Source organism: Mercenaria mercenaria, unplaced genomic scaffold (assembly GCF_021730395.1).
Source record: "Mercenaria mercenaria strain notata unplaced genomic scaffold, MADL_Memer_1 contig_2156, whole genome shotgun sequence".
NCBI classification, from domain to species: Eukaryota; Metazoa; Mollusca; class Bivalvia; order Venerida; family Veneridae; genus Mercenaria; species Mercenaria mercenaria.
Genome location: NW_026460196.1, coordinates 1 through 68431, shown reverse-complemented (window position 1 = coordinate 68431; position 68431 = coordinate 1). Strand labels below are relative to the sequence as shown.

The window sequence follows — 68431 nt, the reverse complement described above, 5'->3', positions numbered from 1 at the left end:
CGTGTGGGAAACTTGGCAGTTACCTGCTGAAAACAGGTTTATACTGGCACAGCATCTAGGAACAATGATAAGGGTAACTTCCCGTCATTACATAACTGAAATACTGTTGCAAAACGGCGTTAAACCCAAATGAAACAAAATCAACGGAAGAAAAAAGATATTTACCTGCACCTTTAAAACAAAAGCACAGTAAGGCAAAAATTAATCCATATTTAATTTTAAAATACGTCGCCATTTCATACTTTTGTTGTGCTACATCTCACTGAAAATCTTCCACATTAGATATACAAAATGTTAATGCGAGTTTCTTCCGTATTCACACAGATCTCAGTTACACATTGAAATAATAAAAGAAATATAAATACAATAGGATAATGTATAATTTACATTTGTCTTTGTATTATAACTATAGACTTTTCAATTTACGTCGGTTAGATTTCAGCGGAATGATGGGGAAATAAAGATTAATCATATATGCTTGAAATCAAACTACAGATATATCTATAAATAAGACAGAGCATCGGTGTCAGGTATATGTTATTTTTTATCTCTAAATTTCGAGATACTTACTCGAAAGTAGCTCGAAATGTCGAGAAACCAGTTACTTAGTCGTGATGTCGTGATGAGTTAAAATCTCAAATTTCGACTAGGTAACCCATGTTTAAAACTGGAAGTTTTTTTACCCGGTTTGGCAAGGAAATATATACAAACTCTAGGTAAACATTTAGTTGTGAGTCAGCCCAAGATCCGTATTTATCGGACGGACATGTGTTCAAATTTTGCCGACAAAAAGTCAAGATACTATGTCGAAATGTCGACTTGCGTAGGCCCGTAACACGTCGACTAATTGGCACTGACTCGAAGTTTCGAGCAAGTAAATATTACGCACCTGGTACCGTGTATAGATGCAAGATATAGAATACTCTTTATCATATCATATATGTAGTACAAATGTATAAGGTATATGAAAGTACCTATAACTTAGACATGCGTCGTAAAATATTAATGTGCAATAATTCTACACAACAATAACAAACACGTACACATTCATCAGTATTTTTTTCAGAGTTTTATTAAGACTATATTTTGTCAGACTCATTTCATACATATACATGCATATATAGTCCTTTAGGTTTCAAACGCGTTAACTTAGGGATGTGTTTTCAGCACAGTTGTTTATTTTTGACCGTATTACTGACTTACATAAGATACAGTATGTTGAATAACGGGCCAATTAGTTTCAACGAAACGGGCATATGTCTGTCACATGAGCAGCAATATAAAATTTTCACGCAAAATTTTGAACGAAAGAACAATAAAAAGCGAGATATAAGATATTTCAAACATCTCTGTTGCCATGGTTACTTTAAACGTTAAAATATAATAGCATGTCACGTAATGTGTTTGGTATTCTGCTCATCAATTTGCCCATATATTTCATTTAGGTCATTATGAGAATGACACTGAAACCGTTTTCATAAGTAGTTTATATAGTAATTTATTTTAGGTCGATTGTGAAGGAAATTCTACAACTTATATTAATCATCTCGACACCTCATTCCTGACACGAGGGTATGGGAGAAGAGGCCAGTTTCCCTTTTAATGAGCGCCAAGCAAGGGAGCTACCGGTACTATTTTTCACGTCTTTGGTATGACGCGGCCGGGTATCGAACCCTCGACCTCCCGCACTCGAAGCGGACGCTCTACCACTAGGCTATCGAGGTGGTTGCTTAAAACTGAGAGAAAATGCTTAACCATGGAAACACTTGAAACCTGATTATAGATGACTTTGACCATAAAATGATTTTCACCTTAAACTTAAAACCTCTAAAAACAGCAGTTTTGTCATACACACGGGGCATGATTTTGCGCATTCAGTGTTTGAGATATATTATTTCGATTCTAACACGTTATCAAAGATTATTATGTACGTGACAATACCTATTAAATATGCATAATTTCTGTTGATTTCTATGCCACCTAACACTCTGGCGTAATTATTGTGACGTCAGAAAAATGAATTGTTGAATATTCTAACACGATCCGATTCATTTTCCTATTAAACAAAGAAGGCTGAAACTGGTGAATTATCATAATACAACAATTCATCTTTTTCTGACGTCACAATTATTACGTCATAGCGTCAAACGGCATAGCGGCGCGCTGGAAAAGATACCAATTGAAAAGGCTGTGACTAAATACAGGGTTGGTGCACCTGTGATATATTACAGACTCCGATATATACCGGATTAACTATATTTGAAAGAAAATATCTTAAATGTATATATTTTGTAACCATGGTGATACTAACCCTAACCTCTAGTCAGTATATTATGCATTTGATACTCTAAATGCGTGCGGACATGCAAAAAAATGAGTACTTTTGCCGTGCGCTCCAATGGATAATAATTCCGCGCAGGCGCAAAACGGCTGCACCAACTCTGCAATGAGAAACATTCAATTGAAAATGGGCAAATATTTAATGAATGTCGTCAAGGATGTACTTTAAAATCCTTGGTAATGTGTTAGAATCGAAATAATATATCTCATTTAGTGATTTGCTCTTGAATAAAGTCATTGTTTGTCGTTTAGATGCGTATTATTATATCATCCGGGTTGCGCCCTCGTGATATAATTCCTTCACAATTGAACTCCAAACAATGATTTATTCAGCGATAAATCACTACATGAGATATATTATTTCTTAAAAAACACAGTTTTCAGCCTTCTTTGTTTAATAGGAAACCAAATCGGGTCGTGTTTGAATTTGTATTTTCTCTTCCTAAGTGTACGTTTATGTTTAATACCTCATACTTTGGTAGATACTGTTTGTCTTATAAACAATGAAAATCGTAATTTGTCATACTTTATTTTTACAAACGCATACATGATATTAAAAGATAAAAAAACATGAGAACGTGTTTTATTTAATCATAATGATACCATTTTATCCTTTATGAATCAATTTGTAACCTACATGAATTGGATAAAGAGTAAGAAACAAATCTGTTAGAATTACCTCTAGCTAATATCCGTACATACTCGAGAAAAAGTAACATACAGTTACTTGGTTCTTCTTTCTCTGCTAATTAAAAATAACTCTAAGCATACTTGAAATCAAAATGACTATGAAGAGAGAAAGAACAGGCAGTGTGTTATATACATATCTTAACAACAGACAGTGTATGAGAAAAAAAACCCGCACCATAACGTGTTGTTTCTTCCCATTTATTCTACTGTGTTTACACTTGCAAAATGTTCTAAGTTACACTTATAAACATTGAATCAATCGACGAATAATTCAAATAAATATGAATATACTTATTGGGAGAAAGCTGAAGTTCATGTTTGGAATTTCATTTATATTAAGTTATAATATGTTAACTTAGAACATTAATTCTTGAACTTAAGTTCATCCGGGAAGTTGGAGGAAAGTTTATCATCCTCAAGGCTCTGTCAATGGGGGTAAACATTGCGGTGACGAGGCGGTTAAACTGAAGTTCAGAAGGTTAGTAAACTAATATTCTATTTATCCGGCATTAAATAAAATCTGCGTAGAAAATATATGTTTGAAAAATCCTTTTTGATGCAAAAATATTCCATACAGATTTCAACTCATGTGTAAATTCATACATCCTTGTTTGATTCAGTTTCGCACGATTCCTTACAATACAACATTATTCTTCTCCTTAATTAGTCTCTAGAGTTTGTCTTCTGTGTATTATAAATTATAGGAGTTAATAGGGCACTCGTGTACAAAACCAGAAGAGTGGTTTTGACTCGGATGAAATACAGCGGAAAACCACGTTTGAGATGAATTTAATGGCCCCCAGTCTCTACTCCATTTCCGTTCGAGACAATACGAGTTAAATGAAATTTCTTCCACCACGAATGGTATAGATGAACAACTGCTTAAAACTGCTTATATGCCTTAGTTTCTAACAAGGAATGTAAAGAAGCCACAATACACAAAGTAAAGGTCGATTCACTCAGACTTAAGCCGTCACTATACTATTATTCCGTATTTAGGTATACTATAATAAAGCTGAAGATTCTTTTAACCGTGGCTGTTCTCATAGAACGATAAAATGTTTGAGCTTTGAACTCTTGATCAGTTTACACTGCCTTTTTACAAATATTTGAAAAGGTAGTCAGTCATTTGTATTGACCGTATAAACATCTATTGACAGTACGAACGTCAATTTAAAACGGCCAGCTGATATCAGTGTGATAAATGCATAGTGGTAGGATGAAGTAGATCTCTAACTAGATGTTAAATGGTAAACGAGGAAGAAAACGGTGTGTTGTTGATTTAACATAAAACACATTTATATACAAAACTGAAAAACGGATAGTATATGGGGAAATGTAGGGGTGAGTTGGCTCTTCCCGTCTCCTCCTTCCCATGCCCCAAAAGTATAAACAACTTACCTGCAAGATAGACCAGAGGTCTCTGTCTCCCCTTTATATTATATCTGCATACCTGAATAATGAATGGTGAAATGGTATAAACTATTTTAATCGGTTAATTTACCCTCTTACTTACATATCAAAAGAGGTAAAGCGGACGGAGATAAATTGAAACTGATTTAGTTTGTTATTTAAACCTAGTATGTATAAAACTTCTTGCATATTTCCTCTTGAATTTTTTACTGGGATATATATATTTTAGAAATACCTGTTTGAACTATAAACCTGTATGGGAAGGTCTTTTTGTACAAATTAACGTGACTGTCTGCTTTTATCTAGCAATGCCAGATAGATTTGCACTAATGCAGTGCAAATATTTCTGAAACAAATAGGTTATTTGTTAGTAAGTATTTAAATTCTGTCGAAAATAAATAAAACAAACCAGCAACAGTTGTTTCATTGTAATTACCACAGACACAATGTTTCATTTTAATTACCATAGACAAAATGTTCTTTATAGTACAATGAACATAACTATATTTATAAAGTTTGTGAATCAAAGTTTCAACATTTTCAATTAATATAATATAAGACATTCTTAGAATTTAATGTCCATTAGTGTCCCTTCCGATTTGCGAGTTAGTTAATTTTTCTTACAACAAATTACACAGGTCTGCCCATGAGCGTCATCAAAACGTGCTTTCGGTTATGGGAAGGTCCTTCTAAAGCTGTATAACTAAACTGATTAGTAGCTATTTCTTCCACACTTGTACGCATAACGTGCATATCTGAAGGACAAACAACTTGCTTTTTCTTTCCCCACTGCCCACTGTGTATTAATCTACATCACTACATGAACGTCGGCGAATGGGTAAGACATGGACTATTTGTTTCTTTCCCCAAAAAGTATTTATTAGCATGCGTGGATGTAAAAACATAAGAGGGAAACTAACATGACCATATGGTTTTCTCCCTAGGTTATAAACATATAAACATATCTACGTAGCAACAAAATATTAGACAAGTTGCTTGTTTCCCGCTAGCGTCTATTTCATGTACATACCTGAATAATAAATGATGAAAGCCTTAAGCAATGAAGCAGTCGACTATTTCCCCCATTTTGTACCTTCCAATATACCTATTAGTAAAATAGATTGGACAGGGAGGGGAGAAACTAGTGTATCTACATATCCGAGTAACAGACGGCGTAAAGAAATAAACGTACTAGTGCATTCTGCCCCCACCTCCCCAACCGTCAGTTTGATCATTTACATCAATGTAAACTGATCAGTTAGTTCATTCCCGATTTCAGTGTATAAATTCACATACCTTAATTATATACACGGAAAAGGAAGAATCTGAATAAGATGGTTCATTCCCCCAGTATGTGCTTGAGGACATAGCATGATTAACAGACTGTGTGACGAATTTGCTCATTTACTCGACATTTCATGAAATGTTCCACTTACTTATGGCAACCGATTTCTGATTGAGATTTACCTTCAATATATACTGAACAAAACAACTCACCCGCTATTTTCTACTTTGCAAATATCTTAAAAAATAATGAATCATTTCTTTTTCAATTCAGCATACCCTTAGACAAGCATATTTTATTATTAACATATATCTTAAATTTTAAAGAGATTTGAACTACGCAAATAAATATGTCTATTCATTTTGCTTTAAAAGTCACAAACGTACATATGAAGTTGTGATTTTAGAAAACGAGTGAATACCATTATACGAATACAGAGGAAGATATCGACTTATACACTCGCAAACATTAAATACTCTCTTAAGACAGCTATTCTAGCCGAGACACTTTCGTGTATTTTACTGACTTTTAAAACAAATAGGTTATAGTTGTAAACTGAAATAATTTATTCAATTCAATTCAATTCAATTTATTTTCGATCATGGCATATTACATGCATGTGATCATGACAACACAAGTAACAAAATATAACAGTCAAGAAACAGTTACATAAACATATGAATAGTATGCTCTTACATAATAAGATAATGTAGTTAATTGTTACAAGTATCAGATTTGAAAATATTTTGCCTAACATTACAGTTACTAAATTATCTAAATCAAGAGAAATTTTACATGGAGGATGAATCTATCGAAATATGATAGCATGGTTTGAATTTGGTGCAATTGTGACAAGTCTTCAACAAATAATTGAGTTGAGTATACGCTAACTTTATTAAATAGTGAAGTATACAAAAGAGTTAAATGTACACAAGAAGAGGCATTTCAATGCGTCCGTTTCATATTACATATAATTGAATATAACGATACGTATTAATGTCCAGTTTACGGTAATATATATTAAAATGTGAAAAAAAAAGAATAGCAATGCCATCGTTACCAAACATTGTTCATAGTGTCTATTAACTCCATTCGAAACAAAGCGAACAAATGCTACCGCAAAACAAAATATTGCAGCTGGACTATTTCGTATTAATAATTTTGAATTTGTGTATACCTGCAGAAAGATAATTTTATTTTCAAACTTTGATTTTGTATCGAGTTCAGGGTGTCTCAGCTTATTTTTTAGCCTAGCCATATGCAGTTTATACTCATATCCACGATAACAAATGTCAAGGGCCTCCTAAAGAGCAAGTAAGATCAATAATGGTTAATATATCAATAACATGTATGAGAGTACAAGCCGGTATGAAGCTAATATGCAGTATGTTTAATATATGTACTTGTTACTTTTATTTGTTGTTTTGTTATAAACGTATATTCTATATTCAGATTCTTGTAAACATTTAAACAACCAATGTTAGGTTTATATGAGAAAAATACAGAATGAATAAATGTATGAACGTAATACAATTTATTGCGGAAATATTATTGCAATCAGATAATTCAATGTGTAATGTATTTTGCCAAAATAGACTATCATCATAACAATAGTATTTTATAACGTGCAAACCGTTGGTTTAATAATAGTCAAAAGAAACAACAATCTTACCTAAATATAAAACCTTGTAATGCATAACAAATACACCACTGATAAACTGATTAATCATCGCAAAATATAGATTTAGATTTATTCGTTTATTTCAGTCTCTTCCGTTTACATGCTTACAATATAAACATGATATACACATAATAAAACACAAGTAAATGGCCATATACGTTGTAATATATAATTTCTACATATCACATTTTTTACATTATACTTTACATGTTTCAAATGATAATCAAATGAGCATCACCGTGTAACAGCCAATGCAAGTGGTCCGACAAGCGATACAACCTAGATCAGCCAGCAGGCCCAAGTCGCCAGGAACAGATCTACAGCATCCTCTTATCCACCACACCGCAATTGTTGTAGCTGATAAGAGAACACTGTCACAGTTCCCCAACCGGTCACATGGAGGCGCCAGACGACCAAATCCACACCACCCACAAAGCCCCAAACCTTTGCCCAAACACGGAAGTACTCTTAAGTTTATCACAATATTTATCAATTTGATCAATTCTCATATATTACAGTAAAAAGCAAGACATGTCTGCTAATCACAACACAAAGATTGTGTCCTAAAATTTATATTTAAAAAAATAGGTTATAAGACACTGAACCAGATTAGACAGGTGCACTAAATGTGCGCTAGTAAAAATGGCTTTAAAAAATCAAGTATCCCCACCAATCAGATTGGTCGAGAACAGATTAGCAGACATCTCTTACTTAACATTAAAATAATGTAACTATTTTAAAAGGATCTGCATACAATGGAGTAAAATACTTATAGGTAAATAAAAGGCCAATCTATACAGGTGCATTAAACTGTATTTATACTACATAAAGTATTACTTCTCTTTTTAAGTATATCGTAACAGGATTTTGCAACTATTCTAATCAAGTTTGGATGTGTGAATAACAGTACCATTTTTTCATTGTCATTTAGACTCTCAAAGTTTACAAATATAGACATAAGCTTTTCTAATAGAAGTCTTCGTTGAAAAGCATAAAGCGGACAGCATAGAATAACATGTATCTCTGATTCTACAACATTACAACCAAATGGGCACACTCGTCGATTTTCTGTTAAACCTTCGTAGCGACCCGTTTCGAGTCTTATGGGTGCAACACCGCACCTGAATCCAGACAATGCAGATCTATGTGTAAAAGGCATAAGCAACTTACAACAATGTTTCAGTTAAGCGTTTTCTTGAGAAAGGTATTTGTAAAAAGTCATATAACTCTAGACACTTAAATTTTTCTTTAACAATAAATGGCCATTTCTTACATCTTGAGTTACCTTTCTTACAGGACCAGCTAAAGATCTTTCTATCTATACGTGTATTTTCATAATTCAAACAGCTATACCAATGCTTACATACTGAAGTCCACTGATCTATAAGGATTGGCTTCCAACCTATTTCACCATAAACAGCCACATTCGGTTATATTTTCCTGTTCCAAGGTGGAATCTCATGGCTTGGTGGTGGACTGCATTTATACATGAAAATACCTTAGTTCCCCAAATTGAGGGGCCATACGTTATAATTGGGACAACAAGTGTATAATATAGTTTTGTGTATATATCATATGGTAAGCCTCCATTGTTTTCGAATGAGAAGACCCAGAGCACGTCCAGCACCTTGGGCAACAACTTTTGCTGTTACATTATAATCAGTGTTCTGTCAACAAAATACCAAGGTATAAATACTGACTGACATAATCTAATTTTGAATCACCACAGTTATACAAATAAATAATCAGATCTTTGAATAGAGGTAGCCTAAGGTCTAAAATGTACAATATTGCTCTTGCTGGTATAAACAGACATAAAATTAATTTTACACCAATCATTTAACAGATTTAACATGAATTGCAAATCAGCTTCACTTTCAGCAATCAAGACAATGTCATCCGCATATAGCAAAATAAACACCTTTTCGTTATCAATATTGACACCTTTCTCTGTACCAACAATAATGCAAGATCATTAATGTAGATATTAAAAAGAACAGTAGATAATGAACAACCTTGACGTAAGCCTGTATTGACAGAAAACCAGTCAGTAAAATATCCATTTAGTCGTACGCATGTAAATCTATTTTTGTCAGGGGAAAATGGTTAAAGGTCAAAAACCTTAAATTAAATGCGAACTATTGAATACTTCAAGTCTTATATGAAAAGCCTAAGCGTAAATCTGCTAGATGTCTCTTACTTTCTCTGAATGTACATTAGCGACGTGGAACACAAGTTAGGGCACTAAACATAAGCGACAGGACACTGATTTGCTCTAAAAGTCACAAGCAAAGTGATGATAAGATATCCTAAAGAATTGACACCATTTTCCTTTGCTGTATGCCGTTGTATTCATTTACTGTAACATATATATTAAATCAAATGAACATATTACAGCATGATAAAAGTGTATTCACGATCAGCTACATCCACGGTGCCTTTATGTCCATGCCTTAAACTTAAAAATGTTGTGTGATACTTATTACGTTTACAATGCAGTATTATAACTTGTAGTTAATCAACAATCTTTCTGCTCGTTTACAATATCATCATAGTTAATATATTCTGAGATTTTGATATTAGCGATATCAAAACAGCCTTAATCGACATCTCTTAGCATTTTGTCTGGCATAAACAGTTCAGAAAATAAGCGACCACAAGAACATATGTTATCAACGATTTTTATTCAAACTTGTTTTATTCATTTTTTTCAGTATTCATTAGAAAATGTTTTCGTACAACGCTGCGAAACAATCGTACCCTGCATCACTGCTGCTCGTAGATATGTTCAACGCCTGCAATGAATAAAAATATTATCAATTCTACAAAATATGTTTAAATAGATCTCTACAATTCTTGTCGAAATATTAATTTTATATTTATAATGACCGCAAAACAAAACAGACTTGTCGTTGTTGTATTTGCACACACATTGCTCACAAAATACAAAAACTCCATATGGAAGACTCTATCACGCCACAATGCATGTTCATGAGTTTCATAACTAGATAAGATATATTTAAATTTAACTAAATTAAAGACTACGATATTTTTCTCAAATTTTATTGTGATATCACAGTTATCGAAAACGAAACATCAAGAAAAGAAATATTAACAATTTTGATTTTAAAACGAGATTAAAATTTAGTTACCGCTTTTTCTTTTTATGATGTCGTAATCATTTTCCGTTTCCACATTCATGTTCGATTCTGAAAAATAATAGAATATCTGAAAGAAAAATGTAATGCAAACAACGAACATATATGGTAAACTACACGCAAGAGCAAATGATAAAACAAATGACTTAAGGGCAGTCATTTTAGGTGCAAACAGTTGTTGCTAATTTTGTCAACACTGTATTCAGAATACTACGTTAAAATTAACAATAGAGTACTTGGGTCATTTAACTGTTTTTATCTTTGCTCCAATTTAAGAGTTTATAACAGAAAATAAGCCGTAACGTTACATTTAGATTGTGGATTTAATACCCTTTTCATTGGTCAAGAAATATTGTTTAAAACTTACCTATATGATTTGACTGAGAGTTATTGTTTATTTCAATATACTAACTAAATTGTTTTTCAACTCGGTATTCGAATTTTTCATCCTTAAATTTGACACTGATATATAGAAAACTGTTGGGAGTTGGCTTTCCGCCAGATAACTAGTTTTAAACTCCCTAGTGGTGGATTGCCACTGACTAGTCAAAGGCGATGTCCTGCTATGTTCTTTCGTCATGTTTTTTGTGTGTCGGTCTGTTACATCAATGTTATCATTGTTTTTAACTCGTGTGTGTTGATATGATCAGCAGCTGTGTATGTTACTTCATTAACACCTACATGTATCCCTATTTTCATGTGGGGTGGTGTACGGGCGGTTGTGTTTTGTTTTGTGTGTTGTATTTCTTGCTGGACGTTTGTTTGTTTGTTTTGCTATTTACCTTGCAAGGCATTCAGTCAGAGCTGTCATATTTCGACCTTTACAGATCGTTCAGCACGACGTCTATGTTGTTTTATTGGTACTGTTCAGTTTTACAGCTTGAACTCCTGCTTTCATCGCTTTGAGTATTGTATAATCACTCCTTGGATATGGTGCCTGCTTTTTAATTTCGTCTTTAGACCGTTTCTGTGATATGCAGGCTCCGTAACCTCAGATCCTCTTTCTAAAATTATGTTTAATCAGTGATGCCCATTGTTTTTTCGTTTAGGGCAACCCAGTTTATAAACTAGGGACCATACGCCGCTTTTCATGAAATTACATACTAGGTAGAGCTGAAGGTTCATGTGCACAACCGTATGAACATTGTGGATACTTCTGAATTTTTTTGCACTTGAAACATGTGTAAATGTCGAGTTCCGCTCAACCAGAGGCTAGAGGGCGTGAATGGAACTTGTACTACCGTCAGTAAACATTGTCAGTGAAACCGAGCCAGCAACATTTTAATTTTTGTCGTGTTGAGCGACCTGTTGAATTGGCACTTTTTCTATTTCATTAGAAGCAACGAATAAATCAGACAACGTACCTGTTGAATTATTATCTGCAGCTAAAACATTTGAATAGAAGACTGTTTCATTTTCCAACTTATTGTGATTTCTGAAATATAACGAAATGTTAACCATACGCCTCAATCAGTCAATTAAACGAATTTTAATTTCTAGCATGAAAGCAAATATATGGATACTGTCAACTATTTTCAAGTCATTTCAATAGCTAGATCGTGAGAAAAAAAGCTGGATTCGGAATTTCCACGTTTTGTTGAGAATACCACATTATTTTTTTATTTGTCATTTTTACTTATTCCTTTGTTTGAAAACATTTAACCTATTACATTTCTGTAAAGATAAATAATCGATTTACGTGGTAACGTCGTCAATATGTAATGTGTCTCCGGCTATCCGAAAGATAGCATATAAGGCAAATGAAAATTGTATCAAACGTATCAATTTATTTACATTTCAATTCAATTGATTGATTCACAATTACCCAAATTTATCCCTATGTAGCCGTCTTCTCGTGATCAATACTGCAACAACTACGCTGAAGAAAATCAGAACAATAACAGTTACAACTATTCCTGCTACTCCTCCTCCAGAAATATGCATCATATTTCCCGTCACTGTCTGCTTTACAGCTGAAACATATCAACACACACAAGCTTTTCGGAAGAAGTCTTATATATTCCTTTGACGGAAATTGTAATTTTCATTCATACTGGTGTATATTCTTTCGTATTTGTGGCATACAAGTCATACTATCTTTTAAAAGTAGAAATGAGTTCTGAAATTGCAGGTAAATCGGACATGAATAGAACACAACGTCCTGCTATAGGACTCTTAAACAAGAAAGACAAAGCACGGGTGACGGTTTTTAAAGATTTATATTTTAGCCTACCTCATTTTCAAATCTCAAACTACACGTACGATTTGATTATTCGAAATTAAAGAATGTTTTCCGGGCACCTTACATCAATGTGTAGCAGCGGCAAACATTTAATACCATTTTCACAATTTTAACACTCTAGCCAAGGTTTACATTCCGAACATGAACCATCTGCTTTCATGTATAATATAACATCTCTCCAAGTAGGGTTACATTCTCCTTACCTTATTTGCAGATGAGAACGGCTTCAACAATGACTAAGGTTCTATATCTTGGTATACAGATTGAGCAGATAATTGGTGTGCACTTAGAAGTAAATTGTGAAAATAATACCTATAAGAAAATAAAATAATCGTTTTAAACAAAGTAGTCATTCACCTTGATCACAGTACTCAGTTTGTTTGAAGCCTTGCTTGTCCTGTACATTACAAGTCCCATTGAATCTATCACAGGTTTGATTATGGCATTTAGTACATACTTGTTTACAATTCTCACCCCATCTTCCATTAGTGCATTCTGAATAACAGATATACAAATATTTAGATATTTAGATGTACAATCTAAAATATCAGATTAATTAAGAACTAAGCGATACGCTTTTACTGTTACATTCCAAAATTTATTTGTGTTTAGCATTGTTATTACAATTATGAATCATTTTGCATCATTTTCTACCAGTTTGAAATATTTTATATACCGAAGTAAAATAGTATATACACAAAAAGTACCACGTGTGCATCTTTCTCCATACCAACCACTTTTGCATGATGTACAATATCCGTTCCGCCTGTCACATATATCTTTACAGTTCGTGCTACACATTTTCGAGCAGTTGAGTCCGTAGCTTCTATTTTCACACTCTAGTTAAATACACATTGTTTATTTCTTTTTATATAATAATGGTTGTCAGTAACAATATGTTCATATCTGTTTCTATGAGTATAGCCCGTTTTTGCCTCTCAGTTTACCATTGATTCATTTATATTGGCGACTTTTAAATCATAATACTTTTTAACACTGTTTATGCATTTTTATCGTAGTTCTTACTTTATAGTTATTCAATGTCTACATTTCTGTTCATTTTACTTCATGTGGAGAAAGCTGTTTTTCTGTTGTTACGGTAATAATTTGTGATTCAATTCATTTGAAAAGGTTAATGTTCATGTTAATGTTTTATAACATAATACATGCATTTTTCTAAATAACGGCTTAAAAAATAATGAATTGAACCACTTGCATAATCATAACTCTAAATTGTCATAAGCGTTCTGTTACCTTGATCACAGTATTCTGTTTGTTTGAAACCCGGCTTACACTGGCTATAACAAGCCCCGTTTATTCGGTTGCATGTTTCATTAACGCATGTAAAGCATCTTCGTTCACAGTTTTCACCCCATCTTCCATCCTCGCATTCTCAAAAGTAGACATGAATAATTAGGTAAGATTGATCAAGTACGATAACAATACACTGACACAAAATTAATTAAAAATAATAATACTAGTATGACCGACAGTGCAATTAACTTTATACATCAGTTTGAATACTTTTATTGACCCACACACAACAGATACCTTACCTAGAGTGCAATTTGCACCATGCCAACCGCTTTTACAGAACTGACACTCCCCACTCTGTTTCCTACATATGTCCTTGCAATTCTTGCTACATATTCGGGAACAGTTGATACCATATCTTCCACTGTCGCATTCTAATTAAAAAATATGCATCCATCAGAAGGCAATAGATAAAATATACAAAGAACGAGTCTGTTCGTATTCCATAAACAAGTTATGAATTAGTTTACAATGTACAGTATATTTCTACATAAACTAAAAAAGCTGAAATCTTACGACACTTCTACCTTCGTCACAGTGTGGAGTTTGTTTAAATCCTGCAGCACAGTCCCCATTACAAATACCATCTGTATGTCGACACACTTTTGACATACAATATCCACAGGAGTTTGCGCAATTAAGTCCCCAGCTTCCTGTCGGACATTCTGCAAAATGAAAGGGAAAATTTCGAACAAATATTTTTATAGGCAACAGACTAGTGTCGTCCGATTTACGTCATTTGTAATAATAAGTTAAAAGATATCATTTCCTCTGAATTTCAGCTTACATATAGTGAGTCCCCTAAACTGGAAATTATATAATATACAGAGTGCATACTTGTAAAGCAGTTGAGCCGCTATGAAGATTTATTCTACGATTGCATATTATTACTGAGTTATCATTCTACACTTTTTCATCATATGCATATGCGCACTCAGACTTTTCTGTCATGTATATAATTTCATAAATTGTATTTCTATATTGGTAAGATCGGTATCATTAACTAAAACGTCACTGTTCTTGACAACCTTCGTCACATTTGCGTCCCCTCCAACCAGCTTTACACCCAGACATACAAGATCCATAGACGTTGTTGCAGTTTGAATAGCCCCCGGCACAGTTTGCACTACATTTCTGCAGACACATATGCCCATAATATCCATCAGTACATGCTGAATGCAAAACATTGACATGATATGAAAATGAGGCATAATACTAGATTTATAAAGCACATTTAAAGTACCAAATTTATTTTTTCCAAAACCTGAATGTTGATCATCGAGAGGGTCCGAAATTTAATACCAGATCGACCTTTCATCTTTCCTCAAAATTTGATTTTCGAGCTAGGTCAACAGTCATTCTTTGACATTTAAATTTAATACTTGAAGCTGGCTTTTAAGTCAATATAAGCACGATATTTGCTTGCTCGAATATCAATAATCCACTTCTTGAAAACTTGAATTTCGATATTCGAGCAGGCTATTCTGTTCAGTCCATCAAAAATCGGTACGGTTCAAACGTTGCTTGAAGACTATTTTTTCTTAATGATCTTTCATTGTTGTCTTTGTAAGTAATGTACACGAGCCTTGATATTTTTTTTTACATCTCAGACTTATATAACAATAACAGTAAACTCGGCGGAAGGGTAACCTGTTTGACACCCGCCGCTATCAACTGAATACACTGAAACTTCAGATTAGTCTTGGAAGCCGCTTATCCTGGGTCTGATCTTCCCATACGAGATTTCCCTATGTGTTTATTATTATAACCGAAGTGGATATATTTTGTGCAGGCAAATTCTTGTTAATGCTTTTGGTGTAGTTCGCAAATAGTTGGAAAAGCATTAAACACGTGGTCGGTATATTATAAAAATTCAAGCATCACAGCCGTCAGAAGCGAGGTATCTACGGCTTGTCCGATAATACCAAAATGTCCTTAAATCACCACTAGTCAGTAAAATCATAAATATAATGTAATACCTCTCATGTTAATGCATAATCAATTTAATATGAAAATTGTCGTGTTTTTAACAATTACAGGTAGATTAAGAGAAAGAATAAAATGCAACAAAGTAACATCTAGACCTAGTCCTATCATGAGAGGTCATGAAATCTACAATATACCTCAGGTTCCCTAATACCTGTTTTAGTCCAACTCTGATAAACAAATGCGATTTCTACTAAACTAAAACATAGAATTAACCCATTTTTTAAAAAAAAGGAAACAAAGGTAATAATACTGAGTGTGAGATTAACTAATTTAAGCCAGTTTCTAAATATTGAAATGCAGGTTATATATCAAGCAAAACACATAACAAGCAATCACAACAGTAACCAGATCTACTAAAACCCGTGACGGTCATAATGTCCGTGACGGTTTTATCACGGACTGTCATGGGTTTTTCTTTTACAGTCACGGCAATGTCATGGGTAATCACGGGTCGTCACCGGTTTTTCTTTTACCGTCACGGCGTTGTCACATACAGACAATGACGTTTAGCGTCATATTTACAGAGTTATCCTAGTAGTAATTAAATACAAATTAGATATATAATTCAATTTTCGGCCGTGGCAATATTAGAAAACTTAAGGGATCCAGAATCTCAACCGGTGTCGTCGTTGCCCTTCCGTCCAAAAGGAGGAGAACTGTTTTTATATGAAGGGGAAGGAGTAAAAGCTCAAGACTGGGGGGCAGACGGTCATCGATGGATACCAAGGAACGGTGGCCTTACCAAGTAAAAGTCCTAAGATAAAGAAAAAGTATTTTTACATCAATGCTGAAAACGGGGCTTCCAAAGAGTTTGTAAAAATTGTTTTTCATGAACCTGAAAAGGATAACGGACCATTTTTTAATCAATACATCGGTAATGACGAAGTGTCTGAACCTCATGCGCATGGTAATGCAAAAAAACCCAGACCATTTGTCCGTTCAAAACCCAGTTCTTTGGAGAAATAGCTGCAGAAAACAAAAACTGAGGATCCGAAGGCTGTTTATAAAAAATACATGTAGAAGATATGCCAAGGATTTTGAAATAAATGCAAAATCTTAGATATAAAGGTAACGATGAAATGCGAATATCAAGAAATTCTTTATTTAATATTCATGGAATAGCACGTGACACAAGTAATCAATTTATACATGTTATACATACATACCCAAATCTATTAGTCATGTATTGTCATGCACTTCTGAGTGAGGAACTTGAAAAGGTACTTCACTTTGATACAACTGACCAGTGCGACAAGTTACGACACAACATTCTAGCTTGGCGATTTTTATGTATCAGCTCTAATTTTAAGACACATCATTTTCTGAGAAAATCCATGTATGCCAGCGTTGTTTTTGATACACGAGCGCAAATTTCAAAACCACTACGAACTATTCTTTAACCTTTTAAAGGATAAGATTAAGTTGCCAAGACGACCCATTGCATGTGTAAGTGACGGTGAGATCGGAATCATAAATGCTATGTCCTTTGTCTTAATTCTTGTCGATGTCCAGTGTTGGAATCATATTCTACAGGATTGTGGGCGTTGGCTTACAGAAAGAGGTTATTCAAGCGCAGGAGTTAACTGTTACAAGGACCATTTGCGCTGTATGTTTGGGCAAGAGAGTAGAGAAAAAGTTTAGCATCAATTGACGAACTACATAAGGCTTGGATGGAGGAGTTTAAAAAATACTTCGACGACAGAATTTCCCCGAACTTAACGAGGGTATGTAAGAGGGCAATTGAAAAATTAACTAGGTTTGACCCATACATTGGTATATCTCAAAACCTAAGTGAAAGCATTAGCAATCTCCTGAAAAGTCTTAATAAATGGAAAGAGGCTCCTGTTGATAACTCAGTTTTGTCTTTCTTGCGATTATACCAATATTATAGAAAGGACGATTCGAGAGGGAGTGCTGGACTTGGTAATTACAATCTCAAAGCACAATATATATCAGCAAAAACAGGCCTCTCAGATATCGTTCAGTTTATCAGCCGGAAGATATAGTTGGAGCGATTAGAGAAAACCAGTTCATCATGGTTTCAATGAAAGATGAAAATATCAAGATAGACGAAAAACCGAAAGTTGATATTCATATTTCCCGTGCTGATGAACTGATACAGAATGTAAGAATTGCATTTTCGCCAAAACTAGGAAATTTCACAATCAAGTACAGACGATAAACCCAGAGTTGTCACCCTATTCCCAGAAAATTATTTTTGTAGTAAAAAAACACTTGGCATAGAAATAAAACAAAACAAAACAAAAAAAAAAACAAAAAACAACAACTCCAAACTTGACAAGTTTAAAATTTCAAGATAATAAAATAAAAGCTGGCAGAATACGTCAAGGACCAGGCGACTTCGATTATGTTTTGGAAAAAAGCCGTGAAGGACAGAATTGCTGATAATGTGGATGAAAATGTCATGACGGCTAAAATCGAAAACGAAGAAATTCCCGTGACAGATGAAGTGAGCAAAATTCAAAAGAGACCCGCAGGATTCAACCTTAATTTTTCCAATGTTAGAGATAGAATTCTGTCTCATAAAATCCGTTAACTTGAGGCACCCTAGAAAAAATGATATTGGCAGTTTAATTTTGTGTTTTATAATCGTTACCAATAGTTTGATGTTTCCTTTATCAAAATTAATGGTTCAAACGTTTTGGATAGTGGCCATCACTTTTAATTTTGTCTTTACCTACCCACATTTCTTCCACAAAATGTAATCTATAGAGTAAAGGCAAAAAAGAGAACTTTTGCCGCATGTAACTCAGTATTTTTAAAAATGTCTAACTCTACCCCTTCTATCTCAGAGATAAATTCACTTTGAACAGTAAGAAATCGCTTATCAAATATTTTTTTTCCACTTTTGTACAAATAAATCAATAATATATTTTGAAAGAAGTAAACACTTACTAGAAAAAAGGACAATAAGGGGACAAAATGGTCCCAGCGGGGCTTGAACCTACGCCCCCATGAAAATTGCAGTCTAAGTATGTTTATGGTAGGAATTGAATACTCTTCAAAAAGGAGGTACTCTATTACGGGTCTAAAACCTTAATGAAATCTATGAGCACATCCTTTGGAAGCATAGAACGTAACCAAGCAAATTAAAAGCAGACTCAGAAAGAACCTGTTTTTGAAAGGTAATGACATATGCAACACCTCCAGCAAAATTCTGTTATAGTAAAAAAGAGTGCTCTCCTCGATACCAAAGGACCAGAAAATACAAAACCATCGCGTCCTAGAAACTACTCATACAACATAAAATGATAGTCATTAAAGTCGGTGTTACTGAAAGCAATCAAATACAGCTACTGTAACACTATCTCATTTATAATGGGCATAGTTATCTCATTTTGGTCACATTTTCCTCCTCTATATCCCGGACTACATCCATCAGCACAAATACCATGATATGTCTGTCTACATGCTTGGCCATTTTTGCAGAATCCGCTACAATTATTGGCACAGTTTGCACCATATTTTCCGTCTTAACACACTGAAAATTTACCGCAGTTTAGTTCCTAAATTCCTATTAAGGTGATGTGTCTGATTGTATTATTGTGGTTAGAAATTAAATTAGTGCGTACATTTTAGAAGGGTCTTCTTACAAGATTTCTAAGCAGATACAAATAAACTGATAGAATCTGTCACTTGAGGGAATAAAATATATTTTCCATCATCATTTTTGCCCAAGGTTTACAACAAGATTATCATACCCTATACCAAAAGTTTCTACTGTATTAAAATCTTGATACACAAAATATTTCCTGCATAAAGAAGCTTTTGGCTTAGAAGTTATATATGTCTTCCAATGAATTAAATATATTTACATTTTATGTACATTAAAGAAATATTATGCTTTTTCAGGAATATATAAAATTTTATCGCTTATATGATGACTGATATAGCTTTTGTCTGTAACCTTTTCAGAAATAAGAATACGATAATAAAAGAGTGATTGATTTTCATGAATATTAAACATATCTCGTCTTTATACAAATATTTTCTATATATGTTCAATCAGTAATCCCTTGTCCAAGAAAGAGTGAACCATTACATTTACCATGCCAAATGACCACGAAATGGGCGCGTACCCCTTTAACACGATTCTCCAATTAAAATGAAAATATCGAGTAAATATTGATGAAATGATTTAAACTCACTTTGATCGCATTTTTCTCCGTCGAAGCCTGGACTGCAACCATCAACACAAAGACCATCGGTTTTTCTACATACACCGCTATTTTTACAGTTCCCACTGCAATTGAACTTGCAGTTTTCACCATAGTTTCCATCCTTACAAACTAAAGTGGAAATCAAATTCTAACTTCTATTTTGTGTCAAAAGGAGTGTCCTGTTAAATGGATTCGTATAATATTCACAACACAACAACTAATCAAACATAACTATACTGACACATCTCTCAATTGTGGTCACATGTTTTATTTCTGTTCAAGCGTGATTATTACTCGATTATGCCTAATGCGTCAGTGCCAATATACCTCCTCATAGTACGTTCGAGATTTATAAAGAGTTTTCTATTTGTTGTCAGTAAGGAAAGGGCATTATGCTCTAAATGGAAAAGCCTAGAAAGCTAATGGCCGTAACGTGTGATATCGGGTTTTTTATACTCTAATAAACTACCGTAATGTCGCTATAAGACTGTTTTGTGTTATGCTCATCCTGTTTAACAATTCTTTTTCGTATCCTCAGGCGTTACACGCGTAAAGGCATTGTGTAAAATTATGTGTTTGATATTCAGTTAATTTAATTGGTCTGTTCAAACACAAAGTATCATATAGCTTCTTCTAGTTTGATTGGTTACGACGGTTACTATTATTATCGTCTTTTGTGTGTCTTTATTAATTGTTTCAAGATTGATCTGTATCAAGCTCACGTCCTTAAAAGTGGACGGCATTCACTTTGCTACACGCTGAGGTTTAAAGTACCAACCATATATTGTTTTTGAGAAAGCTCTCATATAGTCCTTCGTTATATTCAGAAAGAAAACAACCCTCTATCTTAATAGATAGTTAGCCTTAAAATAAAAAAAATGACACCACTTAAGGGATGTTTTACCATTTACCATTATGACAAAATACATTTTTAACCTAATTCGTTCCAGTTGAACAGATGTTATCGCTACATATCTTTAATTTTGTTAAGAATGATAACTTTGATAACATTTCACCAGGGCTTATATAACCTTACCTTTTCCAGAAAACATTAAAAGAAATACGGTTACACTAACTAACTGTACAATGTTGGCTTGCTGTTTAAATCAAGAAAACACAAAACTCCCATGAAAACGCGTCTAATTAAGTTAATTCTGCACGTTGAGGATCAACTTTTTCTACAATGTAGCATTTGGTTTAATCCTGATTTATCAAAACTTCAGAATACACTTTAAAAAAGATCGGCAAATAAAAATGATGTGGTCGTGTGCTTGATTGTCCGCTAATTTGATATCTATTACAAGTTTCCATAACAGGAGTCTATTGAAAACACACGATTTTGACAGTTTTGTTATTAGAAAGTTAGTAGATGTTAGTAAAACTTTTCACAATTATACATAACATATGATGCATAATATGATGATTGACATGTATAGAACCGTGTCCTTGTTTTTAAGATAGCTGCCCAAAATTTAGGAGATCCGTACATTTTCAGCTGAATATAAGATTTTATTTGGAATTATTTAACGTGTAAATCTTTTTAATATCGTATTTTTTTTCTCAAGAAAGATAGTTACGTTGTCCTTTAATTAATTAACTCAAAGGTTGCCATTTATTTATTTAAATAAAATGGTTTTGTGTCCGTATGCCGAGTCGCGGCTACATTCTACGTTATCCGGAAAAATGATGTTACGCTATTACCGCCGGTTTATACAGCATGCAGAGGTACCTTAAGGCCGAAAAAAACCCCAAATAATAGAAGACTTTGCAAAAGAAGGTGAAACAACCTTCACAACCATAAGCAACTCTGTTATTAAATATCTGAAAAAAACTGACTCGACGAAAAATGGGTTCTGGGTCGTACATGACTGTTAATGAAAACAAGAATAAAACAACAACAACTGATACCTTGTTGGTTGCAGCGTATTCCCGTCCACCCGGGCGAACACGAAGCACAAGTACCATAATCTTTATCACAGACATCTTCACAGTGAGTACTGCATTTCTCTGTACAACTTGTTCCGAATGTTATATTCGGACATTCTGTCAAATGAAAAGATATTTGAGACATTTGCAGCACCTTTATAAGTGATATATGTCTACTACGGAAGCATGAAGGGGAAATCGGATTTTTTTTTTAAATTTATCTCGTGGCCACGAGTTATAACTAAAAAAAACAAAAACGATTTTTGCTAATTCGTGGCCACGAAATATAACAAAGAAAAAAAAACAACAAAAATAAAACGAGTTTTGATTGCCACGAAATATAAGTAAGAAATACCACCCCCCTCGCCCCCCCCCCCCCCCCCCCCCCCCCAAAAAAAAATAATAAAAAATAAAAAAAATAAAAAACTGAAAAAAAAAAAAAACGATTGTTTTGCTAATATGTGGCCACGAAATATATCAAAGAAAAAAATTGATTTTTGCTAATTCGTGGTCACGAAATATAAGTTAGAAAAAAAACGGAAAAACGATTTTTGCTAATTCATGGCCAAGAAATATAACTAAGAAATAAACATGTAGTTTGCTGTAACAGTCAGGTGATTACACACGAAACTAAATATTTTATATCTTTTCTTCTTTTAGTTTGTTTACGACCATTTCGGGAATTATGTAAGGTACTGCCATGTTCCTCTTCATGATTAAACCAAGTAATTGGTAACGTAACTGTGACCTTTACAGTTGACCTACTGACCCATAAAATTGAATGGGTCCATTTACTTGTCATGACAATGGTATCCAAGACGTGTAGTGAATCCAAACTTCTCTCAGTTGGATTTTACACCGTGGGCTAATGTGACCTCGTGTCCTTCTAATTTGACCAGATGAGCCAGCAAGCAAATTCATTTAATTCATACCCCACCCCCCACAAAGGCATTTTAGTCAACAAAGCATTAGAAAGTATGTTTCAAAAGTATTCTATTAAAAACTGTTTTTCTGCTTTTAACAAATATGATATTGACCCTAGAAAAAACACAATCTGAAGCAATAGTCTCCATATAAGCATCATGTATACTAAGTTATCGCATGATGCGGTGGATTTCCTTTGATGTTTCCTGTTTATTATATTCAGTATGTTTTTCAAAAATCGTGCGTGATTAAAAATGTTGTTCTAATATCGTTAATAAAAATGATTTTTCTAATAGAACACGTTTTTTTTTTTTAAAAAAAGTTCGTTATCTGAAATAACGAACGTTTCGTGACGTATGACCGATTTCCGTTTCTCCGTGAGGACCTGATTACGGTGTCCATTTGGGACCATAGTGTTTTTCTTTATTTTTCTCCCAAAATCAAGATGCCCGAAAATACGATGATGACAGTTGAAATTACAACGATAGAAGTCGGAACCACGATGATGACATTCGAAAAATCAACACTGTGAAAATCAAAATGGCGATGCTAAAGCATCGAAATTGTGATGATGAATGCATTTAATATAGAGTTGTCACGATTGTGATTTTGTGTTTTCATCAGTGTGGTTTGACATTACCATTTATCATACTTAACTGATTTTTAAAGAAATCTTTACTTTTAATTCGAACTATTGGCAAAATATCATACACGCACACGTGTATGAAAAAGAACGACGAATTATGCCGACAGCAGATATATTTCGTCCGACAAACTTCGGACCAGTCCGGAAAATTTTCCATGCATACATCTTCGTTGGTCCGGCATTGCTCCGGATCGGTTCCGGCATTTAGGCTTTAAAACATGTGCGAATGCCGAGTGACATGCACAGCAAGAAGGCTAAAGTCAAAATCACGATGGTGAAAGTCGAAAGCACGATGATGCAAACACGTCCCACGATGGTGAAAATTCGAAATTATACTGCGTTTTTGTCTTTCACCATCGTGGTTTCGACATCTTTCATACTGGTTTCAAAGCCCGTGGTTTGGGGAGAAAAATCTAAATAAAACGCAATGGTCCAAACGGTACACCGTTCCTGGTAGTGAAAATTTATGAAGGAGGTACAAAAGGAGAATTTAAACTTTTTACGTTCTTTATATTAATACAAATTTTATTGTTTCAATGTCATGCGATAAAACAGTTATAGGATGTAACACTCGTGTGTTACTGGCATATAACAGGGCAGGGGCTGAAATATCGGGTTTTCCTGGCCAAATCGACTGATTTGTCACAGGAAAACCTTCGATTTCCCCCAAGCCCTGATATATGCCAGTAACACACTCGTGAACATCCTATAGCTATTACATAAAACAAATTACATCATTTTAAACTAACGTTATTGAACAGAGATCAAAAGTTTGACTCTGATGATGATACCACCAATGGGAATGCATGCTTTCAACGTCTTCATCTGTGACCTTTGATCAACAAGGTTGGGGCATAAGTTCTACATGTCTTCATAATGAGCTGAACAAAGTTTCACATTGATGAAAATCGTTTGAAGAGTTATAGACCTTGAGCTGACAATTGACCCTGCTATCCTCCCCCCACCCCCCACCCCACTCCCCAGGAGGAATTTTCTACACTATGATTTTCTTAAACCTTACAGCAGTTGCCATTCACAGACAAAAAAATTCAAGTTTCTGTTGGGGCTTTAACGTGTAACGGAGGTTTGAAATACGTTACCATGCAAATTATCAATTAAATCACCGTTTATGCTAATATATTTTATAAACATGCAAGTTGTTCAATTAATTGTAATAAATAAGACATTTACACATGTTAATGTATTTTAAATTGAATTTATCATTTTTACATATTATTTCAGGTAGACAGATGTGATGTAATATCCGTAACTTACGTTATTATGTTTGAAATTACTAGAAAATTCATAAATATATCAACATATATGATGTTTTTAAGCTATAAAATAATGATAATGACAAATACACAGTTCAGTAATTAACTACCCCAAAGTTACTTGATCCAAAACGTAGTGTATAATACGTTACCTTTCTAAAATATTACTATTTTTGTTAATTTCTTGTTTCGTTTTCTATTAAAATTTTGGTAGTGCATGGTAAGGACTTTAATAAACTGGAAGGTAAATTCACATTAACAGTCATAAACAACATTATTAAATAAATGTATATAGGTTTTATAATTTATTTTACAATATTATTTAAATATATATATAGCTCTATGCATATACCAGTATCCAAAGCATGTGGTCTGCATGCACGTCGTCTCGATGTGGTGAATATTTTTGTAAAGTTTCTTTGAAATCTTTCAAAGGGTTAAAGAGTTACAAAGTGGACACGAAATTGCTAACAGATGTACGGACGGACAGACGGACGCCTGCGTCATAACATAATAAGCTGCCTTTAATTTGAAATGTTATGTTATGTCCTATATATCAATAAAACATTTTAATTGTGTTGCATTTTGTTGATTTTTACTGTCTGCAATATGACAATACTTCAACTTTTTCCTATTTTGGCGACATTTTCAGGTAAGATATTTAGATGTTTGAATACTTTGAACTGTTAATAATCTGTTGTTTATAAGCATTTAATCAAAACAAAACGAAAGGTGTTTATGTTGTCTTCATAAAGAGAAACATTTACTTATACGATATTTGCATGTACTGTCTGATTACAACTGAGTGTTTATGTTGCCACATTCATGAGAATATAATGTATTAGCTAAATTCACAGATACATGTTCTCATAAATGAAAGAAGAATGTTTATATAGGTGTTCCCATTTAAAAACATTCAATAGTGTAATAGTAGTCGGATATGCACTAGTATCTGGATATATAATTATTTTTAATTTCAGACTTTAATACCTATTGCCGCCATGGAAAACCCAGTTCAGCTGAAACAACCATCTAAACTGAAAAGTAGCCAACATTTAAATGACAGTGAAAAGCAGTGTATAATTTATTTTCAATGTACTGTGAATGAAGAAGTACAATCACTGACTGATAAGGGTTTCCGAAAGCTTCAAGATGTAGCAAAAACTAGATTGAGTTACAATTCATCATGTAAGTACATATTTGAACATTTAACACGTAATATACCAGAAAACTATGATGTCGAAAAGCATGGCACATTAAAAAGGATGCTACCTGTTATTTACAAATTTAAGCCATGTGCCAAAGAGAGAGCATTCAACTGACAGCTTTAGTGAAACTCCTTCTAGTGCATCTAAACGCAGGCGTAAATCTTTAGAAGATTCTGGCAGCATTGTACTGTTTCCAGCGGACAAATGCATTTTCTGTGACAAAAATGTTATCAAAATTAAAGGCTGTAGACAGAAATTAACTAAGTGTGTTACTAAATGTGCCGAGGACTCGATAAAATTAGCTGTAAGTGAAAAGTCTGATCAGCAATTGCTTTGTAAAGTTAACGGACAGGACTTAGTTGCACGGGAAGCCATGTATCAAAATGCTTGCCGTAGGAGTTACACACGGTCTTCTGCACGTCATGAAAGCCATGAAGGTTCAGTTTCGAGTATCCTACAAGATGTTCACAATACAGCATTTAAGTTTATCCGAAACTATATTGAAGAACACATTGTAATTGGTCACAATGTTGAACGACTCACCATGCTAAAGGAAAGATACCTTGGTTATATTCTTGCTCACCATCCATCGGAGTACAATGAAAATTATAAAACATACAAACTCAAAGATAAGTTATTAGAGCATTTTCAAGATAAGATTCGATTCTGGCAGCCTAAATCATCCTCCAACACAACTTCAGAACTTGTGTATGGAGCTGGTGTAGAGGGAAGTGCGGTTGAGCTAGCTGTATCTGATGAACGGCGACTAGCAGAAAGTGCCATGATTCTTCAAAGATATTTTCTAGAATGCCGCCCAAACTCAACAACAATGCCATGGCCCCCATTTGCGAACTGGTTAATATCTGGAGAACGGCATCCTCCAGAAGAACTTGTACACTTCTTCATCCATTTGATTTCTGCGAAGCCTGGTGTGTCAAAATGTGTGAGCACCAAGGTGCAAAGATATGCGAAATCCTTTGCAGAAGATGTATGCTATGCAATCAGTAATGGAGAATGGTTAATGCCGAAACACGTCCTCTTGCCAATGACCGTACGGCATCTTACTGGGAATGCTGAACTGATAACGATTCTAAACCGGTTTGGTCACGCACAGTCATACACAAGGACCATAGAACTAGAAACCGCTATGTGTAACGCAGTCATCAGTTCCCAAACCGCAATACCACCTAGTATAGCCACCGAAAACAACGCTGTTAAATTTTTTGTTCGGACAACTTTGATCTTAATGACGAAACCCCATCTGGTGCTAGCTAGAACAACGCATTCCACGCACGGAATTGTCCTACAAGAGGTGGCAGATATATCCGTTTAAACGGATGTAGAGCCATATCAAGTCCCTAAGTCAGGAGAGAGAAGAGTCAAACCCAAGGAATTGTATATTAGACCCTGCTTCGCAAAGCCCAAAGTTGAGCCATCTTTGGAAACGCAGAGGACGGAACCCGAGTATAACCCCAAACCAGCCGATTTGAGCATAGTTATTTGGCTACTTTGCAGGGTATTGGGCAGTTCCTTTGAGTATCAAACTGTACCTTTTATCACCTCACCGGATGGCTTTCAAAAACAGCTGTTGTGACGGGAAGTGTCCAAACAACTGTCGAGTACATGCCACCTCTCAATGCCTCAATAAATGAAGCGTCCACCATCCAACATGTTCTGGAAACCTTAATCATTGCCAGCCGAGAAGTGGGCCAAAAATACACAATAGTCACGTTTGACTTAGCTGTTGCAAAGAAGGCGTATTCTCTTTGTTGGCAGTTTACAGAGCAGTATAACAAAGTGATAGTACGGATGGGCGTGTTTCACACAGTGTGTTCTCTCTTTAACACGCTGGGTAAAATGTTAAAAGGCAGTGGATTTGCCGAGATCGTAATTGAGTCCGGGATTTGCGCCAGTGGATCTCTTGAAAAGATAATGTCGAGAAAGCACTACAATCGTGCATTACGCGTGAACAAGCTAGATATGGAGGGACTTGAACGATTATTGTTGAAGCGATTTGAAGAACAACATCCACAGACAGAAATGCTCTGTGAAGAGACGATGAACCTGCTTGATCTCGCCAAGGATCCTGACTGTGACAAATTGATGAAGGTAGCCAATGCAAATGATGTACTTGAATACTTTGAAAGTCTAAATACGTTCAAGGAGTCTATCAGAACGGGTCAGCTTGCTAAGACAGCACAGTTCTAGCTGATAGACATTATCCATATGATCTTGACACTGATACGAGCTACCAAAGAAAACGATTTGCAGCTTCACATAGCAGCACTATATAATCTGTGCCCATTATACTTTGCCTTCGACCACCACAATTATGCAAGGTATGTACCCGCATATCTCATGACTCTTATGAATCTGAAGACGTCACATCCAGTTGCAACCGAACGGCTTAAAAGCAATGATATCAGTGTCAGTAGGTCATCTGTACCCAAATCAAGAAATCCAGTTGACATAACAATGGAACAGACGATAAACACAAAATGCCAGGGTGGCATCATTGGATTTAGTAGGAATTACTCGGCTTACTACCGTTGGTCAACAACACGTCATTTCAGGGCACAATATGTTGAAGCGGTGTTGCAAACCACAGATATTGCTTCTGAAGAATCTTCTGTTCACAAAGAGCTGCAACCATCACAACTTCACGACAGTAAACTTTTAGTTCAGAAGGTGCTTGATTCTGTGAACAACTTCACAAATCCGTTTGATGTGGACTCCAACCTTAACGAATTGTACTGTCTGTCTTCTGGTGTACCAGCTAAACCTGATGCAGTTGAAAACCTCCTTCAGGCCACCAATATTGGACGCACGGCAATGGAATGCTTTATTAATGATCGCCTGGTAGACAAGAAAGTATCGTTCCATGACCCTATCAAGCGTAACAAGTTGAAGACATTTGCTACATCTGAAGTAAGAAAAACTATCAAAGGATCTAACACCAAGTTTGCTCCAATTAAAGCTGAACGCAATATATTTGCCCAACTAGTCCTCCTTGTGGTCCAGAATGACACTGATCTAGAGCGGACTCTGTCCTATCCACTAGGCCCAGTTTCTTGGTCTTTGGCTACAGCTGATGGTATGCCAGTGAAAACCAACAAAGCGAAGTTGCTTCATCACATTGAAACCGGCATTGAACCAACAATAGTTTGTCCAGATCATAACGTTGCACATGTACTTGATGGCAATGCTGTACTCAAATGTATTGTTTCGGTGCCCAACACCTTCGAAAAAGTAGCTCAGATGGTCTTTGATCAACTTCCAAAGTCAGGTCGAGTGGATTTCGTCACCGATACATACAACGAATCATCAATTAAACCGGTGGAAAGAAGCCGTGGGGTACTTCATCAACATTTTTGCTATCCGGTGCAGAAGACCAAAACACCCAGGGACTGGAAGAGTTTCATGTCTAACAATGACAACAAGACTCAGCTGCTGAATTTGCTTTTTGAACAGTGGTCTTCCAACAAATATGCGGAAAAACTCAAAGATCGTTTGGCTTACTTCGTTCTTCGTAAAATGTGCTTCCAACTAACAAGCCATAACGGTGAGACAGTGTAAGTTCTTCCCGAAGAATCTCTGTTTTCTTCACAAGAAGAAGCAGATACGAGAATAATTCTCCACTGCCTACACATCAAAGAAACTGATGCAGCAACTTTCGTTGTACGGTCCCCAGACACCGACGTCCTTGTGCTTCTGGTCAAGTACTGGTTTCAAATTGGCTGTTCTGTTCTTTTTTGACACTGGCACTGGAAACAAACGCCGGCTCATTGACGTGGAGAAGATTGTAAAAGCTAAAGGAGTAGATATATGTGCAGTGTTACCGGCAATTCACTTCTTTACTGGCTGCAATACAGTAAGCGCCTTTGTGAGAAGAGGAAAAGAAGGACCAGTGAAGCTACTGGAGAAGCATAACGAGTATCTTCCCACCTTTTCTAAGTTGGGCAAAAACACGAGTGCACAGATGAGTTGATGTTAGAAATAGAACATTTTGTATGTCACATGTATGGTAGGCCATATACAGATGTCAACAAGCTTCGCTTTGATATATTCTGTAAGAAAAGTGATATTAAAGGTAACACACTGAGTTCCTGCAACAGTATAGACATGAGTTTGGTGCCTCCATGCGAAAACATCATTGAAAATGCACACTAAACGTGCAAATTACCAGGTGTATGTTTGGGTACACGCCCATGAAAGGTATCCTCAAACACCCGATGCTGAAAAGAGTGGATGGAAACTTTGTACCGAAGGAATTGAGTACATGTGGACTGATGGTGACATTGTACCCAGTGAACTAGCAGACATTCTCTGCAATGTTGGCAAAAAGCCAGTCAATATGAGTATTGACCGGTCCGGCGGTCAATACTGGTTAAAACCGGTCAATACTGGTCAATACCGGTCAATACTGGTCAATACTGGTCGATTCAATACAGTGGTCACTATTGGGGTTTCAATACTGATTTATTTAACACTTTTAGATTCACATATTAGCATAAGCTGTAACAGTAATATAAAGCTAAAAATAATATTAATAAACCTATATTAAAGCAATATGAAATAATGTAAAATTTTGTTTGAAACAATACTGGTCAATTCAAATTTTGGTCCTATGCAATATGACCTTATCATTACATATAGTGATCAATACTTTTTGACTGACTGATTTATTTTCAAGCTTAATGGGATTAATACAATGGAATTATTGATCATGACAGTTTCAATTATCACTGGCTTAATGCCAGGTAATTAGTGACAAACAGTCTATTGTATATTGCAAGACATAGTGTCAATTAGGCAATGTGGCAATTGCTATCCAAACACAATTAAACCACTTCAAAGAAAGGGTTAAGGTGTTTGGTCTAATGTTTTCTCAGCAATATTTCATTATATTATTTATACCAGTAAAAATAATTAGATTTATCACTTGTGAAATTTGAATCACACACTTAACTGATACAGTTTATGAAGTAATTTTTACAAATAAAGTTCAGTTAAATTAGCAAAATGAAACCATGAGATCCAAAATGGAATTTTTATAATGTGACAGAAGAGGGCAAAAACTTGAAGGCAAAGTGTAAAGACTGTAATTCTTAAATAAGTGCTAAAGTTATCAGACTCAGATCACATAGAGAAAAATGCCCTGGCATCAGCAAACCTGTCAAGAAGGCTAAAAAGAGGCCAACTGAAGAAGTTATAGAGGAATCTTCACAGTCTTCACAGTCTGCTCAACCATCAGTGGTCGAATCACCACAGCCACCTAAAAGATCAAAGCTTCAGCAACGCAGTGTCAGTAGCTATGGTATTTCAACAGATACCAGTACGTGGGAACAGTTAGATGAACAGATAGCCAAACTCTTCTTCGCTTGTAATCTGCCCTTCAACATTGCTGATCATCCTGTGTGGAAAGACACTGTAGAAATGCTTCGTCCAGGTTACCATCCATCAAATCGTAAGGACATTGGTGGTCCCCTGCTAGACAAGATCCATGAGAGACTGACCACTAAAATGAAAACTGAACTAAAGGGAAAAGATGTTGTCATGATGCAAGATGGGTGGAGTGATATCCATAACACGCCGATCATCGCCACTAGCTTACACACTGAAGGAAATGCCTACTTCATGTCAGCAGTCGACACAGGTACCAACAAGAAGACGGCAGCTTACTGTACATCTATTGCGCAGGAATCTATTAAAAATGCAACGGACAACTATGAGTGTAGAGTGACTGGTGTTGTGACTGACAATGAAAAAAAAATGGAGGTTATGAAACAAAACTTGAAAGAAGCTGACCCTGAACTTACAGTTTATGGCTGCTCAGCACACTGGTTGAATCTGCTTGGTCAGGATATTACGCCATCACAGGTGATCAGTCAAGTTGTGGAAGTGAATAAGTGAATAAGTACTTTAGAAGTCATCCAAGGTGCCTACTAAGTGAGATGTGGGGATCAGTAAAACCACAACTTCCTGATGAGACGAGATGGAATAGTCAAATGAAATGTATTGAAACATTCATACGAAACCGCCCGTTCATGTTGTTAATTGTTGCACAGAATGAAGATCTTGTTGACACTAGAATAAGAAATCGCATTCACAATGTTGGACTATATAATGAAGTAAAGAACCTGCAGAGTCAACTTGAACCCATTTCCAAGGCCTTGGACAGATTACATTCAGATTCAGCTACACTGGCCGATGCCTGTCAAGTGTGGATAGACCTACTTAATTCAGATGAACTTGAACCACATCAAGGGAAAGTGCGTCATCGTTTCAATCAGGCAATGGCTCCTGCTCACTTCCTCGCCAACTTACTTCATCCATTGTACAGAGGCAAGAATCTTGAAACAGAACATGTCAGCAGTGCACAGGAAATACTTCTTGAGTTTAGTCCTGAAGTTGTGCCAGAACTTTTGAATTTTATGTCAGATACAATATCACTACCAAAAGCCCTTGAACATGAATCAGTGATCAGCAAAACTAAGCCAAGAGTGTGGTGGTCCTGTATTGAACGATCGAACAGTGTTAGTCAGTCTTTGTGTCAATTAGCAATGAAGATAATGTCCATGCCAGCCAGCTCAGCATCACTTGAGCGTGTATTCCCAAACTTCAGACTTATACAAACTAAACTAAGAAACAGACTTGGCAGCTAAACTAGTGTTCTGCTATCGCTTCCTCCGTGGCACAATGGACACAGACTGGTAGTGTGGGTTTGATAAGAACTGTGACAGCTAACTAGTGCTTAACCAGAAATAGATAAAAAAAGTGCTTAATTAAGTATCATTCAGTAGTAAGATAAGATATTTGAATAGATAGAAAAGAAAGAAAAAGAAAAAAAAGGTAAAAAAAAAAAAAAAAAGATTAAAAAAACATTAAAAATAAACTGTTGTGGTAGCCTTAAGCCACCTGACGATTCCTTTGGCGGGGATGAAGCAGTTAAATTACCAGTTATCAGTTTAATAACTTACTTTGACATTTTTGTTGTAAAATAATACATCTTTGTAATCCAACAGTATTAGAAAATGTTCAATGATCAGTATTGACCAGTATTGACCAATCGACTACTACTGGCCAATTCAGGAGTATGTATATGGTTGGTTTAACTATATAATAATGCGTGTATTTACCTTAATCAAGCCCCAAATACTTTAAACAGGTATTATTTAATTGTCCACAAACTCTGCAATATGTCTTAACAATCAATATTGACAAAATGACCAGTATTGACCACTTCAGGGAGTATTGACCAGTATTGACCACTTCAGGGAGTATTGACCGGGGCGGTTTTAACGGGTTAAAACCGCCGGTTAAAACCGGGGGCGGTTATAACCGCCCAACATTGATTCTCTGTACGCAATGGAATGATGAAATAACAGATGAGTCAGACGAGGAGGATACAGTTGAGCTTGAAAACGCATTAGATGAAGTGTTTATTGACGAATGAATTGAATCTACTGCACATTCATAATAAGAGCAACAGTTATAATATATGTTTAAAAGAAGTCTGTGTGCATACTGTTTTGATAGGTTCTAGTTTCTTTGTTTGATTCTTAATTGTACGAGTTTAAAGTAAAATGCAAAATATGTTTATAAAAGAAATAATTTTTGTATGTTTTAATATTACAGAATACGTGAAAATGTATAGTTTGTATATTGGGTAACGTATATTGTAACGTATTTTTAGATACATGTGTTTAAAGTTAAATTGCAAAGCTATGTTAAACATATTTCGATTTGGTAAATTTGTTTTTTAAAACGATAAAGTACATTTAAAGTAACAGAAACCAATAAATATATATGTGACCATGACTGAGAAAATGGGTCCAGATGAGGAAATTTGACATTTTCAGGGTTTTGCATATTTAGAAAGTATACCAATTCAGAAATAAATCCTGAAAATTTCAGATGAAAATCTTCAAAATTGTCAATTTTATGACCGATTTTGTAACATAGATATTAAAAATAAAAACAGAACATTTCAGTTATTCTTTCTTTCTAGTTTATTTCTCACTTACTGGTAATGGCTAACAAATCTGAAATAAATTTATCTTCTGTTACAATTGCATGATATATATAAGATCCCTTCTTGTTACACAAAATGATAATCAGCTAAAATCTACAACGATTTCTATAAAAATGTTTCTCAAATTGTGTTACCATGGCAACAAATATATTAAATTCCCTTTTCTATGATAAAACTTTAAAAGAAACTTGTTCACTTAAAGTAAGGACTTTAAAAAGTAAAATATTAGAAGGCATATGTATTTATAAAAATATTCTGAAAATTTCACATGAAAATATTAAGAATGTTTGGTTTTATGACAATTTTTTGTAACATGGGTAATAACCATAAGAATAAGTTAGATTTGTCATTGTTTCTTCATAACTTGTCTTTTAGATGCTGGTAATAAATGACTATTTTGGAAAAAAAGAACCTTCTATTACTATGAAATTTTATTCTTGTGATGCTTACTTAAAACAGAAAAATACAGCTAATTTAAAATCTTTCATATTTTTCTATGCAAACATTATTCAAATTGTGTTACCATGGCAACATATGCATTAAATTCCGTTTTCTACAATAGAACCTAAAAATAAAAGCTAAATTTGAAATAATGTTTCTTATAAGTTGAATATTTCTAAGTATATATATTCGAAAGTAAAATTTGAAAATTTTATGTGAAAAGATATAAAATGTTTGGTTTTATGACAGATTTCGTAACACGGGTAATAACCACAAGAATAAACTATTTCAGTCGTTGTTTCTTCAGTTTGTGTTTTCACTTATTGGTAATCACTGGCTATTTTTTAAATAAATGAATTTCTTTTACAAAGTATTTTTAGATATACACTTAAAGTGCAAACATCTAGCTGGCTAAAGTCCTTCACATTTTCTATAAAAACATTATTAAATTATGTTACCATGGCAACATATGCATTCGATTCTATTTTCTGTAATAATACTTTAAAAAAGAGCTAAATTGGAAAAGTGTTTCAGATAACTTGAATATTATAAAGTGGTATGTATTCAAAAATATTATCTCAAAATTCCATGTTAAAAATTAAAATGTTTTGTTTTATGACAGCGTTTGTAACATGAGTAATAACTATAAGAATAAGACATTTCTGTAATTGTTTCTTCATAACTTGCCTTTTACCTGCTGGTAATAAATAACTATTTTGAAATAAATGAAACATATATTACTATTGATTTTTTTTATTGTTTATGCTTATTTTAAAGTAGAATACTAGAAAGTACACCTAATTAAAAACTTTCCATATTTTCTAAGAAAAATGTGTTACCATGGCGACATATGTTTTAAATTCCCTTTTCCTACAATACTACTTAAAAACAAAAGCTTATTTTAATAAAGTATTTCTAGTAAGTTAAATATTTGAAACTATAAGTATTCAGGAAAGAAATCTGAAAATTTCACATAAAACACTTTAAAATAACAAAACAAAAAAGTAAAAAAAGTAGTTATTGTAAGAATAAACATTTCAGTCATCCCTTTCCTCATAATCTGTTTTTTTTCACTGGCTAGTTATAACTGACAATACTGAAGAAAGTGAACATTCTTTTACCATTACATTATATACTGTAGATCCCTTACTGAAATACAAGTCCATAATTTCAATGAAATGTAATTTGAATTATGTTAACATGGCAACAAACATATGGCAACATACATACTAAATTCCTTTTTTTCTAAAAATACTTTATTAAATACTTAACCTAATAGCTTAACTTTTGATGAAGGTTACACTGCTACAAGCTCTGGTGAAAATAAATATTTATTTCCAGCTAATACTTTAATGTAGGTACATGTAACTGAAACTACAACCTTTACTTGATGTTTAACCTTAACAGCTAAACACATCTATATGAACAGCAAAACAGGCTAAAGTGTTGTGCATTAAAACGTTTGAATTCAACAACAATTTCTATCTTTTATATTCACTTCCTTTTTCAGTTCTCAGAAAAATCCCGTCAATCACAATTTCAGTTTTCAGTTCAAGTGGTCTGGGACAAACAGAATCCTTTGACTTTTCAGACAAATACTATTCTCTTAGGAGTTCATACAGGTACCATTGTCGGCTTGTGTCATTCCATGTCAATAATATTCGTTTGGCAAGGGGGAGTAGATTTTAGTAAGTTAACTGTCTCAACTGGACTGTCACTTTTAACACTAACAATCCAGGTGTTTCTGCATACGTGATAAAGTGGTAATACTTGGTTATCTTCTTCAAAAGTTTAAAATATTGTGATAAGATATTTCTCCACTGGCAGAATGTGACAGGATTTAAATCATTGTTGACCAACTGTGCAATGTTATGACCTTTCTTTGATGACTGACACACTGTGTCAGCAATATCATGTATTATTTAAGGTCTCAGCATTCACCCTCCTCCACAGATACTTCTGAATTCAAAAGTGCAAGTCAGATTCAAACTTTGCATGGTCTGTGATCATTGTTGAATATTCAATCGATCTGTGATATCCTGTAACAAATAAGTAAAACATTTTATCTTAAATAATTAACCTGGGAGTCGCTTTATTTAATAAAAGTAGAGTTATCACTATTTGATAATAGATGATTCTTACAACCGATGCTCTAAAATATTGACAGACTGACAACAGCTGCTGTCAGTATATAAATGTACTTTGTTTATAAAATTTTGGTTACTGCAAATTGGATGTTCTAAAACACATTTTTTTGCATTTATTGTGTTAACCCTTAACCTGCTAAATTTGCAAAATGGACTACTCTATCTTAAATAGAGACACTACCATTTATAGCTTATAGGGGGTTCTCATAGAAAATTTGCTGACTAAATATCAAACACTGCAGATCATGATCAGACTGCACAGATGTGCAGATTGATCTTGATCTGCACTGGTTGCAAAGGCAGACATAGCTGCCTCATTCAGCCTAATTGTTAAAAGTATACACTGTTTTAACAGCTTCAAAAATGGTTGTTACCTAGTAAATCTCTCCACAGACCATACCGCAGCAAGATGTTATTTCTATTCTAGCTAGCAGCATTGTCAAAATGGAATACCAATACAGGTAGTGATGTACCATGCTCACAAGTTGTCTGCCCCTTAACCAACTGAGCTGCTTTCATAAACAAGAGGAAACACTTGCCTTCCTGAAAAAAGATTTAAAAGTCTTTGGTAAAAGTATCTGTTATCTTCATGTATCTTAGGAACCTTTACATTCTTCATTCTAATCCATATTCTTGGTGCAATAAAACTGGTAAGAAAATTCAATCACATCACAATTTCTAAGTCAAGAATGGGTTAATTAAATTTGAAAATAATCAAATTACAATTAATCTAAATCACAATTAATTGATTTACTTCAAATAATTAATTAAAATTCCTATTTATTAGAACTCTCCTACAACTTAATGAGATATCAACTTATACACATGTACATGTAGTGTTAAGCATTCAAATTATCTATGTACTTACTGAGTGCCACAGACTTTTCTCAGGCTAATAGCCAATGTAATGAAGACTTTTCACAAACTGATCTTCTTCAAAACCGGATTGTTGAAATTAAATTTCAATAATGCCAGTTTTGTCAGTTTAAGCCATTAAATATTATAGTCACAGTACATGTACATACATTATACAAATCATTAGTGTAGAAGTAGATTTATTTTGTATAGGCTCCAACAAAACCTAGACAGAGGTATAATTTAATAATATATTGCATTAAAATTATAATAGGAGCCATTAGCTGCATGTTATTTACCTGATTCCTCAAAGCACATCCAAAATATGTTACATTTTCTTCAGATCTTCTTAAAGTAAACAGACCAATTTTCCTGGCTGTTGTAGGGTATATGAACCAGCTGTAGTGGAATGAACCATCAAAGGAACAAGGAATATTATCTGAAAGAAGATACATTACATGTACTGTAAACATCACTAAAAATCAAAAACTGAATACTTTATTAATAATGTGATTGCGAAAGGTTTCATTAACTTACCACAAAATACTCTAAAAGTTATTATACTATGAATCTATTTTTTAAAGGATCATAAATTGTTTTACACACAGCAAGGCTCAAAAATTTTAAAAATAAAAAGATTTTCATTATATAGCATAAATTCCCACTATAAATATACAATCATCCTGTTACAAAACATTCTGAATCAACAATAATGGAATGAGAGTAGTCACCAGACAGAAATAACATGACTTATGAGACCCACAGCAAAAACGGTTACCATTTTATAAATGGAAGCGTCTAGACATCCGGTAACCAGAATCCTAGCCAGTGTTTTAGCCAACTGGTAACGGGACGCCTATCCTATCCTATCTTATAAGGATTTTCTAGGCGTCCGGTAATCAATTTTATTGTCTGAATAAGCCTTACAGGTGAATATTCAAACCTTAGACTTAGTACACCAAAAAAAATATGATACAATAAATTTATTCATTACAGTATTCATATATAAAATGATCGCCAAACAGCTAGAAAAACATTCACGGAGATGCTGGTCGTCTTGTTGCCGGACAGCTAGAATTATGCAGGGTAGGCGTCCGGTTACCGGACATCTACATATTTCCTTTTAAAATACCCTGGTTACTACTGTGAGAGGGGACTTTTCGAGAAATGATGTGACACAGGCAGGCATCTATAAGTCTGCATCAAATTTCTTAATTATCATAGCTACATGTATTTTGCATTTTTCCATACTAATGCTTACTATGGACAATGAAATAATTTGATGAATCCTGGTCACCTTGAGTAAGAAGCTGCCTGCCTTCAATAATCCTTGTGACAACCCAACTGGCCATTTTATATTAAATACACAGGCATAATTAAATCATCTGTGTTTAGTGACCACAAGGTATGTTTTGGATTCACTTCCGGGTAAAGACAGACTTATTTCAGTGAAAGTTTCAAATACATTAGAGAATCTACATTAACAACAGTTTATAAACGGTACTTACCAAATCAGTAAACAGTATTAAAAGTCTCAGATCCCTACATCGTTGAACAAAAGGAAGTTAAACAAAAGTAAACTTCACATGCTTCCCTGATAAAATCCGAAACCGGAAACATACAGTAGCGAAGGGGAAACAACTGATTTTGAACGAAATATTTTGTCTCAGGCGTAATACCACTATTTTTTTACAGGTCTGATGTCTAAATATTCTTTCTCTAGTAGGATGTTATCAATCACGTAACAAGCAGTCATACTTTAACGGTCAAACTTTTGCTAATTAAAACATGTGTAAGAAAGCTGCGCGCGTAAACTTGGCGCAACTTTAAACGTCGTTTCTCGATATTACGTCATGCCGCATCTGGACCGGTTTTCAAAGACGACGTCACATATTAGGTGTTCGGTAACGTAAATTGTAACTTAGTTTGATACTTAAATACGTATGTTTTAAGTTAAACCTAAAGTTTTCAATTCATAACTATACTGCTAAATACAAAATTGAATAGTAATTTTGTTATTTTCAAATAATCAAGTATGTCTGAAAGAAACTGAAGATATTAACTATAATTTGTATGTCTGGTAACGTAAAATTTAACGTAGTGTTCAGTGTAACATATCTTACAAGTTAGAGGCTTGTTGATAAATATATAAATGGTTGTATAATATATAATTAAAGAGTGTTAATATGAAAGTGAAATGTACATTTTTGAGAAAACAATTATGAATTATGTATGATTGAAAAATAGCATATTTTGGAAGAATGATGTTACATTCGCTAAAAATCAACTTTCTCTTAACTTATATTGGCTCTATATATCTTTTTTTTTGCTGAATGTTGAACTTTTTAATGACAACTTCATTTTTTGATTACCTGGTCACCTGAATTTGCAGTAAAAACTTTATACCAAAAATGTTTCGTTTTTTAAAATAACGTATCTTTTTCCAATATTTTTTAACTTTAACATTACATTTTAGACAATAAAATTTTATAAAATTGTACCTTCTAGTATACACCTTTAAAGAAAATATGAAAACTTGAAATGATTTTCTTTCATAATGGAACACTTTTCTTTAACAATTGATAAAAAAATACAGGTTTTGCGGGTAACGTATTTTAAAGCGTGGTTACGGAGAAAAGCCCCACTCGACGGTTGCAAACTTTATGCCTAATTGTTCGCTACACATTGGGGTTTCAAAAATAATATGGTCCTCAAAATTCCCCCTGGGGTAGCAAATCCCCTTCTGGCTCATACTCTATTAGGAGACAAAGAATGGACACAAAGTGAAAATTAGTCAAATGGTTTATGAGATATAGAGTGGGCACGAAATATGCACCGAAAACCTTGGCTCCGACCTTATGACCCTGCCCTTTACTTGCCAAGGTTACTGTTTCTGTCAAGGTCTTAGAGTGCAAGCCTCGTTATTCACTAGTAACCAAGATCTCACACTGGAGGCCATTGTGACATGGACCTTTCACTGCCACGAATTAGCAAAAATCGTTTTTTGTTTTTATTGACAGAAGAGTGGACACAAAGTGAAAATCAGTGAAAGGGTTTATGATATATAGAGTGGGCACGAAATATGCACCGAAAACCTTGGCTCCGACCTTATGACCCTGCCCTTTACTTGCCAAGGTTACTGTTTCTGTCAAGTTCCTTGAGCGCAAGCCTCGGTATTCACTAGTAACCAAGATCTCACACTGGAGGCCATTGCGACATGGACCTTTCACCGCCACGAATTAGCAAAAAATCGTTTTTTGGTTTTATTGACAGAATCAGCTGTTTAAAAGATCTAAAATATTTGCGTAAGTTTACATTTGGCGTAAGTGGTTTAGTGAAATAGTACCCTCATCAAAGTTTGGTGAAAATCGTTTGAAGAGTTAGTGACAAAGAATGGACATAAAGTGAAAATCAGTGAAAGGGTTTATGTGATATAGAGTGGGCACGAAATATGCACCGAAAACCTTGGCTCCGACCTTGTGACACTGACCTTCACTTGCCAAGGTTACTGTTTTTGTCAGGTTCCTTGAGCGCAAGCCTCGGTATTCACTAAAAACCAAGGTCTCACACTGGAGGCCATTGTGACATCGACCTTTCACCCCCACGAATTAGAAAAAAATCGTTTTTTATTATTTTTTTTCTTACTTATATTTTGTGGCCACGAATTAGGAAAAAAACGTTTTTTGGGTTTTTTTTTTCTTAGTTGTATTTCTTGGCCACGACTTAGCAAAAATCACCTTTTTGTTTATTTTTCTTACTTATATTTCGTGGCCATAAATTAGCAAAAATTGGCCACGAATTAAGAAATCGCTTTTTGTTGTTTTTTTCTTAGTTATATTTCATGGCCACGAATTAAGAAATTGTTTTTTTTTTTCTTAGTTATATCTCGTGGCCACGAGATAACATATTTTGTTTTTCGGTTTTTTCTTAGTTATATCTCGTGGCCACGAGATAACATTTTTTGTTTTTCTTTTTATTCTTAGTTATATCTCGTGGCCACGAGATGAATTAAAATAAAAATATCCGATGTCCGCTCTATGCTTCCCTAATTTACAGCACAGTGCAAAATGTGAATTGATATAAATAATTTAGCTAAAGAAATATGAATTTGCGAGTAAAACCATGAAATAGCGCAGTTACCTCCATATATCCTGACATCGCACAAGACAAGTTGTGAACCATTAATTGCTAGTCGTATTCTGAGCTGATTTCCAAAAATTGGTTTGTTACATGTTACATCAATATTAGTTGTTATCGGTGAGGAATTATTATGTTTGTAACACATTTCTTGTCCAGTGAAGCTATTTCCATATCTGCCATTGAATGTTTGATTTTCAACCATAACCTCAAAATTCTGGAAGTAATCTACAATACAGTTTGTATGATATTTGGTAATGTAATTCGAAAATATTTAAATGAAACTAAGGGAAGTTAGTACACAAACCTCTCACAGCTTGTGAGGATCAGGCGACTGAAAATACAAACGCAGCGTTACGTTGCATATAACAAAAACGCTACTCTCTTTAAACAAGTTTTGATATGAAATTTGACAGGAACGCAAAATAATGCTCGAATGTTGAATATGTAGGCATAGGAAATAAAGATCAAAATAATTGCACCTTTACTAATCCTACCTGTTCTGTATTACAAAAGTGCTTCTATAGTGACATTTTGATACAAGCAAAATTGTATTATCTGCACTATAAAATTCTTACTGGTAACTCATTTTATTATCGGCTTGTTAAAAGTTATATGTTTACCATAAATAAGCTGCTAAAATCATATGAAGCAGGTTTTATAGGGTAAATCAAACATATATGAATAAATCCTAAATATTTTTGTTGTGCAAAAAGTTATGATATTGTGTCTTAAAACCGTTAACATTTTCCACTCATTGTGTTATTACAAGGGAAGTAAATTAATAGATATTTCTGCTTATAGGTACTGGCCTAAGGCAAGAGTTGTCATTCTTTGCGGTTCACAACTTTAAATTAAATATTAAAACTGTAGTTATTGATATTAACAAAACTATCATAAATTTCACATTTATAAAATTATTTTTGGTTATTTCAAGGACTAAGAAATCAATTTAATGTATTTCTATCGTTGAAAATTTTAAGGTTTATCTCTAGAATATGTAAGTACTTTGCAATTAAATTACTTTATTACTTTATTAATTTTTCTCTTTTGTGTACATATACATGTTTAAAAGTGCTTTATATTTAAAGTCTACGTAACAAAAAACAAACAAAACAACCCAAACAGTGTAAGATCAACTAATGTTCAACACTTGTTATGAAGAGATGAATTGGTGTACTTGCAAAATGTTGTATAAAATGAATTCATAACAGATATATTAAAACAATCAGCGTAACAGCTACCCTGATCTTTACTAGACAAAGTGTGTTCCAAAGCCTTGATTAGTGTTGGAAATGTTCAATTTGTCATACACCACGCTTCTAGGCTTTAGTAGAGCTAATTACATAATATCTTGTGATCTTAGTTAGGTTTCTAACCGATCTGACCAGTTCTATCATATCACTGATGCACTGATGTACATAGGGGACGGACTTTGCACTGTGCCCTGTTTAACATAATTTGTCCAAAGGCTAGTGATAAACATCCTGAACCTTCTCTAGTATTCAGGTATTCATTACAAAATATTGCACTTGAATAGCGTAATGATTTGCAAACTACCTTGCGAAATAAAAATTCATCGACACATGCTGATGGGGCATTGCATATTCATTTATAGCATGTAAATGGGGGCTTCTTTAACTTATATGATTAAAATAGCAAGCTAAATGTGTATCGCGAACTATTTCTTTTATTATCCCCACTAAACAAACAGATATTAGGTAGAACGAACAAATATACAATTGACTGTCATATTTGATACAACTTCATTAGAAAAATATGCGCGAATAAGTCGCTGTCTTTCAATGCTTTAAATATATGTTCGACCAATGTTAGAGTGAAATGACTTCGAATTGTAAAATATGTTAATGCGATGTTACTTTACTTACCTAAGGACTCTTTGCTGGTAACAATAGAGATATTCCTGATTTTGTATTTATCTTTAAGCCAAAGTCTCCACCAAGGGATGTACGTTGACATATTTGCATAGTATGTTTGACTACATGTCGATAAATCTCTGTCGACAGCCAGCGCAGCAATTCGTCTCTGAGGTATGTTACTTTGTTGGCGCACCACCATTTCACGTCCATTCATCTGTCCTGCAGGTACTATGTTGTCTGAAAAAAATGTATATTCACCTGTAACGAATAACTGGTTCTTAAATTAAGAATTAACCTGTTTTAGTAAGCATTCTTATATGTATCCGCTAAGTTTGTGTTTATCGCAGCTTAGGACAAAGTGCTCAAGGAGAGCTATTGTGCCTTCAGTCCGTCTTCGTCAGTAGTCCGTCGTGCCACTTGCATTAAAATACACATGAGGTCAAAATAATAACATAATCGTCGGAACATGATCAAAATGTTTGATTTTATGAAAACTAGAACGTATTCATCTAACGCCATACATTTTGCCACTGTGTTACCTTATATACATGAAATCAGGTTAGAATATATGCCTTGAATTTGTTGCTTTTTGCTGATGATATAGCGATAAATGGTAAAACGCATGAGGATTTACAGAATAGCCTCGATTTACTTTATACATATTGTAACCACTGGAGTCTTGAATTCAAATAAACACTGAAAACAAAAACAAAACAACTTGTTGTCCTTAGAAAAAGGGACAGAACGTTTGAAAGAGAGTGATGGCTATATAATGACAATCCTTTTGAAGTGAAGATCTTGGTACTGTTTTTAACTATACTGGTAATCTTGCATTGAATGTAGAGCATTTGATCGGCAATTTGAAGCTTTAAATGCTCTTTATTTGTTGTAAAACAAATTGATCTGAATCCAATGTTATTGCGTCAGCTGTTTACTCATTTGTAGGCTCTATTTTGTCATACTCTTAAGAGGTATGGGGCGATACTAAATCTAAGGAAATTGAACGTATTCACATGAATTTTGCAAACGAATTTTATATGTTAGAACCAGTACTTGTAATGGAAGTATCTTGACATACTGACAAAAAATCTTAGACTCAACGTTATCTGCACACGCTTTTGGAATGCTAACTGGTAGCAATGGTCAAAGCAGAATACTACGCGACGAAATATGCTGTATTTGTTGCGGAACATAAGATATTTGTAAAGGTAAAGGTAAAGGTCTTGTTTATTATAGTGTAACCCCTACTGAAAGGGCCAGCCAATTTGGCTTATTAAACACCTTTATTTTGGGTACCAATTACCTCCCAACTCCTACCACTATGCCAGGCGCCAGGCGGATAGAAGTCGGTAACCATTCATTTAACTAGCTCGCGGCTGACGAACCAGCCTTTTCGGAACGAGTCACATGACAAACATCTCCCGGACGAACGCTCCCCAAGGGGCTCGAACCTTCGACCTCCCGATCCCAAGGCGGAAGCCTTAACCACTGGGCCATGGTGACCGGTATACCGGTGACGAATATCATTTCACCTTAACATGCCAGTGTTAAATAAAAATTAAAAAATAAATATCTTAATTTTACTACAATAGGCCATCAATGTTGAAATTTATTGATCTGATTTCTACAAAAGGAATATTATAATTAGTCTAGCTAAATTAAATTAAATAATCTATTGAAATAAAAAATACTATTATTAACGCTAATGGTTGATTGTAGCTTTGTGCCTACATACTTGAATTTACAAATATTTACAGATGTTACAGCTTACTTGAAAGATCTAGTTTGTAGAAAATACTATAAGAATCAGTATATAGTATATATAGATAGATACAGAGATTACACTTACTGATTCGTCTATCATTTAAACATACATTTATACATACATTGCATGTCTGTCATACATATTTACATCTGTTTTATTAAAGTACAGTTTTTTTAATAATAAGGTAATTACGTGTCACTTATAGTAAATAATTTCTTATCCTATCTTGTATGTTTTGGTGCAGACTACGAATAACTGTCAGCGTTTCGATACTATCTATAAAGTCGCATGAATTATTCATTCTAAACACTGTGTTAACTTACACTTTTAAACGTGATAACACGTTTGACTGTATATTATATATATGTACATGATGATGCACTATGTACAAGTCAATATAAAGCGTATGTCCTCTTCTATCTTGGTTGTGCAGGACAAGCAAAGGGAGATAATAATATTTTTCTAACAAGCATGTCTAATGAATTTCAGCTAAATGCAAACTGTTAGAAAGTAAAAATGTTCATTAAATTTATACTTATGCTACAATAACTTTATCTAAGTTGGACAACCAGGATAGGAAAAATAAAATTTTAAAAGATACTTACAATAAAAATGAAGACTGTTTTCAGTGCTACATGTATATGAAAACAAATGAGTGTATCTGAGCAGATGTATGGTTTTAAAGCTTTAAACAAATCCGTAACTTGACCAAAATGTAATGAACCTGCTTTAAAACTGTATGACTCTGATATAAGACATCATTGACATTTATTCCATCCTACACGTTCTAAAACACATGTAAACAGAAACTACATTTTGTACTTGGCTTAATTGTCATTCACAGAGAACAATGACACACATTTGACAATATGTTAAAGTTCCATAATGCTCTTAATTTTATGTTAAAACAGATAATACTGCTGTCCTAATAGAGTATACACATAACTGAATAGTTAGAAAAATGCAATTTTCAATATTACACATGAAATTATGAAGTCATGGTCACAAAGGGAGATAACCAAAACAGTGCATTTTATAGTACTTTTTCTGATATGTTAATCAAATAGTCAAACCTATAACAAATACATGACAAAACATTGATCAACATTGGATTTAACAAGAAAATAACATATTTTATGTTCATAAAACTGTGGCAGCCACATTTGAATCAAAGGCATTATGACCCTTTATTAAAACTTGGTTTTAGTAGCAAAGTGGTCTTATTATCGATTGGTACATACAACTGGAAAAAGACTCACTGCCTAGTGTTTGAAAGTCAATGTTCTGTGTTCGAAAGCCCATAAGGGATAGAGAACTCCTTCTTGTAAGGAAGCTATCAAGCTGTCTTAAGGAACTAAGACAGAACTAAGTACCCACATGTTACGGAAATAAATTCCGGGTGCACATTGGGTAAAACATTTACTATAAACGGTTAAAAATATGTCCCAATTTGTTTAGTTTAAGATTAGTACTTTAAAGCGAATACTGTTATATAGACAAGATTGTTCAGACAATAAATAGATGTCACGAGATAAATTTGATACCGTTATGTGTTTACTACGTTAAGACATCCTACTATAGCTGGCACTCACTTATAAAACAAAAGGGCGAACAAATAAAACTTAAATAAACTTAAACAAAAACAAATATTCTTACGACCTTGATAGAATCTTACGAGGACATTTTATAAATAGTTGTGTTTCTGTAAGTTAGTCATGTATATCATAACGAAATAACACTTGTTAAGATTTGCAATTGTTGCTCTATTCAAATCATTTAAAACCGATGTTTTACCAATTCACCAAACCAACAGCTAATACAGCGAATATAGTATATCGCTTGGAAGCGAGACAAATATAATAAAATTAACGAAGAAAGCACGAGGTAATCAAATGGATATCATAAAGTGGTAAGGACAAGGAAAAATGTTTAAATGCAACCTTATAGCTTACTTCTCAATCCTATGACATTACTATATATAAGTATGTAACGCATTTTTGAAAATGAATATTGTTTAAATCCTAGAAAAGCCAGAATGCAAGCTGTATCTTTATTGTCGAAATTATTATGTCTACTTGTCGGCTATTGATATTAACACGCAAGATAACAAGACGCAAGATAACAAGATGCAATATTTGCCATTGTATTGTTCCATAGTAAATAGTATTGCTATAGAAAGTTTCCAGTATCAGAGAAAGCTGTTTACAGGTAGGTACGTAAATTTAAAGGTAGTTAGTCAGTTCTTAAAGACAGGGCTCGTTCGTGCAGACCAAGAGCAGCATTGACGTTAAAGAATATTGCTGCTGTAGGACGTCTGATGGATGTAGGCACAAGATTCACGGTGTCCGAGAAGGCGTCTTTTCTTGACATTTCAGCGCGAGAACACATGAGATTCTTACCAAGCACATGGGTTAAAGAAAGGTTTGTGCCATATTGGTGCCTTACATTTTAACCGAGGAGCAAAAGGCAAATAGAGTCAAATGTGCTAAAGAAACGCTCAATGTCATAGCTCCTAACAGGAGATGAGACCAGGATATGCTTTTACGTCGCAGCGTCGCGCTGACAACAGAAAAAATGACCGTAGACCAATAATTACAAAAATAATTAATTTAAAAGTATCACCAATTTTGTGTTCCATCTTCTTTAACTCAGTGGGCACTGTTTTACAAATTCCTAAATTGTCAGGAAATTCAGTCACTGGAAAGTTTTATAGAGACAAAGAACTAAGAGTTGTAGTTGTTAAATGAAAATATATATATATAAATGCGTCTTCATTTGATCCATGACAACGCTGCGACTCACAAAAAATGCCATCTTTCCGAAGTTTTTTTTTAAAGTTGGAATAGTGGTACAAATCAATCATCAAGTCTATTCACCAGATCTAATTCCTTGTTACATATTCCTCTTTCCAAAGCTAGAAAAGATGCTGGCTGGACGCAAATATTTATCGAAAAAAGCGCTTGGGAGTGGTATTTCTCAGTTACTAAAGATTATACCAAGGGGAGACTACTATGCTGCTGGAAGTCAAGGGAGAATTCTTTAAATGGATAAACTAAATTTGAAGTCCGTATACAGACGGTAAACCATATTTGAGCACAATTGTTATTTTTTTTAGAATGGCTCTTGTATTGCTACTATCACCGGGCTACTCGGTGTTGATGATAACAACATGGGTCGACAGGTTTTCAGTATATTGTCAGGGATATATATCTACAAAAATGGATGTTTATAGTTTTCAGCACAAATCGGCTGAAAACCTGTCGACCCATGTTGTTATCATTACCACTAAGCAGCCCGGCGACAGTGGCGTCCAACGTTTGGCCGTGACGGCATTACACCGGTTAGTCTCTGACGCCTGTAATTGCTTAATATAAAGTAACCGCTGAAATTTGAGGACGAATTTCAAAAATGGTTGGGAAATATGTCACGGTATAGGATTTGAATATTAAAACGGGGAGAAAATGTGTAGGCGGCCAGGTAGCTCAGCCGGTAGAGCATCGGAACAGTATTCCGAAGCCCCGGGTTCGAGTCCCGGTCTGGCTGCACATTTTTCTCACTCTATGACACTACAGTCAAACCTGTGAACAAAGACCACTCTTCGGAACAAGCAAAAGTGGTCTTTGTTCACAGGTGGTCTTTATTTGGGGGGAAGGGTCACTTCTCAGTTAGCCATTATCATGCTGATAAAAAGTATTTTTTACAGCTTCTTGCTTTCTTTATGTTCTATGTATTAATTTGGCCGGTGCAAACTTTCAATCAAGCAATAATTATTATGTTAGCTATAAGGCAAAAGTCGTGAAAATTCTGCGGATTTCAAATATTTTCATGCCGGAACGGTCCAGCTTGGTCGTTACTGGGGGCAAATATGACCCTTGGGAATGAATTAGGCCGGTCGCTGGTCGAGGTCGCCAGGTGGTCGCTATTCACGGCCTTTTTATGAGCATTTTTCTACGTGGGGACCAGAGACCGGTCGTTGTCGACAGGTGGTCTCTATTCACGGGTGGTCGCTAGCACAAGTTTGATTGTACCTCAATCTGACTAAAGTACTCGATCTTCCTTTAAGTTAGATATAATGGCGACCCATTCAAATTTATCTTTCTATATAATCGGATTTCAAATATTGCTATTTTTATTCTCACCGATCTATTTTTATTTGAACCAGTCAGAATCAGACGACTTGTCTCAACAGCCGTTTGGCTTAAGGTTTTAGGACCCTAATAGGTCACATTTCAAATATGACAAAACTTTATATATTTATTATCTGTATCACTTGAGTGAATTATATCCAAAATTTGAAATGATTTTAACCGTTCAAAAAAAAGTTATAACACTTTAAAGATCGCAACTCCTAATATGTCGATATGACTGAAATATGAAATAAAACGACAATGTAAAAATCCATTTTTTTTTTCAAATCCATCAAAATACAATTGTTTCAGTGTTAGTTCACTTTTACAACATTGTTGAATAAATATATATAAAAATATATGACATAAATTTGTACAAGAATTTATCTGAATTTTTTTTTCTTCTGTACCCCCAGTCAAAAAGTTGGCAATTTTAGGGGAAAAAATTCTTGTCTTAACATTTTTAAACATTTTTTTTAAAAAACTATAAACGTTACATGAATAGTGACTGCATACAAATTATCTATATCATTATATGAACAAGTACAAAAAGAATTACCCATTTTTTACCATCTGTTTTTTCTAAAAAATAAATTGTTTTAAGAGTAGGGGGTCAAATGAATACAGAAGCTTGCTGTAAAACCTATCTTCACTGAATTTTAAAAACAAAGTAGAACATTCATTTTTTCAGTTCCATTAATGAAAAATGCATGTTATATTGTACATAGAATTAAATAGTGTAGAAATAATCCTTTTAATGAAGAAAAATGTTCATATATGTAATAATATGTTCAAAAAAAGACAGTAAAACCAAAGCATAAAACTTGTCCTACCGGTCAAAACGCTACATCATTTTTGAACATTTCCTACTCTTTCAAATTAAAACATATAGCATAAAATTACTAATTATAATTACATAAAACTTAAATTGCATAATAAACACATGCCAATGAGGGAGAAATGAATTTATTGTGAAGCTGAGAAAAAGAATAGAGACAAAGCCAATGATGTCTTTTCAGTTAACGATTGATGACTGTGAAAAACAAAGAAAACGACATATTGATAAATATTAAGCAGCCCTTTGTGGTTATAATTTAATCATAACAAAGATCACTTGATGCTTGGGATAACAAGCAATGGAGTACGATAAAATCATTTTTTTAAATACTCTACAAGGTTTGGAATTACTGTCTCTAATGTCCTCTTTGTGTTGGTAACACGTGGCTGTCCTTCACTATTTTTAACAACAAATGTGTTACTTAGCCCATCTTCCCCCTCGCGCTTGAAAACTATTTTCAAATGACTTAGGTTGAGTCCTGAACCAGCAATATTTTCTGCTGTTGCAGTTTTACAAACACCGTTTGCAACAAGTACGTGTAGAGATGGCATGTTTTTGGCTTTTTCCAAATTGAAGAGCTGTGAATGATGTACAGATTTTGGAGGATAACTAAATGAAAGCATAGTTTTAGGCGATACCGATATGTGTTTTAAAAGATTTCCCAATGCTTTTACATCCTCCGTGGCATTATGTGCTCCATAGCTTTCTCTCAAAATTTCACGGACAAGATCTTCTTGTTTGTACGAGGACCTGCCAGGAAAATGTTTGCGTAAGACTGTTAAAGAATCAACAAATCCTGACACACATTTCAGAAAACGCTCGAGAATTTTACAAGAAGCTACTGCTTTCATCAAAACTGGATAATCAAATCGTCTGCCATTGTGTGCCACCAGAATGACATTGTCAAATTGTTCCAGCCATTTACAAAACTTTTCCAGTGATGGAGTTATAAATTCCGCTTCCACTGGCGTCCCATTCACTGACATAGAGTTACTACCAGACATTACAATTCCAGTAACTTGTTGGGCTGTTGAAGTGATTGGTGTTTTAGGTATAACATACGCATTGAAGGAACGTCCACTATTCAGTTCTGCAGCAGCTATCTGTGTAATATGAGGAAACTGTCCACCTCGAACTGAAAGACAACAATAATACAATATGATATGAGCCAGACAGTGTCTGTTCTCTGGTGATCTTTATCACTAGTTGTACTGTAATTACATATCATATGTCAATGATTGTCTTTCAATAATATGAGCATATACGTCTAAACACATAAAGCTACAATCTGTCAAGTTACAATAACAAGTATGCCCACAGGTAGAATGTCAAGTTTGACCTTGACCTTAGATGCCGGTACCTGGTTCTTGCACATGACACTCCGTCTCATAATGGTTAACATTCATGTCAAGTTTTATCACAAACCTTTCATGCATGAAAAAGGAATGCTCTGGACAAACTTAAATTTGACCTTTGACCTCTAACTCCTCATTGGGGTTAACATTCATGCTACATGTAAACAAGATTGGTCCATGCATGTCAAAGTTATGGTCCACACAAAACCAGACTGCTGCAAGGACAGACAGACAAACACACACAGACATAAACCAACCCACCAAATTTGGCAACTCACAGCAAACGGGCTCAACAAAAAAGCATTTCTATCAAACATAGTTATATTTCTTTGATATATTCTCAACTTCCTTCCTTGCTCTTTCAATTGGAAATGTTTAGATGATTTCTTATTTTACAAATATCATAGACAAATTTTGCAAGAAATACTTACTGAGGTCAGTAGTTTCCAGATCAAATGTAATGAATGTTGGTTCTCCGGTAACCAGGGTCACAGGCTTGAACTCCCCTCTTGGAACAGGATCTGGCAGCTTCTCAACGTCAACTATGTCCTCATGACCAACTCCTAGATAAATATACAAAGATTTTCATCATTAAACATTTCCATCCAAAACCACAAAATGTGACTGGCAAATGCCTGACTCAAAAAGCTTTGCCAGTAAAATATTCATAAATTTTTAACAAAAAATTCTAAGTTAAAAAGGGGCATAATTCTGTCAAAATTCTATCAGAGTTATGGGGACTGTTTCATCTGATGTAGACATTGATAGTAAATAAACATTTTAAGTTTCAAGTCAATAGCTTTGATAGGAACAGAGATAATTGACTTTATCAAAATCTTCGCCAACACTGGGGTAAGTGAAATTATTCTACTTTTTATTCGAAAAGTCGCGCTAAAATTGGTTTAGCACCTGGATAGAACCACTGACCTTCCCCAGTTTTTAACATTTTGCGAGGTAACTAACCTGACTGATATGTAGCTCCTTCTAATGCTTCGTGTGCTCCCTGAGTAATGGCACGTTCCTGCTTCAATATCAGACGTCGCCTCTTTGAGGATGGTAGCTGTGACTTGCTTTGCACACGCTTCCTATGCTCTGTACATTTTTGTGCATATTTCTGTGTATGGACACCAGGAGACAGACCAACTTCAGAATGCACCTGATTAAAAGATCATTTCCATTACTCTACATGTCATTTATTTATTATATAACAAGAAACAATATTCAAAATTTTTACAAACTAAAAACATCTACTAAATAAATGTTGTAAGGTATTCATGAGACTTGCCCGTATCTACTATTTGTCCATGATAGTTTATACTAATTTGTTTTAGCTTGATTGTGATGAAAGCTTCAAGCTTATTGGAACCACTCTCAAGTCACTTCCTGGAAAAAACCAGTACTAGTGTTATAAGAGAAGTTATGGTCTTGCCCTCAGTGGCGCTCCAGTCCACGACCCCTAGATTGAGTGGCCGACATCTTAACCACTGGACCATTGCTCCTCATTTTGTTCATGTTAGGGTGCATGTGTGCCAAATGGCAAATTTTTTCAGTACTTTAATATGGGTTCTGTAAAGGAAAATAACACTATAATTATATCATTTGAAATAAAAACTGCCTGAATTTACGACAACAGAAACATAAAAAACAAACTTACTAACTTACATGTAACATATAACTGTGCAATGCTGACAGCAAAAACTATAACGCATGTGTGTACGAGGAGAACTGAACTCTTCAACTGTAAAAAAGAACCATAGAAAAAAGCAAAAATCAACAAACTAATCTAACAAACTGTGAAACAACAAACTGAAACTTAGCCCTTACCCTGCTGAATTTCTAAATGGTAAACAGTGCAGATCATGATCAGACTGCACAGATGTGCAGGCTGATCATGATCTACACTGGCCGAAAAGGCAGAATCAATCAAGTCCAGCATGATAAGGATAAGTATAAGAAATAACAGTGAAAACAAAACACAAACAACAAAAAGAATTGTTGGAAGTTATTTCATGGAATTCAATTCTTGAAGATGAATTGTTATTTTATCTATTTGTCAGGATTAAATTTTGTGAATTTTCATAAAAAATAGGATCTTATGAATATTGATAATTTTACAGTATTGTAACTGTTTTAGAAATGATAACTTTTAAAAATACATTTATTTCTACCAACTTTCTTTAGAAGCAATTGTAAATATGAGCCCTGCCATGAGAAAACCAACATAGTGCATTTACGACCAGCATGGATCGACGCAGTCACATCGGTGCAGTCTGGTCAAGATTCATGCTGTTCTCTAACAGTGTCTCTAATTGCAGAAGGCTTTGAAAGCGAACAGCATGGATCCAGACCAGACTACGCGGATGCCAAGGCTAGCCTGGATCCATGTTGGTTGCAAACATACTGTGTTGGTTTTCTCATGGCACGACCCTTAAGAGTATAGAAGACAGTCTTCATCGGCTTTTTTCTCTCTTCAGTTCGAGCTATGCAATTTTTTTTTTCAATAAATGGGGACTGTTGGTTTATTAAAAGTTGTTGAGTAACTTTTCTTTTATCTGACGGTGCATTGTGTTTTACAAGTGTATATTTGAGATAAGTTTGGTAAAATTCTGATAATTCAAAAAGGTCAATTTTGACTGCAAACAATGGAAAACTGAACATGAATGGTATGAACGATATTTATAAAATATACCTGTGATATGTAGTTTCTTCCCTCATTAATGAATGCCGCTGTGGCCTGGACACGGTAATCTAATGATTCAGAGTTACCATAATGGAGTGATTTTGGAGCCCTCAGTGTGACTTCACGATTGGCATGTTCACACTGTTGTGAGGAACCGAGGTTTGCATACTGTTCAGCATTAGCAATTACCGGTTCAAATACTTTTTCAAGCTGTGAGCGAAGGTTTGTGTCTTTCAATGGTCCCTTGTACGGCGGACTTCTATGTGTGTAAGTGTCTCGAGGTTTACGCTTATATCCACAGAATCTTTCATGACAAGAAGTATGGTCACCAAACTGATGCGGAATGAGGGCTTTTAGATTTTCTCGTAAACCAACTTTATTGCCAGCATTCTTTGCAAAAGCATACTTCAGGCATTTTTGAATGTGTAATATAACATTTCGACTTAGTTTTGTTCCTTTTGAAGCCTGTAAAGCGTACAAGTTCTTGCCTATGTTTTTCACAATATGATTTCTATCAAAGCGCTTCTTCATGTTTATGTTTAAATTATTCCTAAGACGAGCAATTAGCGTAGTGTCACCATCTCCCTCAAGATATTCAATCGGTGTTCCTTCTTTCATGAGCTCTTTCACACCCTGTTCTCCACTTGTACTTTCCATCAACCGAGCACTTCCTGTATGTGAATGTACACAACGGTGTTTTCTGACAAGCTGACCTGGTCGGTTCCTTTTCCACCACTTGCAAGTCCCACACGTCCTGTGACTAACTATTGACTTCACCACCTTCTTACCGTACTTGGCTTTGCTCATGAAAAAAGTATGCGCTGTTAAAAAATAGAATGTAAAATAAATAACATAACATTCTAAAATTGCATTCTCCGAATAATCTTACATTCCGTGTTGTGGATCTCTCGGAACAACATCAGGAGTTTTAGGTATTTCTTGTATATTTGTGGTTGTGAAAACATTCTGATAAATACAAGGTTTTAAGTTACAAGCAAACCTACCTGTACACATATAAAATCATGGTACTCATCTTAAAGAAAATAATCTTTATCTCTTTTCATTGTAATGGAGGTTAGCACTGTTTCTAAAACATTATTTACTAAAGTCAGTAATGGTGGGCAGTCAACCTTACCAGTAATCCTGAATTATGTACCAGTACTAACTGTTCTCTGCAAATAACTGCCAACTTCTTCACATGAATCCATGGTGGAGGACATACTATTTCTGACACAATGACTTCTATAAAATTGTCATGGAGTATATCTGACTTGTCTTGGAATCCGCAGATCTACTTGAATAGATGGAATAACACAACGGTATTACAAAATAAGAGCTTACATGTTAAACTGTCAAAGCCTCTTTTGTGCCAAGCCGTGTCTACTGCACATGACATTCCAGTTCTAGACTGACATGGAAACTCTGTAGATAGTTTTTTCCGTGATCTAACAGCAGTTCTGTTGACAGAGTATTTATGATGACCGCGCTGATCCTTTTTACTCTTAAAAGCTAGTTTTGTAGCTGGCATTCTCGCATCACTGAAAAAAAAATAGAATGTGTTACAGATGAACAAAACAGTAAGCTGAAATAAAGGAATAAATTAGTTTTGATGTCTAGGCGAAGTTATTCATGTTACAGCATGAAACAAAGTTTCTAATCCAGATTATTATTTTCCATCTGATAAACATTTTTCAGAAAATAGACTGAAAAAAACATACAGTACATAACTTACTGCATAGTATCATACTTTTAAATTCTTACTAATAACTATTGGCATACAATATTATGATAAGTACCTATTGGAATCTGCAGAACTATTTGTGCTTTTTTGGTTATTATTGTCATCAACAACCTCATCATCATCTATATCAGTCCAGTCATTGTCATCATCTACACAAGAATGCTGCTGCAGTATCTGTCTAAAAATGAAAAAAAAGTATAATCTGACTTCTGTCAATTTTTTGTACATCTAATTAAATCACCTGTCTATAGAATAAAGAAAAGCAGAAACTTCACAGGCCGCTCAACACGACAAAAACGAAAATGTTGCAGGCTCGGTTTGATTGCGCCTGTTCATGGACGGTAGTGGAAATGCATGCTACCGCCCACGCCCTCTAGCCCCGGGTTGAGCAGAACTCATTTACAAATGCTAAAAGTACAAAAAGCAATTTAGAGACATCCGCAGAATTAAATTAACTTGAAGAAAAAAAATACTAAAATTCAATTCAGATTACATGCAATAAAACATTTATTGAATGTCTTGCCAGTAAATACACTGAAGAGTTCAATATTATCTATTGATACTTATTTAGTTACCTCAAACTTGGAGATGAATCTGGAAATGCAGCAACGCCCAGGTCATCAATTACACCTTCCATAGACTTTGCTGCCTCGTCGGTTTCTACTTGCGCCACATCCCTGTTAAAAAAATGGTCAAATAATACACAAACTGTCACTTAAATACTCAGTTTATAAAAAAAAAATCATTCATACAAAATAAACAAAATATCCTGGTTCTCCATGTTTCCTATAATCAGATTTTTTATTTTTAAATAATCTTTACTTGAATGAATAGCAAATATACCATATTACATAGCTTCAAATTTAGAATGTTACTACACCCAAATCCGGGGCCTCTGTGGCCGAGTGGTTACGGTCGCTGACTTCAAATCACTTGCCCCTCATCGATGCGGGTTCGAGCCTCACTCGGGGCGTTGAATTCTTCATGTGAGGAAACCATCCAGCTGGCTTACGGAAGGTCGGTGGTTCTACCCAGGTGCCCGCTCGTGATGAAATAATGCACGGAGGGGCACCTGGGGTCTTCCTCCACCATTAAAGCTGGAAAGTTGCATATGACCTATCATGTGTCGGTGAGACGTTAAATCCAAAAAAAAAAAAAATACACCCAAATCCGTAAGCTCTGTTAAAATACATAAATTACTTACTCCATCTCTTTCCTGAAAGCATCCTTTGCTGAAGCTGCAGCAGACTGTTGGGCAACTTTTTCTACAACATCACCAGCCCTTCTCTCCATTTTTTTCAAATTAGAGTTAACAATTGGTTGGATGTTTAATGTTGACAAGAAATTGTTCACCCGCACGGGACCACCAATGCTGTCAATCATAGCTGAAACATTAAAATTTTTTTTGTATAATGTGAAATCATTCAATTTCATGGTTTGGGTTAAAATGGCTATTTTGAGGGTATTAGAATTCAAGGACTTCAAAATTTGAACATAAAACACCACAAATTAGTTTTCTGTGAATATTTATGACTTTACAGTATTGTTAACTAGATACTTAAAAAATAGAAATATTACTGTTTGAATTACCTTATCCTTAATACCTCTTCAAAATCTGTTTTGACAATGAATTCAAAATTAATAAAAACATAATTATTGAGCAGTTTCTTTGCGGCCATGATGATTTAAATCTGTGTGTACAGTACACGATTAATGTTTACCGTGTCTACACACTGTATGCACAAGCGACAAATACCAATAACTTTACATGACCGTGTACTGTGTTTTTTATCCTCCATTATTTTGGTACTTTGAAGTTTTGACATTAGATGGCTGTCAAACATATAAAACAATCTAATCAGTGAATTATTCCGACAATAAAATAAAGCAGATAAGTAAACAATCAATGCAAGGCTTTACTCACCAGTTCCAAGCTTTGTATTTACAGCAAAACAGGGCATTCCTTTCTGTTTCATGTGATGTGTCTTTCCATAGGGAACACAGTTTATATATCCACACTCTATATTCTGGCATTGTACATACAGGTATCCACTCAGCCCTTTTTTCATTTCACCGACCACACTGTAAATTGTCAAAGGCACAGGTCCTAGCTTACATTTCTTACATGTTTTCAAGCTTGAAAGCAGAGTGTCAAATTCGACAATTCTTCGGCCGTGTCTCCATCCATCACGATTCACGTGTTTACCAATTTCTAGGTGTAAAAATGCACCGCATTCTGTTTTTACACAGCCATCACCGTCACACATAACACCAACTCCATAATTATGATCAGTAACAATATCTTTTGGACGTTTCGCAGCAGTAAACTCTTCATTTTCGTCATTTTTAGCAAAGCGACCTCGTTGATCTCGGACAACGCCAGCCATTAGGAAATCCAAAACTGACGTCATAGCTGGGGGAAACCCATGCACCGTTACTAATTTTAGAAAAACCGAAAGTAGCCGATTCGTCTCCGTTATCTCTACGGACGTTGACGATATATGTCGATATTTACCGGCTTTTGCCGATTCTATTAGGGTCCTAAAGCCTTAAAGGGATTGGACTCCAGATTTTGGTAAAAATCATCTTTAGAATTTAAATATCATCGTATTATGAACATACAAACATGAGCTTTTGTTTCCTAAAAATGCGAAATCAATAAAAATTGAAGCCCGTGTCGGGAATCAAAGTCCGCGGCTATAAAATGTTCCAGCGTTCTTGACCAATATACAGACAAACACGTACTTACCGATGGTTAAATATAAAGTTTTAAAACTAAGGCAATACCTCCCGTATCCCGATACAAACGCTTTTCAATTTTGAATGGAAAAGAATAGGAAAAGCAACTATTTCTCACGTGTTTCCATAAGCTTTATTATTTTATTTCTTCGCAAGGAAAATAACACGAGGGCGCAGCCATAAGATATATAAATCCGTGACAATCATATATCGAACACTGGAAACCTAGGTTAAATATAGATTTTTTTTAACTTCTACTTTCACTTTCAATATGTTGAAAGTAATGCTCTGATTTGCTAGCGGAAAGGTCGCCTGATCGTGACCTTTGATATCTTCAGATCCATTACGCAGCGTTAATAGGAGATGATTTTAATCAGATTGATTACTACCTACTCATATAATTTGTTACCTATGTATATGGGTATGCTTTAAGATAAAAGAACATGTATTAAATACTCACTTCTTTGACATCCAGGCCCTACCCAGGCAAAGTCACAACCTGAGGGACAGATTCCTGTTGTACTGTTACATTGTTCATTATTCATACAATGGCACTCGAAGTCACAGTTTGGTCCAAAATGGTTGCTAGAACTACACTGTGTGTCTGAAATAATATTGATGTACATTCAAGCGTATTCAAACTAACCAATGGTTTCTTTTCAGTATAACTTTCATAAAATTCATTTGGTATGTCTTTAGCAGTAAAAGAAAGAAAATATTTACCTGAACCTTTAAAACAAAAACTCAGTAAGGCAAAAATTAATCCATATTTAATTCTAAAACACGTCGCCATTCCTACTTCCTGATGTGCTATACCTTACTGAAAACGTTTATCACTAGTTGTATAAAATTGGTTATTCAGTTTTCTTCCGCATTCAAACAGATCACAGTTACACATTCACAAACATAAAAAAAGATACAATAGTAAAATGGATGATTTACATTTGCCTTTGTTTCCATTTTTTGTATTATAACTTCGGACTCTTCAATCTACTTGGTTAAATTTCAGCGGAATGATAGGAATATAAAAACGCATCATATATGCATGAAAACAAACTACATAATATCTATAAATACGAGTATTACTACCTAGTGTATGACATTTATTTTATTTTTAAGTTTTATTTATTTTGAAATTTCGAATAACTCAGTTGAATTTTCGAAATAAGCGAAATTTCGTGTTAATAGGCCATGCCTTAATGTAAACCTGCACTAAGTCGAAATTCACCAGTATAACCGTGTTTAACTCTGAAAGTTTTCGACTCAATTTGAGCTTATTTGGCAAGGAAATATAGACAAACTCTACGTGAACGTATATTTAAGAGTGCGCCCAAGATCGTGTATCTTGACCAAATGACCGGGTAGTGTTCGACTAAACAATATTTTATTCAACAAATAGCATGTGATTACAATATATGTTATACAGGCAAGGGATCGAGTAGTAAGCTAATAAGCTTGGTGTTCGACTTGTTCGACCATACTCTTGATATCTTGAAGGTCTTACTACTTAGAAGCGTAACAGAAATTGAAGAGGACAGAATATTAAGATGAAAAATCCCAAGTGCCTGAGGCGGGGTTCGAACCCGGGTCGCACGAGTGGAGGTCAATTGCCAAAGAGTCGACTCCCTGACGCAGCTGTCAAAGATTGGTTTTAAAATTACAGGCTCTATCGTAATACTTCCCCTCTTCAAAGGAATTATCATTTATGATGACGTGTAAGCATATACAGGCAAGGGATCGAGTAGTAAGCTAATATAAAGTGCCATTTTCGGCACTAGATAAAGTCCATTTCGCGGACGAGCCCCATCTTACGAAATAATAGAGCAACTAAAATTGAAGAGGATTGAATTGGAAGGTGAAAAATTCCAAGTGCCTGAGGCGGGATTAGAACTAACCACTGAGCCAAAGAGATTTGTTTGAACTAACAAGCTATTATGGGCGTAAGGGACCGTAAGAAATGAATGAATGAATGAGTTGGGTTTTACGGCGAATCGACACAAATAGGTCATATATCGCCGAGAAAAAATTAAATGAATTACGTTAATTGCAAAGCATATATAAAAGTATTAAAGTAAAAAGGTATATACATATATAGTGTAAAAAGACAATTGCAAACATAAAAATGTAAAAAAATGTGAATAAAAATCAAATAAGGTTCAGATTTTATGATATATACCTATTTGTTTCAGAAATTGCAAAATTTTGTCGGCAGGAATTTGTTCAAACAACTCTTTTAATGATTCAACATTATAGTATGAACTGCGCTGTGGATCGAAGTCAACACAGTTGATTAAAATATGTTTAATAGAAAGCGGTGTTTGACATGGTACACATTCAGGTTGATCTTCATTGTTCAGAAGATACGAATGAGTCAACCGAGTATGACCTATTCGACAACGAGAAAGAACAACTTCCTCCCTGCGAACAGATCTGTTTCCTTGTGCCATTCACCAAAGTAGGTTTAATTTCACGAAGTTTATTGAAAGAACATTGTTCCATAAGCTGCCATTTATTTAAAATGTATTTGTTGATATTTGACCAAAAATCAGTATAGGGAAATTTTTAAATTTAGAGTTTTAAAATAAAGTGATTTTTTTGCTGGGTATCAGCACTTCATTTCCAAAATACCAACAGACTAAAAACCCAAACGAAAAGAGGACTTTTTAAAAGATTTTTAAAGAACCCAAAAAAGATATTTGAATAGAGGATTTTCCCTGTATTACTGTTTTATTGATTGTAATACAAAAATATGGGAAAAAGATGAAAAATTTTTTTTCATTTATTCGAAAAAAAATTTAAGGCCAAATCAATAGCTTTACCTCGGCTGAAAAAATTGTAGGTTATTTGGCAAACGTAATTTTTTGATTGTGCAGATGGTAACGGGGGAACCAACCTTGAATATCTTTTTAAACCTTGTTAAATTGGAAAATGACTTTGTAATCGACTTGATTTCTTAAATTTGGGGACTTCATTTTTCAGGTTTGTTTCACCCTTTTTTTAAATGGGGTTTTCATATCAAAAAGAACTTTTGGGCGAATTAGATCCAGGGTGGTGATTCAGAACAATTTTTCTTTTTATAAAAACAAAATCATTTTCCCCCTTCATAGAATTGCTGATGCGAAACCCAAAAGGTTTAAATTTTTTTTTTTTTTTTTCTGTCGTACGAACGTTGTACTTTTTTAAAAATATTTTATGACAGGGTTGGATTTTTTTTGGCACTACCCTCAGAGCATATTCAATGACATTTTTTCACGTCTCGTGAAGGGAGGGTTCTTGCTTCAAATACAAGTTTTTCAACAGGCGATGTTCAAAATGCCCAAAGAGCAATACGAAACCTTGATTATGGATAGTATCCAACATTTGAAAATACATTTCGGGCTAACCATAAACAACCAACCAACAATTAGTCAAAAAAGCCATACAGTTTTAAAAAAACCTTTGCGATCTGCTCCCCAATCAGTATTTGAAATTCCCTTTTAAAAGATTCAATGTTTTTCAAACTTTGGGCTTTCAAGTATTTAATGTGGTTAAAAGAAATTTTTTATAAAAAATAACCCCAAGAAATTTTGCTTCGTAACAACAGGTTTTTTTGTCCCATTTGAAAAAGCTCAGGTCACAATGTTGTTTTCCGTAATTGAAAAAAGTGGACACACTGAGTTTTTGTTTGGGGAAAACTTAAAACCTTTTTCCCCCATGGCCCAAGTTGAACTTTATTAAAACACGCTTTTTGGGCGTTCTTGACGCATATTTTTTGAACATAATTATCAAAAAATCATAAACTTTTAAGAACAACTGCCCCCTGGTAACAAACTTTTTCATTTAAATTTTTAATTTTGATGCAAAAAAGTGTAACAAAAAAATAAACCTTGTGGAACTCCCTTTTTCTTGCTAAAAGATCAGACATGGAGAACCCAAACACGTACTTTAAAATTGCATCAGATAAAAAGGGATATAAATTTTGGAAGACGCCCTTTTTTAAAACCCAAAGTCATTAAATCATTCATAATACCATACTTCCATGTAGTTCTAAGTTTTTTCCCAAAATCGAAAAAGACAGACACTAATCTCTTTTTAACAAATGCATCACGAAAAAATTTTTCCAGTCGAACAAAGATGACTTTGCTGCGCTTCTTGCGAAAACCACTTTAAAAATTTTAGTTTTACCTTTAATTCAAGATACCAGACTATCTAAAATTAAAACCCTACGTCAAAGTTTTACATAAACACTATAAGGCAATGGGTCAAAATTACCGGGGTTCTGGCTTCTTCCCGGGGTTTTGGGTAGAATAAGTACTTCTCTCCAAGAACGGGAAAAATGCCAGTTTTCCATGTAATATTAAAAAATTTCAATAGGAGGTCAATGAAAAATTTTTTAAAAAAAGTTGATAATAAATTTTGGTCTGGGCAGCGCAGTACCTGACATTGTCTAAAAGTAAAGCAATTCTGTGGCAAAAAGTTTTTTTATAATCTTCTCATTTTTTAAAAATCAAATTTAAAGTTACTTTTTTACGTTTTTTATTTTTGAAACCTTTTATAAAATTTGTTTGAGAAGATTTTTTTTAAAAAAGTTTCCCCAAGTGTATTGGCAATGTCCTCCTTGGTAATGAAATAGACGGTCTGATTTTGTTAGAGGGGAAACTTTTGAAGTTTTTTCCTTTTCCACTTATTTGCGAATCATTCCCAGATTTTTTTAAAGGGATGCCCTAAAATTAAGTTTTGAAACATATGAATCCAGATATTTTCTTTGCTTGTTTTATGTTTGGGTTTTTTGCTCTCAGAACTTTATGGTGTTTTTCCGTGGGCCGTATAGAATTTTTTAATGGCTGCCCATTTTTCGAACACGGTCTTACATCATCATTATACCAAGGCTTTTTTTTATTTACCATTTCTTGAAGTTTTAGGAATGGACTTGTCAGCAAATCGGATAGAAGAACCAAAAACCGATAAAATAGGTCAAAAAAATTTGTAAATTCCCCCAAAGTCAAATCATTTTTACAAAACGTTTAAAATTTGTCCATCACTTTATTAAATTTAAAAAATAAGGGTGGTCAAAGGGCAGTTTAGAAGTATTTAAAATAAAAATTTGGAAAATGGCACACCAGAAAGTCACCCCAGTATTTCCTTTGATGTTGGGTTGACAAATTGAAAACAAGCGATGAAAATTAACCTGTTCCCAGGATGAAGATACTTTTTTGATTTATCATTTAAAACAGAGGGCTTTTTCTTTCAATAAAATTTTCAATTTTTGCCCTCTAGTGTTCGTAGAACAACCCCAAAATTCGGGGTGACCTAAAAACCCCCATAACATAAATGGTTGTGGTAATTTTTTTAAAAATCACAAGTTTTTTCAAGATTAGTTTAAATTTGGGGGGATATAAAATCGAACAATAGTAATTGGTCGATGTAATGTAACGTTTATTGAAACGACTAATAATTGTTTTTAGAACAATTTGTCTGTGCGGACATGCATTATTAATAAAATAGATGTACCACCAGAAGCTCTGTCATTTTAATTAAGAATTTTAAAACACTGAAATTTTGAAAGCTATTTTTCCGTTTCCTTTTAAAAATGTTTCACTAAAGGGACATAATGAAGGTTATATTTCGATAAGGAAGGGAATTTATAAATTTTTCTTTAAGTCCACGGGAATTCCACTGAGTTTTAACTTTCCTTTTTCTTTTAATATTTATTTAAAATGGGGAAACAAAAATTGAACGGCTGGAAATTTAAACGAAAAATTTGTGTTTCATTGACTCAGGAGTGGGACCCTTTTGACTTTCACCTCCTTTGTGTTAGTACACGGGCGGGCAGACAATGGCGGGTCGTCACACCTCCCCCTCAACCGGTCAGATCAAGAGGGGAAACCGGGGATGGGGGTTTTAATGGGGTCATTTTACCCTTTTCCAAACCCCCCAGTTTTCAAGTCAATTTTTTTTCTGGGTGTTTTTTCTCACCCCCCGTTGATTTGAATTTACACAACATTTTCTTTACACGGGGGTATTTGAATACCTGGGAACATTTTTTACAGTTGTGGAGTGTTGGGTTTTGTGGGGGGCAGTTTGAACTTGTGATGTCTGCTTAGGTTTTTTTTGTTTTTTTTCGGGTTTTTCCTTTGGAATTTTGGGGGGGGTCAAAACGTTTTTTCGTAACCGTCAAAAAACGTTTTTGATTGTTTGTGTTTTATTTTGTATGGAAAATATGTTTGTTGTTATGATGGGCATAAAATTTGCATTTGCAATTTGTCTAGCTTTAGGAAAAACCAAAACCCTGTTAACTTTCACTGAGGACCTCCCTTTTTTATCCCCATGTCTTGCAGCGCGAGACCTGCCGAATGTTCCTGCCGCAATTCACACAACACAAGGACCCTTTCACCCGTCACTCATGAAAAACCGTTTTTTTTACATTTTTGACATAGAATTCTCTTTGCATTTGAAATCGTTTGTCCAAATTTGAAACATTTTAGCCTGAGGGGGTTTTTTATGTTTGGGTGACATTTGTGTGGGGAAAACCTACTTTTACAAACTAGAAGGAAGGGACGCCAAATGTAATATGATATGTTTTTTATGATTTCCCTTCCCCTCTCTTTTTTAATTTTACGCTCGGCAGCTGAAAAAAACTGGCAGCAAGCCCTTGCACAATTTTTCCCTCTCTGACACCCCCCCAAGGTCGGGGCAACGAAAAACCCCCCCGAGAATTCAGAGTGCGGGGCGCAAGCCTTACCGACGGTTTTTAAGAAGATGTTTAAAAATAAAAGATTTTGAGCATGGGGCATTTTTCTACCTCAACAAGCAATCCCCTGTCGTAAATTTTTTTACCGTTTCGGCACCCAGCATACCCTATGTCTTTCTATCACAATGGGAGATGCTTGTCATTTTTGAAATTTTCATCACAATTGAATAATAAGAAAATTTGGAAAGGCTGTTTAGATGTTTGGGACCGGTAAGGGGTTTTCACCTTTTCCCGGGTACAGAGTCATTTTTAGTATGCGCGTTTGTTTTTTTTAATGTTTTTTCCCTATTTAAAAGAAATGGATTTTATCACTCGCAGCCCCCCCCCCGCGGATCCAACAAGGGGAAAATGAAAACAAGCGGGTTTCCCCTCTACATGTTAGGATACTGTAGTATATACTCGGCCCCGGGGTTTTTACAAACTTTTTCATATCACCAGCGTATTTCAAAAAACAATCAGGATTTAAGGGGTTGTTTTCTCTACCCACCCGATTGGGCCCAACCACCGCCTTCAGGAAATAAGATTGAAGTACATATAAAAAATATTTTTAAATGAATTTTTGTGAAAGAATATGAAGTTTGTTGAGCGCAGTAAATGTACAGTAAGCAAATAAAGACAGGTTTTTGTAACGTTTTTTTTCCAAAAATTTTTTTGTGAAAATATAAAAAAGATCTATGAAATGCTTTGAAACAAAAAAATAGAAAATTAACGTAATTTTGAGATTTCCTTGGCTGGCAGACACCGATTTATCGACGGGGCCCAAAACACCGCCAAACTCTACACCGAATAGAGGCCCAAAAAGTTTTTGCCCCACATCCCGGGAAAAATCCACATGCAAAAAAGTAGCATCATCCCCCGGGATGCTAGGGGGACCTCAAAACCAGGGCCCTCCTCTCCCCCTTACGGGCCCCACCCACGGCAAAAAGGGGCTCCATTTTTGGGGGGGTCGTACCCCTCTGCATGGAGATACAGCCACATTTTTATCCCCCGCCGGGAAGGGGGGACCGTAAAAAGGTTTTTACCTATTTTGAGCCCCTGCCACCTTTAACTAATGGACATTTTAAGTCAGTATCTAGAACTTCCGTCACCGACTGACAGCAATTCTGTTTTTTTGACAGATAACAGACGTTCCGAAATTTCTGATAGAATCAAATACCACGTCGAAATTCTACTTGCAAAAACCCTTAACTTACTGAGGAAATTTAAGTTATGAAAAAACACCCTGGCATTGGGAAATGTTTACAGCAAAGCTGCTATTTTTTACCAATTACTAAACCATTTTAAAAGGAAACATTATTTTTTAAAAACGATCAATTCTTTCAACAAGCCTGTATTCGTCACTGAGCATAAGAAAATAAATTTTGAACGAACGAACGTTAGTAGTTTTGGAAATTTTTTTTATATTTTTAGTGTGGATTGTTCAAACTTTTTTTTTAGTGACCAGTGAAAATATTTTCACGAACATTTCCTTAATTCTTTTTGTCCCGAATCTTTTTCCGACATTTCAAAATACAAATCTTTAAAACACAGAGAGAGAATTTTTAATTACAAACTTCAAACATTTATTTTTATTTCCCGTTCTAGACAAAATTTACTCCACGTCTCAAAATTCTAACATCATTTTAAGTCTCCTACCACTGACATTTGTGTTTTTTCACGCAATTTTAATTTTTAATTCCCGATACGCATAGGAGTTGTATTTTCTAATGTTTTATCAAAGCACAAACCTTTTTCGCGATCTCTGTTCAAATGTTTAATTTTCGAAAATGGTCAAAACAAAAAGGGCCCGAAAACATTTTTTTTAAACTTTTACCCCCTGGGGTACGCAAACGTTTCAAAATAATTCTTCAGTTTAAAGAATCGCCGAAATAAATAGCTTGAAATATGTTTCAGTCGGCAAAAAAGGGCAAAAGACAAAATTGGGGCGTATACGCGACACGTTACCATGGGGGTTTCCGTATATAACTTAAGCGTCGCACATTTTTTAACCTGTCATGAATAGGCTCAATCAAGCCAAGTCTTCTACTGTATTTCTTGATTGTGTCCTATACTTTTTCCAAAGGATCTTTTCAAAGTTTTACTATTTACTAACTAGCACAATGGCAGTCTTGAAGTACCATATGGCGGCTGTAGATAATATCCCCGTACTTGGACTCAGTGTTGACATATTTTCTGGGTATTTGAGATCATTTATCGGGGGTATGAATGACGTTACATATTTCAATACCTTACAAAATAAGTCCGAGTCGGCTATTATGTTTCTTGTTTGCGTTTTGTGCTTCCAACTGATCTTTTAACATATTTTATTACAATGTCTATTCTAATATCTACATCTTATTAAACATGAAATGGTTCATTTAATAAGGATGGTAACATTTTATTCCTTAAGTCAATCTGTAACCTACTTTAATTAGCTTACGTAAAAGGTAAAACTGATCAGCAAGATTTACCCCCAGTATCTATACATACCTGGAAAAAAGAAACAAACTTGTTTGTTCTTTGCCTACATATATATTTATATGAACAGAACTCTATATATACTTGAAAAGTAATAGACTATGACTAATATTCCTGCAATATGGAATCTACTGTGGGGGTGATTGGGAAAAACTGACTGGTTGGTTCTTCCCCTCCAATACTCTGTAAACACTTAATTGTTCTAAGAACAAACTATAAGAAAATGAACGAAT

The 68431-nt window shown here is 34.5% G+C and overlaps 2 protein-coding genes, 1 long non-coding RNA gene and 1 other non-coding gene across 11 annotated transcripts; 1 reads left to right on the top strand and 3 right to left on the bottom strand.

Moving 5' to 3' along the window:
- Positions 1 to 7870: 7870 nt before the first annotated feature.
- On the bottom strand, positions 7871 to 59813 carry LOC128552206 (platelet endothelial aggregation receptor 1-like). Of its 6 annotated transcripts, XM_053533228.1 has the most exons (16): positions 59735 to 59813; positions 59472 to 59615; positions 43776 to 44003; positions 41890 to 42114; positions 22202 to 22336; positions 20282 to 20422; positions 15152 to 15295; positions 14651 to 14788; positions 14366 to 14497; positions 14064 to 14201; positions 13517 to 13648; positions 13167 to 13304; positions 12393 to 12540; positions 11932 to 12002; positions 10562 to 10618; positions 7871 to 10204 (listed from the first exon to the last, which is right to left on the bottom strand). In XM_053533228.1, exons 1-16 carry the CDS (start codon positions 59802 to 59804, stop codon positions 10176 to 10178), a joined length of 2070 nt encoding a protein of 689 aa, XP_053389203.1. In that variant the 5' UTR covers positions 59805 to 59813; the 3' UTR covers positions 7871 to 10175. The 6 variants fall into 6 exon arrangements, 5 of the variants coding, with proteins under 5 accessions (XP_053389203.1, XP_053389205.1, XP_053389204.1 ...); XR_008369008.1 differs by lacking the exon at positions 7871 to 10204 and having other exon boundaries at positions 12393 to 12446; positions 13506 to 13648; XM_053533230.1 differs by lacking the exons at positions 11932 to 12002; positions 12393 to 12540 and having other exon boundaries at positions 13506 to 13648.
- LOC128552207 (uncharacterized) lies at positions 36279 to 39660 on the bottom strand. Its single transcript, XR_008369009.1, has 4 exons — positions 39258 to 39660; positions 38049 to 38188; positions 37269 to 37437; positions 36279 to 36786 (listed from the first exon to the last, which is right to left on the bottom strand). It is a non-coding gene; the product is annotated as an uncharacterized LOC128552207 (long non-coding RNA).
- On the top strand, positions 49003 to 49074 carry Trnat-agu (transfer RNA threonine (anticodon AGU)). Its single transcript has one exon. It is a non-coding gene; the product is annotated as a tRNA-Thr (tRNA).
- On the bottom strand, positions 49802 to 57462 carry LOC123543364 (uncharacterized). 3 transcript variants are annotated; one of them, XM_053533234.1, is made up of 6 exons: positions 56848 to 57462; positions 56328 to 56450; positions 55873 to 56069; positions 54541 to 55352; positions 53514 to 53589; positions 52867 to 53007 (listed from the first exon to the last, which is right to left on the bottom strand). In XM_053533234.1, the coding sequence occupies exons 1-6, from the start codon at positions 56907 to 56909 to the stop codon at positions 52997 to 52999; spliced, it is 1281 nt and encodes a 426-aa protein (XP_053389209.1). In that variant the 5' UTR covers positions 56910 to 57462; the 3' UTR covers positions 52867 to 52996. The 3 variants fall into 3 exon arrangements, with proteins under 3 accessions (XP_053389210.1, XP_053389209.1, XP_053389208.1); XM_053533235.1 differs by lacking the exons at positions 55873 to 56069; positions 56328 to 56450; positions 56848 to 57462 and adding exons at positions 49802 to 51631; positions 52283 to 52414 and having other exon boundaries at positions 52815 to 53007; positions 54541 to 54613; XM_053533233.1 differs by lacking the exon at positions 52867 to 53007 and having other exon boundaries at positions 53341 to 53589.
- Positions 59814 to 68431: the final 8618 nt, after the last annotated feature.

Bases quoted from the DNA above. Each gene is read 5' to 3' on its own strand.
- LOC128552206 (XM_053533228.1), bottom strand. From the start codon at position 59,804: ATGGCGACGTGTTTTAGAATTAAATATGGATTAATTTTTGCCTTACTG. The intron at 20,423-22,201 runs GTATCAGTTGTT...TTTCCACTTTAG, and splicing joins AATACGCTGCAACCAACAAG to TTTGTAAGGATGGAAACTAT. The intron at 15,296-20,281 runs GTGAGTTTAAAT...TTTTGCATTCAG, and splicing joins CGGAGAAAAATGCGATCAAA to CATGTACTGATGGATATTAT.
- LOC123543364 (XM_053533233.1), bottom strand. From the start codon at position 56,909: ATGGAAGGTGTAATTGATGACCTGGGCGTTGCTGCATTTCCAGATTCA. The intron at 55,353-55,872 runs GTAAGCTCTTAT...ATTTTTTAACAG, and splicing joins AGGCTTTGACAGTTTAACAT to CGCATACTTTTTTCATGAGC. The intron at 53,590-54,540 runs GTATATTTTATA...TCTTTTTTACAG, and splicing joins GAAGAAACTACATATCACAG to TTGAAGAGTTCAGTTCTCCT.